Below are 72,089 nucleotides of genomic sequence, written 5' to 3'. Positions count from 1 at the left end.
AGGCCTTGGCTTTGTGTAAGCTGCTCAGAATAACAAATACATTTCTATATTATGAACCCTGCGTTCGGCACAAATCCAACTCCTTTCCTAGGCACTGTGCAAAAATGAACTCCACCCCAGCCAAAACCAGCCCACGCTCCCACAGCACTGGCCCTGCCCAGACACTGGGTCTGGCTGAACCCCTCACAAGGGGAACTTGGTGCTCTTCAGGGGCCATCTGAGCATCCCCACTTTGACCCTCACCCATAAGCCTGCCAGGGCTCTGGGGCTACACAGGGTCTGCCTGAGCACCTGGCTCCAACAATCCCTGTCCCTTTCCTGTGTCCCTGCCCTGGTTGTGTGTCCCCTGAAATGCCTCCTACACCCCACAGCAACTAAGTCCCCCTACAGCAAATCCCATCAGAGTCCACTTCTGTGTTGATTGAGAGGACACATCTGTCTTGGAGGGAGCTCCAGGCAGGGCACTGAGGAGGAGCAGCCCTGCTGGCCCTGTCCAGCCTCATGAGAAGCCCTCCCCCACCTGCCCTTGGCCCCATCTCAGCTCAGGACATGCCCCAGTCCCTGCCCGAGCTGCCCCAGGTGTGCTGGCAGCTGTGCAGAGCCATGGCCCTCACTGCTCCAGACCCTGAACTGAGGCTGAGCCCTGCCTGGGCCTGACTTCATCACCATGGACAGGCTGGCAGTCCTGGGCTCTGTCTGACCCTGATCCATGTCACTGGGACATGCCTTGCCCTCACGGCTGTCTCAGCACCCTGACCTTGTCTGGCAGCCTTCCCAGTCCTGGCTGTTCCCTCAGCCCTGCCCTGCCAGTCATGCCCCGGGCTCCCCAGCCTGCCTGCAGCCCTGCCAGTGCCACTGGTGCCACTGAGAGGGTGACTCGCAGCTTGCTAACAGCATGATTTCCTGGGATTTTGATATTTACAGCTGAGTTAGAGCAGAACAAATAGAATTGGTACAATTAGAGGAGCCTGGAACCTCTTCCCTCTAAACCCCACTCCTTCATATAGCCACTGCAGGGTCATGTCTACACATGCACTGCTGTGCTGAATGAGACACTGGCTGAAGCACCAAACCCACAGAGCAAAATGAAAATGGGAGCTGGATAATCATCTTTGGGGATATCAGCTTCATCAGCCCTTCAGTGCTCTACAGACCACATTGTCCAGCCTGCACTGCTCTGCACTGATGTTATCCAGGCTGTCTCATGGACCTGCAGTGAGCCCCACAGTGCAGCATGGACTTCATCTTTGTACTTTGCTTCTCTACCCTTCATATGGGCAATCACAATCACAGGATGCATTCTTTCACATTTCTCAGTGGTGTAGGAATATGAAATTTTAGCAATTACTTACATAATAATAGTGAAAAAAAATCAGATATTTCCAGGTTGTTCACAGAAATTGCATGTGAAAGAATGAACCAAGGAGATTAGGTGAAGAGAGGCAGCCTTGGTAGAGAATAGCTTAAATAGAGACCAAGTAATTTTCAGCTTTAGTGTTTAACCACGTAAAGGAATTTTGGCACCTGCTCCAAAGGTTATGCAAGTAGATTCATTAAACAAACAGTAATTAGGAAAAAGCCCAAAGCACTATTACATATACTCACATGTTCTCTGGTTGCTGCACCAATTCCTAGCACCATTAAGGCCTGCAAGGAAATAACAAACATTCAAGACTTGCTTCTGGTTTTCTGAATTCTCAGTGGAATTACTCAGTAGCACAAAGGATGGAATAACAGAACACTCTTTTCTATGTGTTTTATAGAAAATGTAACACACATTATAAAACTTTTTATTGATTTTTTTTTCCTGCCTTCTCTTGTCCACAAGCAATGTAAAAAATTATGTAACAGGGTGTGTGGAGCAGTAAAGAAATGCACATACAGTACATCTGGGGGTTTAACAGTGCTGCTAAGTATAGCATGTTGGGAACACAAATTCTGAACCAAACTTCCTATTTCACCGGAAACCACATATTAAAAAAAAAAAGTCCATTCCCATTTCATACTAAATGTTGGCTGCCTTCCTTATGCAAGCATTGCAGTCCTTTAACGTATTTTTTTAGAAAGAAACTATTTATTTAAACTTAAGGGAGTACAGGTGCAGAATATGTATCAAGATCCTGTAGCAAATATATTTAATAATATTCTGAATGACTTGTTCAAACTGAGCTCTGAATATATGAAGGAACAGTTTCAACATTACATCAGTACTGACTGGAGTCACTGTAGTATTATTGAAATAAAATATTAAACCTCCAAGCTTTGAAACAGTTGCATGTTCCATCTGGATATGCATATCCTCATCTGGAAAAGTTGGCTCCTTAATACATGAGGGTTTAAACTCAGCTGGTTCAGTGACCCATTCTACTGCTTCCTCTATTTCCCATTTTTTTCTTTGCATTCAGCATCTGGGATAAGAAAAAAAAAAAAAGAGAATCAAATACAGTGAAGGTTTCTAGAGAGTTATTTTTCCTGTCAAACTGCAGAATTTTTATGAAGTGGTAGAAATTCAGGAAATAAAAAGCAAATGAAAAGTTGGAATTGCTGTTCTATCTATATTGTACTTTTGGCTGTACTTATGCAGAGTTGCAATGACTATGTCAATATCCAGACTAGGTTCAAACTAAGCAGATCAGGACCTGTAGGAAGTAGAGCAGTCTTCTGTGGGAATGAGTATATCTTTGGCAGCACATACTTAAGTAAAGCACCCTAAACCAGGGACATGGCTGCCTGAAATTTTCAGCAGAAAAGCTTCTTGGCAAAAAAAAAAAAAAAAAAAAAAAAAAAAAAAAAAAAAAAAAAAGTGCAGTAGTTTAAATATGATGAATTTTTGAAGCAGCATTTCTCTCCCACACAGGGGAGATTTTTTCTTTCTATAAAAAATGAATCATCTGAAAATTACATCATAATTCCTCTGCAGGCTCTTCAGGTCTTTGCCATCCTATACTGACAGAGTTCCTGGTTCAGCATTCCATGATTTATGGCATCCTATGAAAGCTTTGTGCTGCACTGCAGTATCCAGAGTAGGTCAGCAGCAATGGTGTGTCAGTGAACATACAGGCCAAAGAATCTGACCCATAGCAGTCAAAAGAGTAACTTTCAAAATAAAAATGAGTGACATCCATCTATTTTTTCATTTTCACTCAATATATTAGTTTGAATAACTTCTTTTCCAGCTTATTTTTGGCCAAATATCCATTAAAAATTATTAACAGGCTTTACTCTGGAAGTCTCCCTGGATATAAGTAATTTTAAATCTTCTGGAAGACAATCATGGTAGTGGGGTTCCCCTGCAGACTCGAATTTCTGGCACAGAAATAGAGGATAAAATTCTTAGTAATATATCTACTTTGGTCATATCCAATATTGCTGTTCATCGAAATATATCAACATTTGTTGATATCATTATTCAGGATTTGAAGAAGAAAAAAACCCAATATTTGTCAATAAATGCAGATAAGAGATATTTCATCAAGTGGTTTTAAATAGAAAATAACATAGTATAGTAGCAAAAAGTGATATTCACAGTTATTTTGTCTGGCCAATCATTTCTTGTATAGATCTCAGTCTGTAAATATCATCCTGTAGATAAAGCACCCACTTTTACTTTGAACATATATGCATACTTGAAACATGAAATAGATCACTTCTGAATGATTAATAGGGCCATAAACTGGAATCCATAAACTAGATGTTACAATTTTAGCATCACTGTCTTAGAGAAAGAACTTCCTTGTTACTTCTCCTCTCTTGTGAGTAAGCTTCATCCTACTCTGAAAATAAAACAGCGATGGCGTTTTATAAGTCAGCGGAAACACGTTTATCTTCACTTGTGATCAGCCCTCAGCTTTCCCACACCATTCCTGTTTTCCTGCAATGCAGCATTATGCAGTAGTGGAAGGGGGAGTGTCTGGGAGAGATACAGAAGCAAAGTCATCACTGCCCATATCACAGACCTGCAAGAGTTGGACTAGGCCCAGTTTGTCCTTTCAAAGCATAAACCACAGAATTGTAAAACTCAATTCAAGCATTTTCTATACCTTATCCACTCTTCTCTCAAGGCCTATGTGTGCAATTGGAAGCAAAGTTCACTTAATTAATTATACATCTCCAAATAACTCCATCACACTGCATCTAGAATAATATTAATTTACATGTTATTAGAATAAGCTTTTTATTTCTTCTGCACAAGAAGCTAGAAGAAACCTTCAGAAAATGAGATCAGGTATATCAGTAATATACAGCTGAATGAAACTCCTCAACCCACCTAACTGTAACAAATAAATTTTTCTAATCCAGGTATGAACATCCCATAGTTTGGCAACAGTATTTCTAGGTATACCAAGGTGTATGTTTTCCAAAAGAAAAATACCAGATGGATTAATTTGATCTGACACCAAAAAAGAGACAGAAAGTCAAGCACATGTACCTGTCTCTGGAAATAGGGATGCTGTGTGTGAAGGAAGACAAGGGTCCCCTGCTACTGACAGTTCCAGAGTATCCCTCAAAGTGATGGCAGACAGAATTTCTAGATTAAACCAGCATTTATCAAATTTTGAGGTTCATGTTGACTCTGAAGAAGACATCTCCATTTCTCATCCATGAAGTTACCACAGGTTAAGGGTACTGTGCTTCTCAGTGTAGCTATCCAAGCACAGATCTTATGTACTTTTATTAACACTCTTAATGATCATACTTTTGGTTAATTCATAGCCCTCCCCTGAGAATCCCTATGTGCATAAGCCCCTTGCATAAACCAACAACAGCTATACCCATGCAAACTCACTATGACACACAATCTACCAACAAAGAGATTTCTATTTCTATGTTAGTTCTCTGGATATATTTTTATTCATAAACACTCTGCCTAACTGGGAAAATCACTGAAATGGTATTAAGCCCACTTTTTTTTACCTCCCCAAATGGACCTGCAATGGTACATTTTCAGTCAGTCCAGCAAAACCTTTAAGTGTTTAGGAGCAAGCAGTGAGAATTGATCGTCATCTGTTAGCATTTCCCACTTCACATACTATTTAAAATCTTGCAGCTATAAAATTGAACATTCAAACCTGTTTTAGCTGCTGGTCTGAGTAACCCAGCCAGGAATAGGATTCTGAATAAGCCAGATATCCATACTCTAACATTTTCTGTTCTGAAGCAGATAAGAATAATTACAAGTCAAGCTGTGTTTTAGTCAACAGCATATTATTTTGTTAAATAATGCATCAAAGAATGTTATTTAGGAAAACTGAAAGATTGGAGATGTTTTTACTTCTCTTTTTTTTTTTTTTTCAGAAAAACTGGCATTTTTATCAAATAGATCAATTTCACCAAATAAGCCCTTCTCTTTTCTCCCTGTCTATTTTATTACAGGAGAACTGCAGAGCAGATACATCCTTGCAAGAAGCAGAGATGAGCACAAGTTCATTGCCAACCCAATGCAAAGAGTTACATGGCAAAACTTCACTGATGTGGCACAAACCTGATGTTTTGTTGACCTTGCACTCCTGGGACACACAAGAAGATGCCAACAAACCACAGGCTTCGTTTTCCACATTCTCCTTCCCACTCTCTAAGAGATGCGAAGTAACTGTTTTCATCAGGTACAGATGTATTTAAGCTCACACCTTTCTTTTTTCCCAAGCAGATAATTTTGGAGTATTTCTGTAGGGGAACAAGAATGAATATCAAATTACACTGAACTGGATCAAGTTTTCCTCACACTCCAGATTTTATCATTACCCTTGTTCCTCCAGCCTGGCAGTCTCACAGGCTGATGGTGTGTTCCTGACAAAGTTACTCCCATCAAAACTGATGAGACAAGTCCAGGATTAGGAAAATGGAGGGTACCAAAACTCCAGATTTGAAGGAAAGATGACTTACCACAAGCTTCCTCTTCTGGTAGCATACCAGTAATATATCTGTATTCCATGCAGAATAGCAAATGCTTAGCAGCCTGCTTAAAGCATGACATATAAAATAAAAAAACTGCATAGCATGGTAAAACAGTATGATGAAAAAAAGATTAAGTAATGCTAGTCAGTTGAGGAATGGCTGTCAATCTTTTCCCCATTTTTCTGAAGAAAGCAGGGAGTTGAAATAGCAGATATTCTAAACCTTCACACCCCCCTCCCTCATCAGCTTGTGTTGTACTGCCAAATGTGTGTTTGCCTAATTTCATGGCTGTGAGTAGTTGATAATAAGCCCTTTTCAGCTTCTTTTTAAACTCTATCCAAGCAGGAGTAAAAGATTAAACAGGAAAGCCAAGTCACACTATTTTAGCTGTCAAATTAAAACAGAGAAGCACCTCTATTCTCATACCTCCTGTTCTCAGAAAAGGCTCCTCACATCACTGCCTAAATAACCAAGTTATTTTAGAACAGGATCTTTTAGATCTTAATACTGAAAAGAATTCCCCCCAAAATTACTGATCACTTCAGCAAACAGATCAACTCATGAAGGCCAAGTGTTTACTAGCAGACAAGGGTAGCACAGGCAATTAAATTACTGAGTTTGTAGTTTTCAGTAAGGAGTTGTTTTTGTGAAAAAGCCCCCAGCCATTATAAAAACTAAACCAAACTCTCAATTATCCAGACTTAAAGAAAAGCAGCTCCTTGTCTAAACCCTAAAGAAAGACCTATAGATTAAAGCACCTTCTTTAAGTACACAGCTTCCTATAGCTGTAGACATCAGTCCCCACTGCCAGCTCTGATTTGAGAGAGGGCAAAGACAAGGTGTAGAGCTTCCCTGGGAGAGGGGCTAGTTTGCACCATTGCTTGAGAGCAGACACTGGAAGAGGATTTGTTGGGAGGGAAGGAAGGACTTCTCTGGGCAGAAAGAAAGACTCCCTGCCAGTGACACAGCTTCTGTCTGAAATGAGCTGTAAGACCATTTTAGTTTGGACACTAGCTAAAACATGCACTCTTCTAATAGGGCCCAGTTCCTTTAGATTTTCTGACCATGTTGACCTGTAACTTTCACATAAACTAGAAAAAAAAACCCAAATGAAATAACTGGAACCACAGTGGTGTCATAACACATGGATGCATTTTTCTTTATGATGAAATGTCACAAAATGCAAGCAACATTTACATTTGGCACACAAAAGTAATTCCTGACACCAAAGCAAAGTGGTTCTCAACACTGAGCAAGAACATTTGACACTTTCTCCTGAAAATCATTAAGGATTGAACATCCTTTTTAACCTGGTTTCATTAGGGAAGTATTGGTAGAGTGATTATTAAAAAAGGTGTGGAGACAGCATGACTGTGGGTTTGTGGGAATCTGTAACACATGTGAAAGCTTTGCCCAGTAAATTTCTTTTATTTATTACAGATTACCACAAATACCACAAAAGCTGCCACTAGAAAACATATCTGTGGTTAATAAAATGAATATGAATGAATATATATCAAGTTATTACAAATTAGTATCTGCCATCAATAATACATATTTTCAAACAACACTGTGGTATCAATTAATAATAACATGAATCAGAACTGTGGTACAACCAATGACAGCAGCAGCCAAGTAGTTATATACTATTTTAAATTACTGTTTATCATGAATGAAGCAAATTTATCAATGATATAACAGCAGATATTTTTATGATTACTTATATTAATAGTTATGCTATTGATATGAAGTGAAATAGCCAGATTTCAAAGGCTGCAAAACCATCTCATAAAGTGGGAACAAGCTAGGGGACCAACCCTTCCTGAAAGAGAGGACAGACCTAGACAGTAAGAGAGCTGGTAGAGTTCCATTTACAAAATGATCTATATCATAGAATCTTTTTTTTAGCCAGATGTCTCTGGCTGAAAAAGCTTTTTTTTTTTTTTTTTTTTTTTTTTTTTTTTTTCACACTGTTTTACACCTTCGCATGATAAATTGTTGTTACAGACTCCTTGTTTGGTGCTTATCAGTGGTATATTTGTGTGTTTCTGGTTTCTAGGTATCTCAGCTGCACTTCAAAGAGGCCAGCCTGCCCTTTTGAAGGATGTTTTTCTGTAGTTCATAGGGCTGGTCCTCAGGCTCACAATTCCAGGCAGCCCTTTCTATGTCAGTTTTTTTTGAGCAGACATTATCTTTTGTTCACTAGTTTTCCTTTCTAACTAGGCTGCCTTTATGGCTCCTCACATCACTGCCTAAAAAGGCTTTTTAAAATAAATGGTAACATATTAGGTATACAAGATTTGGCTCTCAGATCAACAGCATAATCAGTAGGGAAGTGGCTAAAAGGCGAAAATCTCAGATTAAAATATGCCAGTAAGAAAGATGAAATCAAGAGAAGGGTATATGAAGAAACAAGACTCGGCAAAAATATTTTCTTTCAGAAATGCCAGAGTTCCACAAAATTACTCTGTAATGTTCCGACCAATTCCACCACTAAGTGCTGTGCAGTGGCTACAATTTCCCATCCTGCAAAAATTAAGCATGGGCAGAGTCTCCAAGAACTCAGCGATGACTGCATTTTATTTGATATTTTAAAGTCAATCATATATATAGATTACTTCAAAATCAAGACCACATGCAAATGAGGGTAACCAGGAGCAGGGAATCTCTGAGTTAATGAATGTTCTTCCATTGAGGTCCCATGGGTGTCACCTTTCCCTCTTGTTTGGCCCACAGAGCTTTCAGGACAGCAGCTATGGCCAAGTGGACAGTGCCCTTCTCTGGTTCAATCTACTGAGAATAAAAATGTAGACTCCTCAGTGTCATCCACAGTGGTTTGATACTCACCGATGTCTCAGTTTCTGTTAAATGATATTTTGTTCCCCATGGTTTAAAAGACTGCACTGTTGATAACACAGCAAGCGGGAAAGTCACTGCTACTGGAGGAAAAGAAAACCAAAAGAACAATTCATATTGGTTAAAAAATACAAAAGAAGAGTAGGTGCAGAAATGTGCCACCTGCATCAAATACCCCTCTGGAATTGTGGCTGGTCACTTTCACACTGTCTTGCCTGAGAACCACATATGTTCCAAATTTCTAAGAATGCAAATGGAACTATTTTGTGAAAATTCACAACTTACATGTTTGTTACTATCCTTTTCACAACGGCACCCTAAAATGTGTCTTACAGCAGAGCTGCCTGTGGCTGGTGAGCTCTCTGGAGAAGCCTTCAAAGCTGTTGACAATTTCTCCCATGTCTCTATTGACCACATGAATAAAGAAAGCCCTGACAGCAGATATGACTGCCAAGCATAGCCGAATTTACTGCCTTATTACATCCAAATGCCTATAACAGAAGGACTGTGGGCCCTTTCCTCAGCTAGTACTTTGGGAATTAACCTTTTCAGACAGTTTGTGAATTTGAAGTGCCAGCATGGAACCATTCACTTTGTGCCCAGACCTGGGTGGCCACTATCAGTTTAGTTGAGTGGCCATGTTTCATCTTATACTTCCTGTTTCCAGATGCTTACCCCTTCCTCAAAAAAAAAAAAAAAAATCATAAAGGGTTTTCAAGATGAAAGTAATTCTGTATCACCTCCCCATTCCACAGAGGAATAAAACAGCCGCCCTGGACTGGCAGTCCAAAACACCGTTAAGGGGACAGAGGCCATCAGATCCCATTATCCTGTGAGGAAAACAGCACTTCTCCAAATTAGGCAGCCTTTACATACCATCTCATTCCAGCCACTGCTGCATCTCCCTGAGTTATTTTCCTACTTGCAGTCATGTTCAAGTTCTCATTTCCTCATAAGGCATTCTATTTCTGGCAGTGAGGTAATGGCAATTGTGCTCCAGCTGTTTCAAGTCCCCAAGACTCAGGGCTGCACTAGAATTGTTTTTTTCCAGTCCCACATACCACTACTCAATGTCAACATTTATTTCAAGCAAAGGTATCTGCCAGAGTAAACCACATGCCAATCTTCTTCAGCAAACTGCAGTGTTGGAGAAAGGACAGACAGAGCATAAGCCTTGTGCCAACCATCGTTTTCTTTAGCAGCATGGAATAAACAGTCTTGAGAGTTAAGAGACAGGGATTCCAGTTCTGTGAGTTCTCCCCTGCTTGGGGTATTTGCTTGAGATACTAATAACCGATGTCTGAAACAGTTTTGTGAGATCTCCTTTGCATGATTCTGCAAAGACATTTTCCTTGCCTGTGTCTCAGTTCCTCTGCTGTTCCCACCTGCATTGTGGTAACAACATCCCATCCCACTTTTCTTGGAGGTGATGAATCATGTACTACAGTGCCTGAGGTCATTTATGTATCTAGGCAGGTTGCACTACGCACATTTTACCCATGATGACGGGGAGGGTTTTCAGCATCTTGTAACAAGCCAGGTGATACACAGACTTCAGTCTTAGGCATAAAAAGATAATGGTTTGTTCCTAAAGAAGCTTAAAATAACTGAGTATGTACTTGTCAGATTCTGAGTGAATAAAAAACAACCCAAATGAGATGTTTCTGTGAGAAACAATTGCAAAGGTAGGTCAAAGGAGGAAAAGGCTTGATATCATCAAGTCAGAGGTTTTGTGGGTGTTCAGCTGAATGTTTAGAGGGTTTTGACATACTCACAGTGTCAGTGAAACAGGCTGGAATGGCACAGAAGGAAGTGCTCATTCTATGGTCTGGAAAGGGCACTGCTGCAAATCAGTGATGTCTGGAACCTACACCAAGGTACAAGAAGGGAGCAATAAGAACCGTAGGGGAACTCATCAATGTGCTCACTGGGCAGTGCTTGTGGAACAGTCACAGACACAATGTCCTGTCCAGACTGTCTAACAAAAGCTTTCTGCCTCCCTGGCCTGTGTCTGAGATGTGGCAGCTCAGTGACCTGGGAAGGCAGATTCCCATTGACAGTCACTGCTGTTCTCAGAGGCCAAGGTCCAGCACTCACCCACATGTGGGCTGTCTGAAAGGTGGCTAGCTGCATCCCAGGGCCCCCTGGGTGAACCTCAGGCTAGAGATCCATGCTCTGTGCTGTCTGCATGACATAATTGCTACACTGGCTTTGTGGCAGCCAAATTGCTACACAGGGCCCACAGGTTTTATACAAGTTTCTCTCCTCTCCCTTTCTCTCTCTCTCTCTTTTTTTTTTTTTTTTTTTTTTGAGTAGCTCAGGTATCCATCGTGAGCAATAATGGGAAATTACTGCAGCTTTTCTTCTCCAAGCTCTAGACCAGGGGTCAAAGTTGGTGGGTGATGCTAAAAGTTGTCCATCTGAAAGCAGATGTTTAATCAACCAAATGCTAGATTCTGGCTGCTGCTTGATCATGGTCTTCAACTTGACCCTGGATGAATCAAAACACCCCTTCTCTCCTTGATAAAGAATAATGACAGAGATAATGACACTGATCTAATTTGTTTGAGAGTGTGTGAGAAATGCTGTGTATTAGGCAATAACGGTTGTTGGGCAAGATGGTAAGTCCTTGAAAACCCCTGGGAGAAATGCTGCCTATCAGTAGATTTCTGTTTATTGCCTGGCATAAGAGAGTCTGTCTTGGAGCAAAGAACAAATGAAGCCCAGGCTATTTCATCAGTAGATCAAGAGAATTTCCACAAGATAAGTTGACCTGCCATAGTGGATGTGTATCCCACTATCCTCCTGAATGCTCTTTGTCATCCCCAGGTCGCAAAAAGAGTAATTCCTTCCTACTTTACCGATCAATTAAAATCAGGGGCATATCTATTGCCTTGCTTTTCAGAACACTTAGTAGCAGTCTGACAAGGCTGGGGCCATTCTAATGACAGTGGCGCCAGAGCTCATATTTAGCCTACTTGTAATCTGCTCATTATAACCTTTAACTCACTGCAGCAATTGATTGAACTTCAGTTCCATGTGGAAAAAAAAAAATCCTCTCCTTCCAAACCGCAGTTCTTTGATAAAGATGTCAAGTAAATTAAATGGACAGATTTTGATGCAGTCACTTTAACAAGTAACACTAGACTAAAATTCAAATATGGAAATTGTTTCTATTGTACTTCTAGTCCTTTAGCGCAATGGAAATAATATACATATGTGGTAGCCATAAGCCACTTTGAAAGACAGAGTCATTCCAGAAGTGAAGAGGGTAATTTAGAGCAAAATCAAAACTCCATTGAAAGGGGTATAGATCTGACCTTGCTCTTATAAAGCTGCTTAGTTTGCCAGGCATCTTCCACTTAAAAAAGAGAAAACAGCAACCTGTGAATTCTCATATGTGTCCATGCTATCACTGCACAGCCATGATGGAGAAATAAAGGCTGTTTGGTTGTGAACACCCCGGCTAGAACTGAAAGGAGAGGAAGGTGCATAGAGGCATGTAAGGAACCTAGAGTCATCTAGTCACCAGCTTTCACTCTCAGGAATGTAAACCAACACTCTTGCCTTTTCCTGGGAACTCTCCAGAAGGACAGAATCAGTGACTTGGCCTCTTTGGCAGGACTGAATAGGGGCTGCAATTTAGCATGGTCATTCCCTGTTCCACAGCACATCATGAGCACCTTCCTGAGTAGCATTTTCTACACTTGCTGGAGAGAAAAGCCCTCACTGTTCTCATGGTGAAGCAGTCAAATGATTAGATATTCTCTTCACGTGTGGTACTTTTATCATAGGAATCATACTGAACTGAGATTTACCATATTTTGTTTTTGAAAGAGCAGAAATGCTTCCTTACCCTTGCTTACTTAGCAAATATGCCCCAGCACTTCCAAACACTGAAGCCAAGAGAAGGATCAACGGCCATTTAGCCCTTGGAAGCCTGCCCCAAATGTGAATAAATGGGGGGGGAAAGGGGGGAATACTGAATGAATGGTAATCCAGCAGCTGGCACCTGTGGAGGTGCAGGAAAGGAAGTGAATCGTTAGCACGCCTGGAATGGATTTTCAGGGGCAAAGGTAAAATGCACAGATCTATCCATTTCCCAGTATGTACTTACTAGCAACCTCAGCTAGAGACCCAATAACCTAGCAGCAGGGCACAAAGGAAGTACTCCTACTGGCAGTAGCTTTTTGATTAAAGGAAGGAATGCTTTCACAGCAGTCAGCTTTCCAGTTGGTACATGACTAATTACTCAAGACTGCTTGTATTCAGGTTTCCCTTTTAGATTTCCAGTTTGTTTCTCAGATCCTGCTGAGTTTAACTAGATATCTGTCCTGTCTTCTTTAGGAACAAAACAAAAACAACACAATGGCCAATGTATTTCTCCTTGCCTACAGTAAATTAAATATTAAGAGAAGATGGACAGTATTCTGTAAAAATAGGAGGTGCTACAAACACTTTGATACCCCAACAACAGTGGTTGTTAAAATGTGATGAAAAAATGTGCCTTTAAAGAGAATGTTAAAAAATATAATCGATGTGCTACCTACAAAAACACATTTGAATGCAGAATTAACAAGGAAAATAAGCTCAAAGAGTAGGACCAGAGAAGAACATGGGTCTCATGGGTCTAATGTCTGAACTCTGTGAAGTTCCTAGGCACGCCATACCCATACAGAGAGAGGAGGGAAACCTGACACAAAATCCTACAGCCACATACATTCACTAGGAAAGAAATGCTAAGTTACCTCCCAGAGTCTGATATGCTGTCTGTTTGGGAATTGGGGGCCAGTAACTCTGGTCAGGCTCTCAGTTTCTTTTTTTTTTTTTCTTTTTTTTTTTTTTTTTTTAATTTCCGAAGAATTGATCAAGGTTCATTCTTAGAAATTTCTGAGAGGAAAACAATGCTTGGGACTCCCTGACTAATATGAAGCAGCTCTGCTAGAAACCAGTCAGGGTGAGCTGCCCAGAACCACCAGAGAGAACAGAAGCAGCACCTGGCATTAGCCTTGCTCCATTTCCACTGTGCACAAGGGAACAGATGCTCTTCAGTCCCCCTGCATTTCTAACTCCTTTTCAAAGTATGAGAGACAAGAACATATGACATCTGCCATGCCACACCCCTCAGCCTGCTTCCACCTCCCCAGTGATGAAGTGTGGTACCTCAGCTGCTTGCCTCCATCCTTCTATCTCACTCTCTTCCTTTTCCTCCCCCATGCTAAGGGAGAAAGAAGCAGGAAAGCTGTTGCTGTTTCTGTAGCTAACACTCTCTCAGTGTCACTAGGAAAAAGTGCAGAGAAAATAATCTGGTCCTTGAGGAAATGTTAAAGTCTGCAGCTGAGGGTGAAGTTCTGCAGTGGGTTCTGCTTCCAACTCTCAACAACCTCAAAACAGTCTCTCACAGCTGACACCCAGCTAGCCAGGATTCTTGATCAGAACCTAGATTTTACACTCAAGGCTGTTACATCAAAAATAGACAAACCCACCTCATTTCCATCTCCTGCTGCTTCCCACCCTGTCCTGGAAAGGTGTCTGTCAGAGAAGCATATTTGGAGGGATCATTCCAGCCCCACAGTGACAGTCACTCTCCTGCAGTGCTGGAAGGTCAAAGACAGTTTTGTTCCTGTACTACAGTTATGCTGAAGTGGGAGCAGGATATGTGTCTATGAAGGCACCTGCACCTTCAGACATTTGCACAGAGCTCAAGAACCTACTGCACAAGGCAATAGTTATTGGGTGAATCACAATTCTGGACTTAGGCAGTTACCCACCCAGACCTGCTTCTGGTGCTCAGATCAGTTGCTCCAATCTAGCCCTAAATTCCTTATGCCAGGTGTGAGGATTTGAGTCTCTTGTTTGCAAGGTACTGCTTAGCTTACGCTGAGTGCTCCTGTGGTTTTTAAACCCAACATTGCTGTGTAGCTCTAAGTGAAGTCATGTCGGGGAAACATTGGCACAAATACAAAAATCTACAGCATCTCCATAGGAAACGTAAAAACTGAGAAGTTTATTGAACAGTTGAAAATAAATAACAAAAGTGGGGGCTCATTAAATTTACTTTATACTCACTCCAGCTGCAGAAAATGTGTTTTAGAATAAATAGTATTGTAGATGACTGTGGGTGAGACATTTTGCCTTGTTTCTGCCCATTAGCAAACTCTAGAAGTCTTCCTTTAAACAAAAAAAAACCCACAAAAAACCCCCAAAACAAACAACAAAAAAAAAAAACCTCCAAAAACAAACAAACAAAAACACACACACACACACAAAAAAAACCCCAAAACCAAACCAAAACAAACCCCCCAAACCAAAAAAACCCAAACAAACAAAAACCCCCAACCAACCAAAATAACCCACCAAACTCAACAAAAACCCCTCCAAACCTTTCCAAGGCTACTTTTCAGTTGTAAGGGCTACTCACAAGCCTGGTGAAATGACAATTCAGTGGTTGCAAGGATAAGAACACATAAGGTTCTCTCCATAATGCTTTATGCTAAAGTAGGAATGTACTTTATCTAAACAGTAAGATCATACACATGTTTATGTTTGGAAGTTTACTCAAAAATACTATGAAAATATTCTTAAAGTACTACAGCTTGAAACAATGCATGACAGAAACAGTCTGCAGGCCTAGCATGCAGAATGGGAAACACAAGGTTCAGATGGACAACAGGGAGAATACAGATTACCAGAAATTACATGATTGTTCTCATTAAAAATAGTAAAACATTAATTACATTACAGGAAATACTAAAAATACAGTAAACTTTGCAGTTTGTAGGTTCTGTAAGAAGAATGGTTTTAGTGCTGTGTTACTTAGTATTGAAACTCAAACAGTACTAGCTCCTTGACCTACAGTGGCACTGTATATACATGCCAGGATCTGTACTTTGAGTTGTACTGGTCATTGGGACAGGTAACATTCAATGAGGTTGAGATAAAACATTGGCTATCACAGGAACAAATGTACAAAATTCCCTGAAAAATTAGACAGAAGTGAACAGTGGCTGCTGATCCCAGAGAAAGGAAGAGGGAGGATATGTGCTTGCCTTACAGCGTGGCACTGACTGCCAGCTGAGAGTTTAAGTAGGACTTGCTCTCACAAGAATCCCAAGTCTGTCTGTCTGTCCAGGGGTTTGTTTTAACCCCAAGCAGAATTGTTCTTACCCATTCCTGTCAAGGACCTGTGAACCGGTCTAGAAAACGTCTCTATTTTAAGAGCAATAATGTACAATGAACTCACAATCCTGTATGGAAGTACAATTTACAGAGGATAAAAAAACACCTCATGATTACTTTATTCCCAGCCTTCTCCCCTCAATGTGAAGGCTACGCTGCTTTTGTCCCCCTCCCCTTTTCTCCCATCCCCAACCTCAAATAAGCAGATGCAATCAAGGTGAAATTTATTTTGAACCAATTCTGCAAAACAGTTCAACAATGCCATACTTTATAAAAATACTTAGTTACATAATTAAACTTATTACTATTTATATAAAAAGTGTGAATGTGAATTTTAAACTCTGTTAGGGTAAGAACCACATCAAGGTCTTCAGGTGAAACATAAATTTTCATAAACATACAAACTCTTTTGGAGAAGTTTTATAATACACAACCATTTACAATGAACATGTTCATTAAGTTAGTGTTTTATTCCTTTACTATACAAGTGTTATTACAATGAACTGTTCCATTCAGTAATTAAAAATCCATACAATGCCAGTGTCATTTTTGGCATTTTTTGTTATGACTGTATTAATACATAAACTCATATGATTGTGTTATTAATTTTAAAATATTTAGAAAAATTAAAATTTCATTATATTTTTGGGTTGAGTATTTTGTGTGTGTGGTTTTTTTGTTTTGTTTTTGTTTTTCTTACAGAAAGCCCTTTGAAAAATTGATAACCACAGATGTATAGTTGATGAGCAATGATGAGGGAAAATGAAAAATGATGGCACTGTTCCTACACAGATCTGTTTGGTAGTTGGATTCAATGTAGTGTAAACCCATGAATGTTAAGTTTAGTACCAGAACTATATTACCAGCTTTTCTGAATTCATTTGTTGGATAGCTTTACAATAGTAATATGAATTCCAAGCTGGTAACTAAGTAAGAGTGCTTCAAAATTAAAGTACATAAACTTGATCAGAAATACAGGAACCTCATGCAAATTGTTGAGTAAAAGATGTGACGTTATTGCTTGATATGTCAGTAGCCAAAGGAAAAAAAATCTAGATGTAGTGTCAGCTTGGCTGAATGCCAGCAAATTTCATTACTTGGACAATATTAAATATATTTTATCCCTTTACTTTTTAAACTTTCACATTTTCTTTCATTTATTTTTAGTTAAATAATTCTGTAGGAAGGGCAGAAGTGGGAAGAGCAACTGCATGTGTATCTTAATAGTCAAGAAAAGCAAAGTGCAATCAAATCCCTGAACTAGTGACAGACAGCACTTGTGGCACCCGCCCTTGTTTACACTTACAAGCCGCATACAACAGTACCAAACCTGTCTCTGAAAAAGGACTAAAAGGTGGCCATTTACCAGCTTCAGTCTTGCTTTCCTGCTGAACTTTGTTCAGGCAGTCTTCCCATATAAAAGCTTGCTGTTCCATTGGAGCTTAAAAGATTAAAGGCTTTCCCTCCGTGATTGTATTACATAGCTTCAAGTTCAAATATCATCATACTTTATCAACACAATTTTATAAAATATTACCTCATTTTCTAGTTACCTTCATTATTCTTAATTAGCTATGCATAAAGAAAAAAGGAAAAATCTCTCATGCTACTTTCCAGTTATATTAATACAAGTATTAACACAGTGCATTATGCTCTCTAATTTCACTATTGAGGTCTACAATTTAGATCAAGTTTCTCATTCACTGTTCCAATTTCTCTTTTTACCTGTCTACCCCAATTAAGTCCATGAAAGTGGAAGCTTAAAGATCGAGACTACAAATCAAATACAGTTGTACCATCTTTTGTTTTGCAGGGATGGGGGCACACACATGTAGTTTTAAACACAGGGAGTTTTACTGAACTGGAATAGAATTGCTTGGTCCCACAAAGTTCTTCTGCTGTAAAAAGGCCTTACCCCAAGATCACTAGTTCCAGACAATTCCCTCATTAGTAGAATGATTAGCAAATACTGGGAGAATAAAGGATTTGAAACATTGGTTTTTCTGCTATTGTTCACACTAACGCTCATTTTTTCTGCCCCATATTTTCAATAAGCTTCCTTTGGACCCTGAAAATAAGTTGGGAAAGAGGAAAAAATAAAAACATGTCATTGGTAAATCAGAGTATAACACTTTAAAAGTGGTTTTGTGCAACTGCATTATGAAATTCCAGTTTGCCATTAAGAGCATGCAAAGTAGCGAAGATTTTCTTTCCTGTGATTCCTTAGAGACTTCAGGAATTCTTTGCAAGTCTTTTACATTTGGCAGATTTGTGCATGTTATATAGACTGTTGGCTTATAAATTGTCTCCAGGCTGGTACTGTGGTTCTGTAGCAGTAAAGTAGTCCTCCAAGAAAGACTGTATATACTCAAATGTTGGTCTCTCATCAGGGTCCTTCTTCCAACACAGTTTCATTAACTCGTGGAGAGACTCTGGGCAGCCTTGTGGACAAGGCATCCTATACCCACGTTCCACTTGTTCCAGAACTTCTCGATTCACCATTCCTAAAAGGAAAGCACATTAGCTATGAATGACATTATGCAAAGAAGTTTCCCAAAGTTTTTCAAGAACCACTGTAGCTCCAATGCATGTTTTTCTACCAAAACAGAACCTTTAATGAACATACTTTATAGTGAATGCATTTTTTACATTTTTGCATTGAACACATTTTCTGAAAATTATTTCAGTAGTCTGGTAATTCCTCAACACCTGGTCCTTTTCCCTTTCTCCCTTTCCCACTGCCTTGGACCTGTCCTTTCAGAAAGGAGACTCAAGCATAAATAGCTTCTCCCCTGCTCAAGGACCACTTAATTGGGTCCACTCAAGGACCACTTAATTTCAAATCAGGCCAAGAAAAAAGCTTTATATATCCCTAACAGAACTGTCTTACAAATTCCAGATCCAGCAAAATATGTGCTGAAAAATGTTTAGTTTCAAAAACTGGTTTAGCAAGTTCAGTGTACTGATGCTCTCTGTAGCCTGGGAAAATGTCAAAAGTAGAAATAGCAGGAACAGATAAATAGGAAACATAAGGATACTCATTAATCTGAAATAAACTGTCAGTCACATTTAGAAGTGCTATTATCTTAAAACCCTTCAAAATACGCAATATTTAACCTGAAAATAAACCAAAGTATCTTTATGAACAAAGGAACCAGTGAGGTGTGACTAAGTTTTTGTCTCTGCTTGTCAACTGTGGGCTCTGACTGAAGGGAAAAAGTACAAAAGGTAACTTCAGAGGCACAGAATACAACAAAGAAAAGAAAAATCTATTAAGTCTTCGTGTTACCTGGATATGGCACTCTCCCCTTAGTTACCAGCTCTGTCAGTAAAATTCCAAATGACCACACATCCGACTTGATTGTAAACCGACCATACAATGCTGCTTCTGGAGCGGTCCATTTAATTGGAAATTTAGCTCCTACAAACATTGGAAAGACAGATTCTCAATTCACCCTTGCTAATCCACAATTTGTTTACACTTGAAAATATTTTGAAAGGAGTAATGCACTAAAAATATTTTTATACTTTGCTTTATTGATAAAATTCAAGGTGGTATAGTATTTTAGTATTTCTCAAACTAGGACAGCAACTATTGGCTACAATATCTGGAAGCACTAAAAGCATCTAAGAATCTTACTTAAATATGTTTGAAAAAGTGAACCTGATTAACAACTTCTCTGTAATCTCATCTCTCTTCAAACTGTAGCATGTTTAATCCCCAAAAAATAATTAAAAATGCTTTTTGAAAACACAAACAAATTGTCACATAACTTTGAACAAAGGAAGTTTACTAGGATTACACTTAGGATTACACTAAACATAGCTGTGAAAGCACACTTCAATCCATGACCTTATCCATGAACACAGAATACACAGGCATGTTCTGCTAAATGTAATAGTTCTAAACAATTGAAAGGCAACTGGTCTTACTAATTAAATAAATTTACTGGCCTTACCTTGTCTTGCAGTGTACTCATTGTCCTCTATTAACCTTGCTAAACCAAAATCTGCTATTTTACACACAAGATTGTCTCCTACAAGAATGTTAGCTGCCCGGAGGTCCCTGTGGATGTAGTTCATTCTTTCAATGTAAGCCATGCCATCCGCAATCTCAAAAAGAAAAGCGTTATAAAAGTTTATTTTTCATGACTATAGACATTTCTCCCAAGCATTGAGCCGCACCCCCTTATTTTAGCTCCATTCCCATTGTGTAAGTATAGGAATTATTGCACAGCAAATAAGAGCTTGGAACTGATTAGTGTGTCTGGTTATGCAGTATCTGCTAATTGCAAACCAGACTGTTTCCTTTCTGACGAATTACAAACCCACAACAGAAGGTGTAAGACCAGCACACAATAGCCAAAGCATTCAATATTTATGTTTAGTTGACATCTGATACCTCTTCTCTAAGCACAAAACACTTTTTTTTTTGATACCTGAGCAGCCATGTCGACCAGCTGCGGGAGTTTTAAGTATTTTCCTTCCCCTTCTTTAAGGAAGTCTAGCAAGCTGCCTGTAAAACATGACACATTTTGGGGAAAAGAAAAGAAAAAAAAACCAAAAACATTAACTTGACCTGAAAACACAAATGAGATGTTTTTCTTAGATATTATGATTGACACATTTATCTCAGGAAATCTGTTTTTAAAAATCCATCATTTACCAGAATATGCGAACAATGATTATGCCCATAGTTACCTCTGCACTGGTAACTTGTTAGTGCAATTCTATTCAAGTGGTTTGGAATCCACTTCAATTATCAAATAACTAAACACTAATAAAACAGACTGCTGTTTTTAGCAATACATTAGAACTTCTCCCATGTTGTTAGTATCAGTGCTCCTCTTAGCTGGACTTCTTTCCACTGTGAGATTTATAAACACAGAACAAAAAAACCTCTGTTCCTTAATTGCATTTTTCTGCCAGCTCCAATCATATATTAGAGAAATTACTCTGAAATTGTTGTTTTTACTTTGTTGCTTTTTCTTTCTTACAGGGAAAACAATCTTCCATTCTTTATGATACCTTATTTTCTCCCATTTATATAATACAATCATACCCAGAACAATACACAAACAGTATCTGATATCAGTTCCAAGGACCTGTGCTTCTGTTAAGACAGCGACCTTTACTTGTGCAGTAAAGCTTTGTCTCTATAGAACACTTTTCCCTACAGGTGGCATTATGAGGTAAGAATACAACCTATTTCCTAGTCTTGTCACAGTCAAAATCACAATAACAAAATTAAAACTGTGGCCATGGTGGGGAAAAAAATCACTTGAGTGCATATCATGAAGTGGATTTATAGCAGTAACACTGAATTAGATTTCTCCAACATAACTTGTTGTAGTTTTGAACAGTGAAAGTAAAAATGTGGCAGGCCAGACCCACACTGCTGCTGCTGTTTGCTGTGTGTGTTTGCACAGACTTTTTCTGACCTTGGTTCATGAGATCAAAGGACCGAAGAGAAACAAAGATTTCACACTGATCTCTAGTAACCTGCCCACACCGCAAAAAACCAGTTGGATACTTGGCAGTTTGTACCTGCTTCTTTTCCTTGCAAAAGGAGAAATATAAATTAAAAAATATTGTTCTACTAGCTTAGAACAAAGAAGTTCTATGGGTTTTTTGAAAAATGTGAGAAGTTTGTCAAAGGAAAGCTATAAAAAGAATCTTCCAACAGCATTTTGAATCCATAATTTAGACAAATTACAATTCTTTACTTCTGCTTTTGCAAGGTAATCAGTTCTAGTAGTAAACTTTGCTTTTCTTTAGACAGTTATAAATATTTTTTCCTTACTGCCTCACTGAAATCTGATTTCTAAACAATGAAAACTGATTTTGCACGGCTGTCTAGTGTTATTTATGTTATCTAGGAACAAAAATGCAGAAGGAACTTTTTACATTTTCATTACTTTTAAAACTTATACAACCCTTTAAAAACTCCATCCAAACAGGAAAAAAAGCAAATCCATACATTTGTGGTGCAGTACGGAACACAACTAGCCACTCCCTTGCTTTTGTACCTTAAGAAGATAGCAAAATTTCTCTGTGAACTGAGCAGAAGTCTGCATTTTATAAAAAATGGAATAACTGACTTGGAAATCTGCTGCTTCTTAACACTAATATGCTTATGATGTTTATTTCTACATTCTGCCTAAATCTCTAAATCTCTGTTTCAGCAGTAGGGGGAGGGGGAAATAATACAGAGCAATGGAAGAAGGATCGAAGACTGAAAACAAGGGGATAAAGGAGGGAGTCTGAGGAAAAAAACACTTAACCTTTTTAAAATTTTCTATTACACTGCTGAGAAAGAAACACTTAAGAACCCAAAGCTGAACATGTTTTGTTGTTAGCATGACCTGTCTACAGGCAGCCATAATCTCATAATAATATTCCCAATGATACCGTTCCATTTAAATGTGATGGACAGCACACACTAAAAATGAGGAAGAAAAACAACCCCAATCTTGTACTTGGAAGATTAGCAAGGGCGACACAGATGTGCAAAAAAATCATGCCTCTGTCCATAATCTAAATCAGAACTGCTCCAAGTAGGTCAAGCATTGCTCATTTTAATTTAATCAAAATTAACACTTATACTCCAGTTAGCTTATACCTAACATTAATTAAACATCTGATTCACTGCTGAGGTCTTAAATAACCTTTTAAATGTAGTATTTCTAACTATTGTGCCCCATACCTTTTGTCATGAATTCAGTGACAATGTAGATTGGTTCCTCAGAAACAACTGCGTACAGTGGAACGAGCTTGTCGTGTCGTAGTTTCTTCATGATCTGAGCCTCCTGCAGGAAAGCTTCTGGCATCATTGTACCAGGTTTTAGTGTCTTGATTGCTACTTTTGTGGTTCCATTCCACGTTCCTAGAGAAACAGATTGGTTTTATTCTCCACTGTAATAGTGCAGAGATTTTCTGCTGAAACTTTTTTTTGTTTCTGTTTTCTTAGCTAACAGAATAAACTAGAACTATATTGAGTATTAATTTTACCATTACATGCATGATCTTAACTGGTGTTTTTTTCCCTCACTTCTGTATGATATTATCTTTTCAGATTCTGATAATGATTAAAATACTATTAAAACATTCACAAGAACAACTGAAATGTGTCACATTAAGCTCTTACCCATCCATACTTCACCAAAACATCCTTGGCCCAACTTAACTTCCAGCCTCAAAGATTCTCTAGGAATTTCCCAGGCATCTTTTGCTAGTCCCTGTGTTTGTGGTTTCACAGTGGGACACACAGTTGTTAGCTTATGACACAGCCCATCGGCATGTTCTAGAAAACAGAAAAAAAACCAGCTTCATAGTTAAGCAGGGCAAGACTGTAACAAAAGTAACATCTTAATGTTGATAAAAAAGAATAGTCCATTTAATTTTTTTTGAAATCAGAAAGAAATTTTATAGTTGTGAATTTTAACAGTAAGCTATGTATACAATCCTTCTTCCTCACACTAGGCACAGGGTAACACTGGGACACTGGAACTTGGGCTTACCTCTGTAGTGTTTCACCAACTTCTGTAGAGATTCAAATTGTGCTCTGGTTGTGATATAGTATCCACCGTTGTCAAGTTTCCTGATTTTGTAGTGTTTAACATTATCACCTCTGACCTCATCCCAGTCACGTATAGAAAGGGAATAAGCACCTAGGAAAAAAGTCACATCTGGTTCTTCACCAAAATATTAAAAGGTATTTAACATCTCTCCTAAACTGTCATTGTACACATACATGGTGTGCACATTCATGTGTATCATGGGATAGGCATAAAAATGTTCACCTTGCTGGTGGGGAGAGCAGTGAATGGGAGATGGAAGAGACAGAGACACACACATACCTTTAGTGGTTTCACTTTCTCTTACTAAGAAAATACCACGCTGGTTCCCAGGATTTAAAAGTAGCCTTTCTGCATCCTTCCTGCCCATCTTACCAAAATACCACCTAGAAAATTTAAAAGAAAATGTGTAAATTAAAGCTTCCTATGCTTTGGTACTCATATAAGCAAAAGATTTAGAAATCTCAAGCACTGACTGGACTACTAATATTCCAAAACAGTTGCTGGGTTGTTTTGATAAGCAAATACCACAGCAGATACAGATCAACAAAAGCAAAGACATCCATATAATCAAAAGATTAAGATGACCTATTTCTATATGACTCTCATTCCTATTATTTACATATGCATGTAAAGAGGCCTGTATCTGCAAATAGTATGGTTTTCTGCTGGTTTAACAATGGACATAACTGTTCTTAAGACTGAAAGGAACACTCTCCTCAGGCTGAGTTTACAGGCCAAGATGAATCAGATGACACACTTCAGCAGCACATTCAACAGTGCAGCAGCTGAAACTTCCTTCTTTAAAATGTTCTGGCTTTATGTTAGAAAACAATATTCAACGCAAAGTAAGTGTGCACAAATATCACTGGATGACAGGTTCATTCAGGTTGGAAGGACCCTTGGAACTCTGGTCCAGCCTCCTGCTGCAGGCAGGGCCAGCAGTGACATCAGACCTAGTTGCTCAGGATGTAGTCCATTTCAGGCTTGAAAACCTTGAAGGACAGACCACCAGCCTGGGCAACCTGTACCCCTTCCTGGCTGTCCTCAGGATAAAAAGGTTTCTTATGTTCAGCTGGAAACTCTCCTGTTTCAATTTCTGTTGCCTCCTATCTTTCTCTACCTCAGTAGAGAGAGCACATTTTTCTACTGATCATTTAGGAACAACCCTATGGCAGGTGTCATTTACTTTGCTGTGAGTAACACTCCAAACTGCTGTATCATTCTAATAACAAAAAGAACACAGATGTTTTAAAAGACTTGCATTTTTTCTTGCCTTCAGCTCTTTCACAAAAGGAGTTTTTTCTTCTACACTCCCACAGCATGCTCATCCTGATGAACAGCCTGCACACAGTGTTGTCCTGAGCCAGTGATAATTTTAAGGTCCATCTTCATATAAATCCCCAGATTTTGGAGTAAGAGGTTATTTCTAACTACATTTTATTTTTATTATATGCCTCAGAAGTTACAAAGTGACATAAAGTGTAAATTTCAAACATTTTCATCTGTCACTATCTTATCGTTAATTTGGCTTAATGAGTGATGGGAAAAGTAGTACTGGAAACTGCTACACAACAATGGCTCTGTGGGTAAAATATTTTCTGAGGAAAAAATGCAGATAAAGAAGGATCACTTTGTTGGTCATGAACAGAATGGCCTGTACAATCACATGGGAATTTGAAACTTATTCTTACATTTTGTTGTAACTGCATTTTGAATGTTGAAGGAGATGTGCAAACTTGGAAATGGATATGAGAGAGAGACAATCTGGATGTAACCTATGATCTCAAAGAAGCAAACTTGAATCCTAGTTCATAACTTCACATGAAAATACCTCTTACCCAGACTACAATAGCACTTTACAAACTACATTGTAAAGTGCTGTTTTATTTCACTACCTATAGAAGGGTTGAATTGTTTTATTTTTTAGAGACAATTAAACATTTATATTATGGTGTCATTAAAAAAAACCACACAAATGATATGGATCCTGTCACAAGCAGTTTCTGCTATAAATGCCTCTAGGCTTAGGAAAAGACAGAGACAAAATTTTAGCAAACTGGGGCCCTGTATTGCATTTGCACTTCTAACTCTAATTGCAGTCCCAACATGTAATCTACAAACACTATCAAAGCACAGGGTTAAAAAACTCTAAAGCAAATTAACTTTATTCCAAATGCTATGGGGATACATCATAAAATTAGCACTGGTTCTTTAAAATAAAGTTTTTAAAAGCTTTCTCATTCATCACCCTTCACTCTCACCTCTAGTCATCACATAGAACTATTACAAATCCCATCACTTTGTTTTGGCCAGTGTTTAGGAGCCATACTTTCTTTGTAAAGGGCTATCATTTCCATTTTACCACACTGTAGTTGTAATGATATCAGCTTTTATTGCATAGCTTTTGTTTTTTCTTAAAAAAAGAAATCTTCGACTTTTTTCCCCAAAGAATAAAAGTTAGTAATTTTAAAACCAGATGAAACTCAAGGGTGTAAAATAACAGAGCATCTTTGATGCAATAATTTTTTAATAGCAAAGAGCCAAGTGAGAGCAGCCGCAGCAACATGTTAAAGTCTCAGCTTGAGATTCAGGAAACATCTTGAAAATCAGGCACTTTTCCCAGACACGCAGTAGCAAACAGAGAAGAGCACAGATCACATATCAGGGAACTGCTGATTGGCAGTACTATGCCTGTATATTGAAACAAGAGCTGTGCAACTTTATATTTCTAGTACAACAAATACAATCCTTTGGAACAAGCATAACCTAAAACTCTACTCCAACCTATGGGTTTCACAGTCATTTTATGTGATTGTCTAAGCACTGCAGGAGTCTAGTAAATAAACGTAGGAAGTACTGGTATGCAAAGCAGTATAATTTTCCAAATTCATAGCAGTCCTTAGCATATCAAACAATTTTGTCACCAAAAAGTTATTACAGTTTAATAGATTAGCAATAATTGTGCACACAAATGCTTTCTTAGAATCTAAGGTCAAGTCATACCAAGTATGTAGCTGATGTTGACTCAAGGTTTGGAAAGCAAAAATAAGGATAAAAACTGAGAGTTGATGGTGTGCAAACTCTTCAGCTAAAACCCACCCATTTTTGCTTTGTATCATACACAAGATGTGTCCTCCAATTTTTATCATTATTGAATTCTACCATCCTTTCTCCTTTAGCACTGCATGTAGCAAGCAAGCATAAAACATCTGCATGCGTGTCTACCTCATGCTTACAAATACTTATACCTTTGACATAATCCAAAAGTAGCACTGCTATCCCTTCATTAATAGTACTCTTCTACTTTACCCTTAAATGTTACACATAATGAATTTAAAAAACAGTATCACCACAGAGTACAAAGTTTGTAAGATTGACAGGATACAGTGTCTTACTCTTCCGCTTGAATGGAGTCTGCAGGAGCTACATAATTGCTTGGGATGTAGCCTGTCTTCCCTGTAGCAATGGATCTTGCTTCCCACCAGTCTCCTTCCCTGCAATGAAACATCGATTACCTCTTCCGCATATAAATAACACATAATTCAGTAGCACTTGTAACATATTCACACATTAAAGGCAGGTAAATTTAGGTAACATGTTACTTTAATTATGAGGGCATCTAAAACAGTTTGTGCTGCATCTACATACATCTTTACATCTCGTGTTGTGAGCAACACAAATGCCTCTTAGTGGAATTTCATATTTTAAAGATTTGGGGCTTTTTTTTTTTTTTTTAATATAAAACCAAAATGCTTTATGGCAGAGGTGTGCAAATAAACTTCTGAGTTGTTTAGTCTTCATCTGCCTCTCCAGATCAGAGAGTAACTCAAGGTGCAGAGTCTGGGATGGAGCAGTACCTGTCCCCACCTTTGCTGCTCCAAAGGGAGTAGCTGTGCCTTGCTGGGGCAGGGAGGGGAAGGAAGCCACAGAACCGAGAAGAGGCTTGGGGCTACCACAGTTGCTACAGTTCTACATCTGCACCCAAACCATGATCTCAGCCTGAAAAGTTACTGTCTTAGCAGTATTATATAGTTTAACCCCATGCTTGCTGAATATTGAATGTATGAAAAAAAAAAAATCTACCGTCACTAAAATAGGATAGACAGATTTCCAAAAGAATTAAGGACCTAATTATTCCAAACAACCCAGTGAGGTCTCTGGATAAGAACACTTACGTGTTGTTTATTATCTGGAACCGTTCACCTTTCTTAAATGAAAGGTCATCTGTAGTTCTAGCTTCATAATCATATAAGGCCACAAATACAGTAACACCACCTTAGGAAAAAGAAAAAATATCCCATATGATATAGCAGTATTGTTACAACACCTGATTTAAGGACTTGTCCATGAAACAATTCATCAATTTTGATTTTGAAGCAACTAAACACTCTGAGTTGTATCTCATTTTGGAAGGCAGATCAATAACCTGCTAATTTCTTACAACAGACCAACGCCTATAAACAGACATTCTGAAAATAGGCTTCTACACCACAAAAGGCCACTAGACATCACTGGAACTACATTAACAATTACAGCACTTATATACAGAAACCTGCATGACGCATCACCAGTAAAAAAACCCCCAGAGCTTCTTTATTAAGCTTGCTTCTTGTTAAGAAGTGCAATTCTGGAGGAACCTACACCACCACAATGGTGAACCATCAGCCGCTTATTTTCACAGAAGTAAAATGTTGCACTTAGCTATAAATAACTGATGCATTCTGAACTTTTTGAGGTTATACATCAAGACCTACCCAAGGAACTGAACCAGAAATAAAAGTATTCTCTTGAGGACAAAGACACTGCTCTGCTTTAGCACTGATGACTTTTTTGATTCCACCAAGTCTCCCCACCCGTGAAGCAGACGCTTGCTGAGGATGATCCATCAGTGCATTACTCCAGAGAACAAGGACCAAGACAGGTCACATGAGGAACAGCTGCACTCGACCAACCCTAAAGAATCCGCTTTCCCATCCCAATTCTGGTATAGGGCATGCTGTTGAGCATGTCCCCCAGATAGGACAGATGTGAGAGAGGTGGATGGTAGGAAGGTTTCTACACTTACCAGCAGGAAACCTTTTTCTATACTTTAAAGAGCTAATCTATAAAACTGGGAAGAAGTAGAAGAAGAAGAAGATGGAAAAGAGAACAGGCTGTTTGAGATGTACAAGCTACTAGCAAAAATAAAGAACCATGTACCATAACTATGAGAAAGTTAAAATAGAAAATCGCAAATAGACAATTCAGAAAGACTTTTAAAGCCCTAGAAATGCTTGTCTAATGAACATTTAAGAAGCTTAAAGATCTTCCAAGCAGTAACATTTTTAAATGTATAATACTACATCTCTAATATGCACATATACATATCAGGATTTACATGAAAGTACACCAAGAGAAGCATGTTGCATCTAATTTTAGATCTTACAATTAGCATGACAGTGATCAGAAAGGAAGAATACATAATGCAATGGGGACAGTCTATATGAAATATTCTTTTGCAGTGTACACTTTCTGACATAAGAGCTCCTAATCACCTAAATATTTTAATTTGATTTGGAGTCTTCCTGTGGTTACAGTCTCTCAGCATGCCTCAGCTGGAAATGAATTTACAGTTCCACTAGGAAAAAGAGAACAAAACCCCCACAGGAGGTTAGAGTAATTGAGGGTTTTTTTAAAAAGTGTGATTTATGTACTGAAAATAAATGAAAATATTCCTTGGAAGCTAGCAGTTCCTAATTTAAGTTAAAAATCAAAGCAGTTCTACCAATTTTTCTCTCTATTGCTACATTATTTTGATGACACAAAATGATATGTGGAGCAAGAAAATAGTGAGGATACAACTGTATTCACACACACAGAAAGCAAATGTTATGGAAATAAACCATCCTGAGAGAGTTCTTCAGCAGATGAAAACAATCAATACTCTCAAGTCACATTATCACAAAGGTTTTTAACTGCATATAAAGAAACTTGAAAAACTTCAGCTACCATAAGACCTCTTTTTATTCTCAGTCACAAGTGTTATTTTTTCATAGCAAAGAATAATAAATTCTTGAACAGAACAGCATCAGCACAGACTGATTTAAACAAAGATACTGTCAAATGATATTTCATGTCTCTTGAAGCTGTTTTTTTGTCAACCACTGCGAGGTGATCTAGTTTAGCTGCTCAAGCTATCTGTAGCCACAAGACTTCCCTTAAAGATTTTCCTTTTATTAGGTAACTCTTTCATCCTCTAATCTATGACTGGTTTTGGAGAGAAGACTTTACGTTCTTGTTCAGCATGAGGATTACAGAGCACTAGCATAGCTTCATGGAAGGCAAGAACAGCAGTCCATTTTTCTGTTTTGATTTTCAGCAATATTCTATGAATTCAAAGTATCTGAAGACAGATAGTGTGTAATACAGGAGCAGCATGACTAACTCAGATTTCTTCTCCTTTTCTGCTTTAGAGGAATAAAAGATGGCTCAACTCTTTTCAGCCTCACTACAGGCCATGATGACAACCATATCATCCTCTTGTCACACATTACTGATCAACTGGATAAGTACTACTGACACTTACATCCTGTTTGACAAGCCCATCTATTCTCCTCTCTTGTGAAGCAAAGGGTGACAGAATGTGATTCAGTGTTTTACTGGTCACAAATACAAAAAGCTTACAGCAGATGAAGGCTGTCATCTCACTCACTCACAAAAACACCCAATTTTGATTGATCTGAGAAGCAATATTGAATGTACCAAATAACTGTTAGTGCAGTTTTATTTATGTGTGTATGTATTTATTTAAATGTGTGGGTTTTTTGTGGATGGGCTAGTTTTACAGAATGAAGAGAATTTCATATGCAGTATCATTTTAAATTGCAAAACAATGAGAGCATTCACACAAACCAGCCCGCCTGCTGATAACTGATTTCACACTGATGAGATATCAGACTCTGTTTCCATGAGAAATCTCTCTTGTTGACTCTGGTTCAAGACATAATATGCTTAACAACCAGCAGGAACAGGCAAAAGCACATCCCTTCTGGTCTCTGCAGCAAAAGATTTGTGGTACCCAGTGTGGGGCTACATCCCTGATGTCTGGTTATGCCCAGGAGTGCCTGCATGCACTGCTGGAGATTCCTACATGACTAAGGAACCAGATCTAGTAAGAAGAAATATGCCAAGGTTCTTGGGGAAGATGAAATACAAAAAACTTTCCTCAGCAGAGCTAATGAAAATAAATAAATGCTGCCCTTACTTAATTTCTGCATATGTTCATCCAAAATGGGGATTCAGAGCTGACTCATAAATGATACAGACTAGATGTTCATTTTAATTATTTGGTTTTTAATATATTCCCAAGAAAAGGACTATGAGGTGATCATTACCTGACAATTCATATTTGGTTTTCTGAACTGCTTAATGCCAAGGTCAGAATACGTTTGCATGGATCTCACATTTCTTGTGTTTAAAAGACTTTAAATGCCACTGGAATAATGTAAACAGTTAGGCACTGTAATTGTGCCAACATTAGATGTTTGTGGGAAAACTAGAAATAGACTAATAAGAAATTATTTACTCTGTTTCGTGAAGTGCCTGTGCAGAGCTTCTAGAATAAATTAGTGTGTCTATTTAGTGTCTCTCAAAAAAAAAAGAATAAACCACAGCTTCCTTTCAAAAATATCCATCAAAACTATGAAAACAGTTATGTGGACAAAATCAGCATTTTTCTAAGATTTTGATATAAAGGTGGGTTTGTAACATCAAACATGCATGTTGCTTAAAATTGCTGTATCTTCTATACCTCAACCAAGATTTCTGTGTGTTGCAAATTCTATTTGTCACTTTCCATTTTAGTTTTAATATGACCACCAACAATGGGAATTCTGCTCTTTCATTTCACACATAATGTTCCCACAGTAAAATACATAGAATATAAGGCAAATCCTGTTTAGCTTTTTAAGTTGATTCAACGTTGTATTGATGTAACTTGACAGTAATCAGACTTGAAACCAGTTTAAAACATCAATTTCCTGAATCTGAAGTGTTTTTCATTTTGTACATCTCTCCAAGTTTAGAGCCATTATCCCATATGCATCCTTTCAACAGCTTAAAACTTCAAATGTAATTTTATGAACTATTCCTATTATTACCTTTAGTAAGTCTTAAATTTCTCCGTGCTGTGATCCTAATTGTCTCAGAAAAATAAAATCCAACACCCAACCTTCATGCCCCAGTCACTAGTGAATACAGGCTAAATTATTATTTGAGCAGTAAAGATACTGAAAATCAAGAATCTCTAAAAGGCAATTTATTTTAAATGTGCAATTTATTTCTCTGTGGCAAGGTGTCAGAGTATTTTTTTGACTCTGACTGTCAAGTGGCTATAATAATAAATAATACCATCACTTTATGTAACACTCACCTGTTAAAGTACTAGGATATGTACTTGGCACAGCTGAAAATGAAGATGATGCTCCTCCAAAGGGTGTCATTCCTGAAGGCCCTCCAAAAGGAGTCATGGAATGACTATTAAAATTAACTGCTGATCCCTTTATTGACGGCGACTGTGTTGCTTGGCTGGAATCTGATCCATAATGACTGACATGGGAAATAACAGGTTCTGGAGCATTTTCAGTTCTGTATTTCATGGCTGGGCCTTTACCTTCTTTGCTTTTAATGCACCCCATGGTTGCTTCTGTGAGAATGAGAGGTAAAAAAAACAGAGTTCACCTTCATTGTGTTGTGTTTTTTGATAGATAACACAGAATATTCCCAAAAAGTTAACCCAAATGCTAATTTATTACTGTCAAACTCCATGCAGCGAATAAACTCTGATGAAAAAATGTTCTGGAATAAAATCTAAACTATTACAAGACCAGGGAAACCCTAATTAGTCTCCATTACGACTTAATATAGTAACAGAACATTTGGATTATTCTTCATCGTGGTTACTTGGTGGACTGTAAATAGTAACAAAGGAAAAAATGGGGAATCAGGCAACAGATGAAGAAAAGACACTGCAGTCTTCTGTAGCAGGGTGGAGGGGGAAACAGATGTGACAAATCCAGACTCAATTATAGGAAGCAAATCCAAAGCAATTATACAAAGAAAACGACTGGGGCATTCCTGCCTTTTTTTTTTTATTATTTTTTTTTTAAGCATCTGTGCAACGAAGTCTTGCCCAACTGGTGACATCTTTAAAGACAAAGAAAAGTTTTCACCTATTGCCAGCCCCCCAAATACACCTCACAAACAAATGTCAGATATTCACAGCCACAGGATAGGGTAAAGCTCTAGAGTAACTAAACCGGCAAAAAAACCCAAGAGTAATTACAATATCCTAAGGGATTTAGAAACAGAACTGTCCCCAGACAGGTGACAATTTACATCCCTGATGGCCCAGGGCTGCCACCAGCTCCCACTACAGGCAGACAGTGCCAGAGCCGTCTATGTGGGGGCACCTATTACCTGCTGCTGATGGGAATCAGAGAGGAGACCTGTCGCCAGCAATTAACACCGACTGAGCCTTAAGAAGTCACCACCTGCCATTTGTCAGGTGGTGACAACTGGTAGCAGGCTTTTCCTGGCTTACCCCAGCTGGGAAACAAATCAGGAAGAAAACAGCAGTGTCTATTAGATGCAGCACTAGTCTGGCATTAAAATTCCTGCATTATTCTCAGGAGGGGGTTTAAAAATCTACTCTAACTTCAAAAGTAAAACCTCTACAGACACAGGAAATCAACTGCTCCACATTCTCTAATGAATCAATTAAAAAAATAAACAGCAGGAGTCTAAAAACATGAAAACCGTGTATTTTGATAAGTACAACAACAATTTCATGGTCTCTAACTAACAATTAGGGAAACAGTATTTGCCAATGTGTGTCTAATTCTTTTTTTCCTTCTCAATTCCTTCTTACCTTGTTAACTATTAGACACAGAAATATGGAACAAAGTCAATTTTACTAAACAAATAGTTTAATATAGTCACACTGAGAGAAAATAATACCCTCTGTATAACTAATTGTTACAATAATAAAAATACTGTAATTTCCTCAAGAACCATGAATCAGAATTCCTGGAAAGAACAAAGTCCACAGACAGCAAAAGACCCTATAAAATTTAATGCTCAAAAAGATTAAGTATATTCACCCTGTCATTTCAGCCCCTAGTACTGCAATGTAACACAATTACTGATGCAGAAACAAGTAGCAGCAAAGTCAAATAACTGTCCTTTTACAAATCACATTTAAGGTTTTCCACAGAATAATGAATCATCACAAAGCATACCTTTTCAATTGTTTTTACTTCTCATACTGTTATTGCCAACTTATTAGCTGTGAACAAACGTTAACAGAGCAAGGCTCAAATATGTGCATAGGAATGCAATGTGCCTAAATACTTTAAAAAACCACCTTACTATCTACAGTAGAAAAGCCAGTTATTAATCCACAATAGAAGTCAAACATCCAGAATCACATCCTTTTAATTTCTCTACCACTGCAAATAGACACAGTAATCCAAAATATTTTCTTTTGGCCATGTGGCTGCCTATTGTGAATTCTTGCCTTCCTCTGAGGCCTACTTGACTATTTTTAAAAAACTTGAATTAATGTTTTCTGCTAGCATTGAATTAAAATCCAATCACCTTTACAAAAATCTGTAGCACTGATTCCTTGCCTTTGGCTAGAAGTTGAGCACACAATTCAAAAGTCCAGCACACTACTAATGGTAATCAAGTAGATTAAAAGGGAAGTACACAGACATCTGTCCAAATGTCCATCACAAATATTATTCCTTCCTTCTGCCATTTGCCTAACTTGTAGCAGGCTGATAAGACCTCAAGATTAAAAAGAAAATAAATTAAATAAACAAAAGTAATTAAAAAAAGACAGTAAACAATTTACCAAGTCCGGTAAAACTGCTGGATTCTGCCCAAGGAATTGTTGATCAAATGGCTGGTAACAACTATCACCCGTACATGCTCACCTCGCTAAGGCTGTGTTAGCAGCAAGAACTTACTATTGGTATGCCTGAGTGTCACAAAGAAAAGCCCTTATTGAAGATCTGAATTCATTCTAGAAAAACAGAATCAGCCTCTCCCTTGCTTCTCCCCTCCCCAGCCACTTCACTGTTAAGGTAATCTTCTTTCAGGGGTTAAAGAGATTAACAGCAGAGATTCAATCAGCACTTCAAAGAGAAAGACATTCAGAAATAAGCAGACAAAAACGTAAACTACTTTTATAACTGCATACACACAAAACAAAATTGAGCACACAAACTCCTTAGCTTTCATAAGCAAAAAATACAGGTGTGAACTGCAGTAAATACTGTGTATGCATTTGTAAGGAGGAATTAGAGGCACGAGGGGAGGGAAGATGACATAAATCAAGTGAGTAGTAAAAAACCCCTGACTGCCCATCCTGTGGGGGGAAAGCCCCAACAACTTAGTACTGTTTAGTCTTGTAATAAATTACTGGATAAAGAACAAAAAATCCCTAAGCAGCTGGTGTGCAATGTTGGATTTGATTATTCTGGTACTGCATTTGTTATCAAAAATGTATGTAACTGAAGTAACTACAACTATTTATATCAACCTTTGCCTGGCCAGCAAGAACATATTAAGGAATACATTTTTGTCATTAAAGGCCAACAGCTCTCTTTCTGATGCACTGAACTCTTTAGAAATAGATTCAGATGGGAAATTCCTGTTTGCACTGCAGTAGTCCATCTATTTAAAGAAATGCTGGCCCAAGGTATCTTATTCACAAGCCACAGACTTCCCACTAGTTAGATCATTATTTCACACCAGACTGGTGTCTGAGGCAATCTACTTGAGTAACTTCAACATCTTGTTCTTTCTTTGAAACAAACATTCACCTATTGATTCTGAGCACCGCGCCCACATGTTTTTGGTGGGAGAAGGGTGGCAGTCAGCTTGCTGAAGGTCTATCAGGAAACCATGTTCAGAAAGGCACAGACTACAAGCCCAGCTGTAGTTGTTCTGCCTTCTACATGAAAACAAAACTATGTTAGAATGTTTTCAAGTAGAAACAGAAGCTAAAATGATCACTGCTAAGGGCAGTTGAAGGTTAACAGGATGCTCACAGAAGTCAACAGAAGAACAAGAGTACTTCAGGAAGTAGAAATCAAGAAATTTTAGTAGCATCTCACTATATTTGCACTTTTTGGAGAAGTCATATAAAGGGCAACAGTTACTTGTCATTCAATACTCTACAAACATCTCAGACAATGAAGACCCTTAATAAACACTCTGACAAGATGAGAGCTCCAAGAAAGTCAATGCTGCCCTCTTATCTTCCCAACTCCTTTTTATAACGGAGTGCCAGATCACGAGGAAAGTTTTGTTCAACAATAATTGAAAAGCGTGGCCAGTAAAGTCTTTGTGTTGTCTTTTTTTCTGCTTTCCTTTAAGGATGAGCTACCAGACCAAGAAAAACAAGGGTTTTTTTCCTAAAGCCATTGTATCTTAGCATACTGACAAATTCCCTCAGGGTGTCTGCAGCCTTGTCCGTCCAGCCCAGAAAGGTGGGTGTCACATGGAAACCTCTCTTTATTCAATGTGTCTTTGCCCCTTCCAGTTGGTAGTTACAGAAGTTACTCCTTGGTTCTTTGGGACACAGGATTGTCAGAAGTGCTTCAAGGAAGGTCTCTTACTGGCACAAAGGAAGATAAAGTTTTCATTGAAAGAGGTGATTTCAGCTCAGGTGGATAAACTGTTCCATGGATATGCCTTCGAGCAAAGCTGCCTGCAACTGCCTCTAAACATTGTGCTCCCTTTCCCCCATACTCTGCCTATCAGCACTTTGAGGACCAGGTGTTAGCATCTGAAACGCTCATCACCAAGGGCTGGGAGAGCCTCGTGTTTGTTTCACTTGCTGTAATGTATTTGATAACAAAACCCATTCCCTATTAAAAAAAATAAACAACCAAAAACCAATTAAAAACGAAAGCAACAAAATAACCAAACAAGAAGTACCCAAGAAAATTGGTGTGTTTCCTTTTGGGGCCAACTGAATACTTCTCTGATCTGGCTCTTCTGCTACTATACAGCATGTCCCAGTTGCCTTCTGGAGACTTCACCATGAAATAAGGCCAGGAGTGACAGTCACATGTAACAGTCTTGATATGCCAGAAAGGGAAAGATGTTCTAGGGACTTCCTCTCTTTTCAACCTCTCATATAAGCTGGGTACTGTACCATAACTAAGAGGTACAGCAAAGGAAAATCACTAAGGGAAGGGCAGTTTGCAACACTTTGTGTTCATTACTTTTGATTACTGGAACTATTCATACAGCTAAAAAAGAACACAGAAGTGATTTTTCACTACAAAGAGTAAGTCAAGTTAGAAGAAGCAAATCAAGTCTTTCCAGAAGGATAAGGCAAGACTAAAAATATTTTCCCCACCTAAAACATACAAAAATCCTCCAACTAAAAAGTAACTCCCCATGCTACCTAACATAGAAAAACAATTTAATTTGAGGTTCACAAATAGCTAATAAAAAGATGAAAAAAATGAAGATTTCCGCTGCTACTGCAGCTTCACTTCTCAGTGTTAGCATAAAAAAATTTAATTGTTTCTGTCAAGAAAAGACATGCCTTCACTTCTGTGAAACAAATGCCTTACAAAAAGGTCTTCCAAAAAGGTCTTTTTAACTTTCAACTAAAGTAATGATTTAAAGTCATTAAAATTTCATGCGTTGATAAAGACAGGATATTCTGTGGGAAGTTTGCTAATGGATCCATTAGCTGGCAGCTGTCTATTTGCTCAAACAAGTGTAGAGCTGATTCCACATGTCACTGGAGACACAGAACCTATACTGGCTTTTTGTACACTGGGCAAACAGCATAGAGCATCTGCCAAACAGCTGGTTTCAGCTGGTGGTATTGAAAAATCATTTATTAGATGTGACATAGACTGAAAAAGATGAAAACAACTAGCAAAGAGGCTAATGAGTTTTTAGCCAATACTATAACATCCAGCTAATTCAGTACATCTTTAACAGGTCACTGCTTTGGTATGAAAACAAGAGTGGGCTTTCTTGTCTACAAAACAACCTGCCTTGTTTATAAAGGACAGTAAACTAAAGAATTTCCCTGTGTTCTTTACAGAGTACATGCAATTTTTAAAAATTATGCGGTTTTTATCATGGGATATAATTTATCTTTTATGAGCTGTCATAAATAGCAGGGTTTGCTTATTTTACCATGAACAACCCATGACATTTCAAAGAAAGATGTTCCACTGTATTCAGTTTTATAATTAGCAGTAACATTAGTGTAATGAGGCCTTAGAGAGTCTGCATCATTATGCATTTAAAGTGCAACTGACATGACCTTGCAATTAAGGATCTAATAAGGAGCAAAATGTGAAGATAAAGGAAGCAGCGTTAAAAAATCCCCACTGAGGCAAGCATTTATGTATTTGAATCGCAATGTTTACCACACATCTTTGTGCAGCTGTACACCAAAAAATAACTATAAACCAGTACTATTAGACCTCAGCTTGCCCATATACTAAAATAGATATTTAAAACCATCCTCTTCAGTACTAAGGCAACCTGAACTTTTGAGCCCTAATGGTTGTACAGATCTAGTCCTTCATTGATCATGACTATACAAACATATTAAACAAAAAAATCTGGGGCTGCTGTGGTAATGATTTTGATTTCATAGGAGCAGAACAGCCTCAGATTGTTTTCTAACAAAGATACAGCTAGCAAACTCATTGTAAACCCAAACAGGATTCTGTACAAAGAAAAAACAAGGAGTATAAAAATGCTTTTTAGGTGGACACTTTGCATCTCAGAGTCAAAAGATATTGGAAATATTACATATTTCTATTCTGGCTTGTGTTTTTTACAGGACTCAAAATTTTGAATTAGTTTTAAATTAATGATTGATACTGATCCTTCTACTAGAGGAACCAGGTAACTGGATTACAAGATCACAGCAACCGTGCTCTGAAGGAATACCAGATTCCAAGATGCTGCCTGAAAAACAAGGATAAGCAGAAATTGCTAAAATAATGAGGTCCTTCAATCCTTTATGTCCTTCCCTTATTTCCTGACTTTTTTTTTTTTGGAATGGAAAAGTTCAACGGAAGTTTGCTTCCTCTGAGGTTTGAACGACTTAGACATGGGAGATTTGCCCAGATGTATCAGACTTTGAGCACTGTACCTATACAGGAGTCTAAGGATTTATAGTCCTCCAATTTGGACTGTCCCAGGCAAAGGCTTCACTACTAAAGAAACACCTACTGTCCTTGTTGGAACTAACAGGCAGGAGATGGAACTGCCCCCGTAGGTGGTACAATCCTCATACCAGTGCACAACAGGCCCTAGCAATCCAACTGTAAGGTCCCATTGGACGCTAGGTTGCAAAGCTGAAGGAAAAATTAACTATGGCAACGAAAAGTTTTAAAAACAGAAGTGGAATTAAGGCTATAAGTGAAACAAAGTTCAGAGAGATGTGAACACTCCCTGATTTTTGTCTCAGTTACATTCTTCTTTTTATCTGGGCCAAACATGTAGGATCTCCTCCCACTCAATCTGTACCTGGACAGAGGTACGGATTTGTGTATCTCTAAAGTGTCTTTCACTAGAGAGAGACAAATGCTCCAAGAGCACATTGGAGACAATGACCATGTCATGGATGATATGTGGCTGGCTCTGCAAAACATACATGTTCATAAATTTGTGCGTATTTGTAGTCAAGAGTTTCACCTACACTATCTAGGGTAGTAGGTTTTCTTTGACCAGATGTTATATGCAAGAAAAGGTGGCTCTTCCAATCAGACTAGGAAGCAGCAAAGAAAGCAAAAGCAGTTTTATGTGATGAAATACATAATACATATACATGAGGCCATTTTTAAAATTTAGAGTTACATTGTCTAGCCATACAATTCCAAGCCTTTACCACACAAAGACATTTTCCCTGACAACAGATGATACCACAGACAAAACAACCAATATATTGTCTAGACAATATTACTGCTGCTCTATTGTCTTGAACACTTAAGTATATAGTCAATAAATAAATGTAGAAAAGGACGATTCTGCTGGGGTTTTTTTAATAGTGTAATGGCTATTTTTTTATTAAATTGCAAGTAAGTATAAGTATCTTAAAAGCTAAAAGTTTGGTATGATTAAGAAGTCTGGCCAAAATATTGCTTCAGATTCTAAGGCATGTCATACCTTGTCAAAGATATCCAGGATATTTTAGACAGGATGTAGGAATCAATTTATAAATAGAAATATTTTGTTTTCATTGAATTTTATTTGGAAAACAACAAACCTATGCCTGGTATCATAGATCATTTTCATACAATCAGTTTCCAGACATTCTATTTAAGTATATTAAAAATAATAAAAATTCCAAAAGTTATTTAAAAAGCCACTTTTAAATTTTGTTTACTAAAGTAAACTAACATCGCTTTCTGGGTCCCACAGCACAAAGTATGCAAAACACCTTCCCAAGGGACATCTGCCTTACAGAAAAAGCAACATAAAATTTACATGGTAGAAGAACAAATTGCACTTTTGTTCTGAAAAGATAATTTAAGAAGCAATTTCTTTCAATGTTCAACTATGAACTACACATGAAAAACGAACTACATTTGCAAGCTCCCAGAAACTCAGAGATATTGAAATTCTTATGAATCATTTTCATCTTGTCAGCTGGGCATACTTTAAGATGACAGAGGAATTCAATATCAGCAAGAATCCTTTTGCAACTTCATTAGTCAACTTAGAAATATAAAGGAAAGGAACAGTTGCAGCAACCTAAAGAGATAAACCAAGGAAAGACCCTGTAATGTTATATCCACCCAAATTATAGCACAGGGTCACTGATAAGAAATCTCACAGAACTGAAGACATTATTTATTTGCTGTGTGTTTGATACACTGTACTTTAAATTTGCCATTCCTGCTTTGCAGACATGAATTTCCCATCTATTCTTTGCCAAACACCACCCTAAGCAGAAAGTGATTTCTCCTTTATTCTCAATGCTGTTTTATCCTCATACACTTGACATGATTACTATGTTAAGAAAAATCAGTAATTAAAGTGTTTAAGTCCAAATACTGACAAAATGTTGCAGCTCCTTTATTCAAGGACCATATACCCAGACCTCTTTCAACAATTAGCTCTTTGCTGAACAACAGGATTTCAAGAAGACAGTTGGAAAATATCAACCTTTGGACTACAACAAAAAGTGAAAGTATGTATAAAAAATTGCAAACACAATGTATGTTGTTTTTCATTAATCAATAGCTTGTGTTTTTCCTTTGTACATAAAAAAGTGAAAAGTACAATTAAACTGTAAAGAAATTACAAATTAAACAAAAAAAAGATGACACCTGCTAAATAACACCCTTATGAAAAGGAAAGAGCTGGATTATGTTCTAACTAAACAAGAATTATTACTCTAATAGCTATCATTAGTGCTATTCTATTGTTTCTCTACTAACAGATATAACAGTGCTCACAGGCGAGAAGACTAGGAGAAATTATCTTAATTAGCTTGTCAGGCATCTTGCACAACAGAGGCCATGGGGCTGCCCTAAATTAATATTTTCTTTTATGGTCTTGAACGTACACACATGCTCAAACTCATTCGAAATGACTATTACAGAAAGCTCACCCACAGTCTGGACAAGTCCTACATTTTGAACGCAGTAACTGTGTGTTCACGTGCCGTCTGAAAAGGCACATGCCCCACCCTCATCTGAGTTTAATGCCAACATCTAGAAAACACCTTTGCCTTGGAGCCCTACCACTACCCTGTTCATGTTCCCTGTGTAAAAAAGATCACAGCTTGCTTAAACCTTTCCTTTGGTAAGACTCATGCAGTCCCACTACAGTCTATCAAGTGTCTCTTCAGTCACTCAATCATCTCTTTCTCCAAGAGCCCTCAGTTTTTTTTCAGAAACTCCCATTAACAGTGATCACTAGGAAAAGACATGGCATTCAAGGTAGGGGATATTCCTTAATCCTTCTTTCATATAATGACAGAATGTTTTGGATTGGGAAAGATCTTCAAAGACCATCTAGCTCCAGCCCACATGACCCTGAGCAGGGGTATCTTTCAGGTTGCACAGGGCTCTATGCAATCTGGCTGTGAACACTTCTAGGGATGGGGCACCCACAACAACTCTGAGTGATTTGTCACAGCACCCCAGGTGCCAGAAGCCCCTCTCCTGACTTACAGGCCACACTTCTCCTGATGCTGCCCAGGAAATGGTCAACTCATGTCCAATTTTTCATTCACCAATATCTATATACTTCTTTGCAAGGATGCTCTCAATTAATTCCTCCTCCAGTCTGTACTACTACTGGGGATTTCCCTGATCCAGGAGCAGGACTTTGCATTTCACCTTGTGGAAAATCATGATGTTTCCCTGGGACCCATTGAGATCTTTAGTATTTATTTTGACAGAAGACTTGTCAAAATAGAATTCTTAGGTCTTTTTCAGCACTGCTCTTGAAAAGAAATTTCCACATCCTGAAAGCATGGTGCATATCCTTCTTCCTAAATGTACTGTAATAATTTTTCTGTATTAAACAGGCATGAGTTTCAGTTAATTCAGATAACTCCAATCCTGGAGCTGTGAGACAAATATGGATAAAAAATAATTCAGAAGTCTATTACTCATCTGAAAGTGGAGACATCAGGACACAGTGAGAGTCTCACCATTACCCTACCCAGCCTTTCTTACATTGATCTCCAACACTCCATTGCCTTGTTCATCATCTGCCCTGCAAGCACTTGGCCCTGTGTTTTGCAACGTGCATGGATCTCAGCTATGCAGCAGTTCTACCTTCCAAGTTCATCTGCTACTGCAAGATGAAGACATTTCTGCTGCACCTCAGCAAGCACAACACCACAGGAAAGCATTCACATTCTTCTCGTCTTTGTAAGCAGGACTGGCTTATTTGTAGGTTACAGCCACTTGTCCTAAACGAGGGGCTGCAAAGTAGGTATATCCTCTGTCTCCAACAGAAAAGTTTTGCTCCAAATGTGGGCTTTTCACTAGTGACTTTATTAACTTGCTACTGAAAAAAAAAAGAATATTCATTCTTCACTTTCTAAAACTAGGATACTACCTTCCCTTACACTCATGTTGGTTCATTTGCTTAAGGGATCAAAATATTCAATCCTTGCCAGCTCCAGACTAGCAATAAGAGAGACTTGTGCCAAGTGTACCAAGCCTGCAATGATGGCATGCAACATGAAATAAAGTGTTTGCTTCCCATTCACTGTTTGCTTTTGTTTCGACTCACCTTCTGCTGATTTTCACTCTACCACTTAAAACCTCTGAAAGGGCTTTAAACACAATTCATAAAAGCATTTCTGCAAAAGATGTCAAAGACAAACTTTTCTTGAAGGTGTTCTTATTTGATGGAGTGAAACAGAGAGAAACCATCTTAGTATTTCCTGTGATTGGAAATTTTATCAACATACAGCTCAAAAACAATGTCAAAGTCTTCTAATGATATTTTAGAGATGACATCTGTTTTCTGTTTCTCTTTTTAAAAGGTTTTCCATATTAGTCAATGGGCCTTCCCTCTAATTTAGCATTTTCCAATCATATATATAACACACACCATCAGTCACTACTCCCTGAACATGAGCAAAGTGAACACAACAGATAATTTTGCTAAGTTTTATCTGTGGTACATGATACCAAAGAAAACTGTAATAGATAAGAGAAAGGTGAGTAAAGGAGAGAAGAGATGTGGCAACAACAACTAGAGGTCTGAAAGTTATCTCTAAAAGAGAAACAAAGCACTAATAATCAATGAGCAACAGGAAATTGTTTTGACTCATTTCATATAAGTAAATACTGCTAACTTCCAAAAGGGTACACCACATCACAAAGACACCCTTCGGTTTTTATTGCCCAGTTCAGGCAATGCTCTTCTAAATAGATAAGCAAAAGCCTGTGCCATTTTGTGTTCTCAATCACTCCGGTACCTTGCTTTCAGGAGTACACAATGTATGTTTAAGAATTTTCTTCAGGCTAAGTAGCTGCTGTTTAGTAACAAATTTTCTTGTTAGCAGGCCTGCTAAAGATATTCTTTTCACTCCAGAAGTCAGGACAACTTCCATTTCAATTAAATGTTAAATTGAAGGGTGGAAGGAAGATGTTAGGGATTTAGCAGAAGCATGCACATCAAACAACTAACTTACCCCTCAGAAACTGGCATGAGTTTTTAAAATTTTGGTCAAAGGTCAGAAAGATTTCAGTCATCAGTAATAAGGAAACAACAAATTCACACTATTCAAAAAGTACTAATGTTGCCTGATAGAGATATTTCAATGACAGAACAGCTGATGTTCAAAAATAAGCAGCATGATTAATACAGCTTAAAGGAAAATATCTTGCTGCATATTTGACAGCCTCTGACTGAAAATTTCAATAAACCAAAGTACTTATTAAAAACAAAATAAAAAATACGAGCATTTAAAATAATGCCATTTTATCATGTCACCGTAAAACACAAAGAAAGGAAGAAGTTTTGTCATTATTCTGTGTCTCTCCTGGAAGGTAGGGGAGATGTATTTTAAGTCCTTTTACATAGTTTTCTTACTCATTTCAGTGTTTTGGTTCTTCTTATACTGATGGTTTACAGATATATAAAAACTTTTCTTTCTCACTTTTCATAAGCTGAAATAGGAAGATACATCTGAGAGAAAGTTACACATCATCCCTATCCAGCAGAATTGGGACTTCTTTGCTAAGCTCCTAAACTTCCAAAATTCTTTAAGTCCTTACCAGCTTTATAAACTTAATACTTCTAAATGTCATCTTTCCAGCAGGAAGCAATGCAATACTATCATTCCACAGGTTAGCTTTAAGAATCATAAGTTTTGCATATTTTTGAACACTGTCTTTTGGACTAAAACCAAAATGAATCTGCTGAAAAACGGGTTCAGCTGTTTAGTGCAATCTGTGGATTGCTCACCAGAATCTACTGCTATTCACAAAAGGTAGCACTAAGTTGGATAACCCTGAGCCTGAGCAGAATTAGAGGAAAGTACCTGTACCTGCAGCCACCTAGGGAGTGGCACAGTTCACTGGTGACTGGCCTAAGGTAAGATCTGCACAATACAACAATAAATCCCAACTAGATGGTAAGAAGAAAGGAGAAACACACAGAAGGAAGTAACCTGTTTGGAACTGTCTACAGGGAAGCAGTAGGTAGCACTTCGTATTTCTACCAAGTACTGGCTGTAACTCAACAGGAAGAAGAGATATTGTCCCCAAGCAAAGTCCTATTTGACATCAAATGGAGAGTTCAGCAATTGCTCCTTATCACACAAACGGACAGGTTTGCATTTTCTGCTCACACAGCACACAGCATTAAACTGCCAGGCTAGGAATGGGGAGAATTACACAGCCACTCCCAAGTGGTAGAGATGAATGGGGTTTTTTATGTCCTCTTTTCAAGGGAAGATATTTTTTCTAAAAGTGCCTGGCAATTTCTATTTGATAAATTCTCTGCTAGTGCCAAGGGCTGGTGATGTGTTGTACCTGCCCTTATATCTTTCCATAGCATGACACAGCTATTAGTTTTGACTTTTGCTATTTCTGTTTAGAGAGTTGAGAACTGCTTTACATCCTTGTCAGTACAAGTAAGAAGCCCATACAATATTTGTACAATATCCGGTTCTCCCAGTTAGGAACCCCAATAACCTTTTGGGTCCAAGTTTCCAGCCACTGATTTCCCCATAGCTCCTAGTGAGGAACTTGTCTTCCACCATGGTTGTATCTGGTTGAGTAAAATGTTCAAAGGATAGAGTTTTCTATTATATAACCTTAAAATGTTCTTGCTATTTTTTAACCCCAAACTACTTTTCTAGAATGTTCAGGAAGATGTGGGAACTAAAAAATGCTCATTTCAATGCAAAAACACTCACCCCAAACCCTAAAGACCTAACAGTACTCTACCATTCTTGATATATAACTGAATGTAAGTATAATAAATGGTATACAAAAATAAAAGTAGCACAATTGCAATGTAATAGTTTCTTATTTTTGATTCAAGTAGTAGGATAGAATCTAATGGCAGGACTTGATCAGTGTAATCACGAGGAAAAAGTTGCCACAAATCATGACATAAAAAGCAGAGTTTCCAAAAGGAAAAAAAAAAGACTTTCCCCATGACAGGAATCAAGAGCTATAAACAGGAAAAATGAAAAGGGGACGGGAAGGGAGCTGTGTATGTGTGTGAGCATAGCACAGCATGAAAAGCACTTTAAAAGGATACCAGTCATTCCAAGTGTCTGTTCCAGACAAACAGAAACAAAAAGGGTATTTGCACTGCCTACCTTTTGTACCCAAAAATTTGAAGGCTGGATCACCTCACACAGACATTGTGTATAATCACTGTACAGACACAGGCTCCTGTAGAGGAGCATGGATTTTAAGGACACTGAGATTATACATATATTTAAATTCCTAACATTTAGCAGAAAGTTCTGAGCAGAAAGACATCTTTCTGACCACAAGGACATAACGAGAAGAGCACGGCACATACCCCTGTTGTTACCCCCTTACTCCAGCAATCAAACCAGTTGTCAGGAAGAGTCAGATAGCCTGGCAGAATTAGATACTTAGAAATTAAGCAATGCGAATATATCTGACTTGTAACTTTCAAACCTGCTGTAAAGGCAGAGCAGCTCCAAAAAACACAAAATATGAAACAGGCTACAGAGTGCTGATTTTAAACCTCTGAAACACAATTCATGGAAGAAAACAAAAGACTTCTACTCAATTGCTGTGCCAGTCAAGCTAGTGTCCTTTAAAAATAATTCCCTAGTTTAAACTAATGACATTTATATTTGGTAATGGACTTCAGGTGGAATTCATATTCCAAATTTAGACATCCATCTGGGGGTGAGATGAATCATGCAGTGAAAGTGCTTATTTCTCTCCACTGACTATAACAGGAGCCTACAGAACCAGCTCATGTACAGGCAGCCAAAGCTGGTGTTAACCAACCTGTCTCCTGACAGTTAATGCACAAGTTTAAGCTGCATGGCATGCCTAATGATCATCTCCTTCCACTGACTCAAAAAATCAGGCTAGAAAAGTTGTCCTTCAACAGGGTGAAAAGCAGCACTGCCACAAATTAGCAACTGGAATTAGCTTAAGTTGTATGTAAATATTAGCACCCACTATTTTCCCCCTGCACAACAGACAGATGTTTGTTCATGGAAAAATAAACCTTTCAAATAAAATTACACATGGTTCTGACATCTTTGTAAAAATCTTGGTATCTGTTGAATATGAAATAATTATTTTTAGAAAAGGCAACTATATAAGGAAAGCTATCAGGAAGTCCTGATAAAATCTTCAGAAAATGATGTGTAACTCAATGAAAGTATTTTATGATGTCTACTAATTCCTCAACCTCAGTCTAAACTTCAAAAATGTTTCTACAGAAAGAAGAAACTAAGGATTTAATAATCAGTTACATAGTAAAGTATACCACTATATCAAAATAATCTAATATAATAATCATAATCTATTATGATTGAACCAAACATCAAAACCTATTATTTGCAGAGCTGCCACCTTCACAAAAGGATCAGGGCAGCTATACTAAACAGCAGTCTCTTGTTTCAAATAGTGTTAAGATTCTCAAATGGAATATTGCCATCCAACACAGTATTACTTCTTAATTTACAAGTAGTGAGATCTCTTAATTATTTCAATAGTCATTAGAGACACAGAGAAGTGGGTTTTTTTCTTTTTTCAATAGGCACTTCTGGAGGAGGAAGTGCAATACAAAATCACTGCAAAGGAGTCAGAAGGGAGAGCAAAAATAATCTGCCTCCAGTCAGCCCGGGCCATGCATTTTTCGACCTATACACACTCAAAACACCTCTTCCTCAGAACATTCATTACATGACCAAAATGTTCTATGCACCAGTAAGAGGATAAAGTCTTATGAAATTAAGCCACTGACTGACATGTACCTGCAGTCCTATCCCTGGTCTGAACATGATCAGATTTTATATTTTGATGGCACGCACAAGGTCTCATGAAGAAAGGAATATGTAACCAGTGGCCCTAAAACCCCTCTTAAATATCTTAGCATCCCAGTGTGGGCCAAAGTTTGAGTGCTACTGTTAGAAAGGATTCTGGAAAACTAGTAACAGAGAAATAAAAATACAAAAAGGGCAGGCTTTGAAACAAAGTAATGGCTTTACTAAGCAAGATCCAGAGGTCCATGCTCATTCAAATATCCTCTCCCTAATAGCAGCCAAGAATGGAGCATGCAAGAATACAATCAATACACAGCAATGTTTCCCAAGAATATTCCTTGATCCCCCAACAGTTTGCAGAAGCAGGATTTCCTGAACAAGAATAGGTAGGTATTTGATGATTCTTCCACGAAACAGCAGTTTTCCTCTACACTGATGTAATGTTTAGACTCCTTAAATTCCTGAGGCAAGAAATTCTATAGCTTAATTACACGTTCTGTTGGGAACCACCTCCTTTTGTCTGTTTTCAATTCATCAGCTGCTATTTTCATTAGATACCTCTTAGTGTGTGTGCACTAAAAAAAAGATAGTGAATAAACACTCCCTATTTTTGTCCCATTGGTTGCTGAACACTTAACAGGATGCTGTCACACCAGTTTTTGGTCACCATTTCTACCTTAACAAATTCATGCTGCTCCTCTTACAAAAATTGTTACAGATTTCAGATTTTCTTTTCCTTAAAATTTCAACTATGCTCTTTTTACAGCAATGACAGGGACAGGTGTAAGCAGGTAAAGACTGTGTATGATGATTAAATTTCTTAAAAATTATAATCATTATTTTCCCTTTCTTTCCTAACCATTTCTAGCGGCAATAGTCAGCTTTGAACTCATCTTTTTAGATGAGAAGGCAAGCTTCTTCTTCCCCACCTCCAAACAGAACACATGAAGCAATTTATGGGGAATTTCATCTGCCATGTTAATGTTGTCTGGTTGCTGAGCAATGTCAGGTCCTTGTGTAATGCTGGGGTCTGCCTTTGCATCTGCTACCCATCAGTGAAGTCTGTGAGCTCACTTTTCTTCCATACACCTTATTATTAACTTGAACATGCTCTCTTAACATAACCCTGGAGAATTGTTACTCGGAGCCCCTCTCTACTCTGTTTACTCCAACTCTTCCTCTTATATTTTAATCATTAATTTAACCACATAAAATTCTTTCCCCCATCCTTGGTTTCTTCAAAATTCTTTGGTGGTGGTCCTTGTCAAATGCTTGTTGGACATCCAAGGATACTGTTTCTGTCAGATCTTGCTTATTCATGTACCTGCCTTCAAAAAACCTCCAGCGAGTTTGCAGAACATGACAACCCTTCACAGCAGGCTTCTAACTCTTCCTCAATATATCATGTTTTATCCATGCTATTTTTGTTATTATTATTTTGACTGATTTACTTGGAACAGATGTCAGGCTTAGTAATCTGTAGTTCCCCAGATCTGTCCTGAAGCCTTTTTTTAAAATAGTGTCACATACAGATTAGGACACCATAGATCACATGCACACTAATTTATATCTTAGCTGGGTGTTGTATTTGTTGCTTACAGTCTACAGGACAACGATCCTTGCTTGCTTGCTGTTTGGAAAGCTGTACTTCTGAAGTGCAAAGCAGGGGTCTCTAAAGACATGGAAGTGGTTTTCATTATTTCCACAGAAAGTTTAAGCATTATCTTTAGGAAGATCAGTACATGATAAAAATGTACTGTAACAGTAATACTACAAACATTTATTTGCATCAAAAAGTCTCTCTTATCTTTCCAGTCTGTAAATAATAGTTCCATAAATATATGCTCCTGTGCAGCAGTAGCCATTCAACTATGTAATAGCTGTCCTAATTACCAGAAAACACAAATGAGCTTGTGAAGACACAGTTATTCATTTGCAAATGAGACAGCATTCAAAGAGAAGTAAAACTTTTAACATCTTTCTGGAATTGAGAACTTCTGTGGAAATTACAACCAACAACAGGCAACTTGAGATAAGGACTAAAACAATGTACACAAATATTTTAAGGTTCACCAATTTTGTGTGAAGTTGAGGCCTTACAACACAAAGTTTTCAAGCACCATCTAAGTTTCGGGTTTAAATTCACAAAATTTTTCTTCTAAGGCCAACTTTCATCTCTTTTAACGCACATATCCAAAGAAAAGGGTTGAAAATTAGTCTTAGAAATTGATCAAGTGCTTTTCTGTGGTGCAAGCTCAAATGCTAGGTTCATTGTGACAGTATTTCTACTGGCAGGATGTTACAGTTACACATAACAGTGTGTTTAAATCTACAGGCAACTGTTTCACCTCCTTTTTTCACCTCTGTATTTTGCACCAGTCTAATAGAAGCTTGTAATTCTAATTCCAACAGAAGAGCAGCATGGATTCATGAATTCAGTATGTTTAAATCAAATCTATTGAGAAAAAAACAAACCAAAACACTCTCAAGATTGGTAAAAAGACCACTGGAGCAAGCATAGCACTCAAATCCTATGTTCACAGCATTAAGAAGAAAAAAAAATAACCCAATTACAGATGTTGAAAAAACACCTTTCCAGATATGAGATGAAAACTTTCCCTTGTCTTAAAGCCTCTGGTGCTGCTCAGTCTTCTGGGCAGCAGGAAAGTTAACAGTAGCCTCACTGCTGCTGCGGGAGTGAGAGGACACAGCTGACAATAAAGCTATACACAGCCTTGATATTAATAGCAGAAAGCTAAGACACCCAGAGAACAATGCAGCTACCAAGTGTTCTCTCTCCTCTTCCCAAGCTGTCTTAAGAAAGCTGGGAGGAACAAACAAACAAACTTGCCTGTGAATACAAAAAAAAAAAATATTCTGCCTTTCAACACCTGTATTTTGTTTCATTTTAACTGCCACACGTACTGGTTTCGCCCCCTTAAGTCATTTAATGAAAATCACAGAACAGCTGAAACTGGAAGGGACATCTGGAGGATGCCTACCCCAACCCCCCTGCTCAAAGCATGTCAATGACAGCAAGTTACTCAGGGCTGTGTCCAGCTGGTTTTTGAGTTATTGCCAAGGATGGAGAATACACAACATTTTTTGGACCACCTGTTCCAGCGATCTATCACCCTTAACATAAAAAACTCTCTATTTTTTCTTATCTTTAAATGGAATTTCCTGTATTACAATTTGTGCCCATTACTTCATGCTATCAGTGGAAACTATCAAGAGCAGTCTGACTCTATCCTTTTTATTCCACCTTTATTCCACAATAATTTTGGGTTATTTACACACATAAAGCGCCCCTGAGCATTCTTTTCTCCAGGCTGAGCAACCCTAGCTTTCTCAGCTTCTCCTCATAAGAGAAATTCTTCAGACCCACAGTCATCTTAGTGGCCCTTTGTCAGACTCACTCCAGCATGTCCAGTCTCTCTTGTACTGGGGAGCCCAGAAGCACACAGCACTCGAAGTGTGGCCTTACCAGGGGTGAGTAGGGGGAAAGGATCTATCTCCACCTTGATCTGCTGGTAACTTTTCCCAATGCATGCAGAACACTTCTGGCCTTCTTTGCAAGTGCACATTGAGCGCTCACATGCATCTTTCCCACCAGGACCCCCAGGTCCTTCTCTGCACTTTCTTTTCAGCTGATTGGACACTACTACATACTGGAGCCTGGAGTTGTTCCTCTCCAAGATCACTGAATTTCCCTTTACTGAACTGCTGGAGGTTCCCATCAGACAATTCCTCTGTCAATGTCCCTCTGGATAGCAGCATGACCCTCTTTGGTCTATCAGCTCCTCCTGCAAGCTTGCTGAGGGTTCATCTCTGTGACCCCCAGGTCAGTAACAAAGTTGTTAAACAGGATTGTCTCTGGCACTGAGTCCCGGAGTGCACTGCTAACCACTCGCCACCAGCTTTTGAGCCAACTTGTGACGTTGTGCCACTGATGCCAACCCTTGGAGCCCATCAGGTCAGACAGCTTCCAGTCACTTTGGCTGTTCACCCACCTGGCATCCACTTCATCAGTCAGTTTATAAGGATGCTATGGGAGATCATGCTGAAAGCCTCACTGAAGTCAAGACAAACAATGTTCACTGCTCTTCTCTCATCTACCCAGCCAATCTCATCACACAAGGTGGTTAAACATGATTTCTTCTCCATGCTATGCTGACAGATCCAAATCAACATCTTGTCTTTCATATTTGAAAGTTATTCCAGCTCTTTTCCTTAATCATCTCCAATTTAAGTTTTTGTTTTGTTTGTTTTTTTTTTTTTCTTTTGATGTCTACAATACACTTATTAATAGTTGCACATCTACTATTGGAGATGTCCCTAGAACAACTAACAGTCTCACAGCATTGCTTAACAAACTACTTATTCCAGCCGGGCACTGAAATAACAATGCTCCTTTTTTTCTCCACAAATGTATGTAAGCCAGTAGCAATGTTGTTGCAGCTGTAATGGCCTAATGACCTCAGAGAAGCAAGGAAAACACCCTCCTCCCTGCCCCCAAATATACTCACTACTTGCTAACCATGCCCGTAAGAAATTTTCTCTCCTTTAAACTGAGTATTTTGTTAACAGATTCCTTTCTACACATTTAGGATAATAACCATATTTTGTCAGGATCTTGACAGAAATAACTTATTTTCTCAGATTTCCTGGCCTCCCTGAAAAAGAAACATGAGAAATTTCAGGGAGCATCTTCTCGCATGTTTTTTTCTTAGTTTTTTTTCCACCCTCTCTCTTCCCTTTAGAAATGCAGTGAAGAAATATCAGGGCCTAAATTTTGCTTAGGAAAAGTCCATCCTTACACTATCAGGAATGAAAGAAAGCACAGCATTAAACCCTCTGCACTCAAGCAATGGTGTACCTAGAAGGTAAGCATCTTTTTAACCTCCACTAAAACTAAAAATGCATCAAAAATTTTTGGTCAGCAATGATGTAATTTTCATGAATTCTGTCTACTTTTAAACAATTCCAGGTAATGGATAATCCAAGTAGCTGGCTTGGCTAAATGGTAGCTCAGCTCTGTAGGCACTACAGTAATGACAGGCTACAGTTGTGGTTTTACACTGTATTATACATCCAACTAAGTGTTTCAAACACATGCTGTGGCATTAAATGGAACTGGAAGAGCAGATTACAACATAAATCCTGTGTTCTTCCACCAATTTAGCAATGTACTGCCAAAAAGGAGTCCATTTTAAAAGCCGTGTTGTACATTCAGCCAGGACACGTCTGCTACAGTTCCGACAGACCACGGATAATTGTCTGACAACCACTTCTGGGGTACTAATGCTCTCTGCAGCCCAGGGATTGACTAAAATATTTTGAACAAATTTTGATGTAATCCCAATCAGATTATAAAAATTTTGAAGCAGTTGATGCTCTGGGCCGATGCTAGTTGACAGCACCCATTTAAAAACTCTTTCACACCCATACAAAGTTAAATCAACTTGGCACTCTCTCTGGTAGACAATTGTCTCCTTAAAGTATGAACACTATTCATCCAAGTGAATTGCTGCATTAAGGGGGCAGTTGGCTGGCATGGGGAGGACTGGACTGATTGACAGTGCATCTTAGTCACAAAGAAGTTCTAGCAAGAGTTTCTAAAACCCAAAGAGCAGTTAGGACGGTGAATAGATGAAGCAGGCTGAAGACACAAAAGTACAGGATGTATCCAGGAAGATGCCGGTGTTTCAATAAGCTTCCTAACTATGACTAATCTTAAAACAGTTCTCGCGTCTTGTTTTGTAAATTTAGCATCTCAAGTGTTTCAGAGAATTTCGGTTTACTACTTAACCCCTTAACACCAGCTAAATATTGCAGCAACAGTTATTTGTGGAGGGTTTTTTTTTCCCCAGAACTATGTATGCTAAACAGCAAAGAGCTCTGTGAAGCTTCCTAGGAAGTGGATTTTATTTCACCTCTGAAACATTAATAAAAAAATGCAGGGCAGCATTTAAGGGTTCATTCTCAAATTATTCAAGAGATTACAATACACCCATCCCCCGTCCCCTTGTGAAATTTCAAAGAGGAAGGACAAGAAACCCATACAGAGAGTGCTTAGGTCATAATAAACACACAGTTGAATTAATCCATGATTCCAACAGATACCAGAAGCACTGGAAGAAAAACTTGATATGCAAGACTCCAAACAAAATTTTACAAGACCTATAGCAGAGTATTATATAAGTAATCACTACATCTGAATTCATTTGTCAAATATTATTTTGTCATCATTTGTGTACACAAAGCAGATACCGTTGTGTAAAGCATTAATGGAAAATGCTAAAAGTACTATTGTCTACTGTGGAACTCAATGGGATTACTCCAGACACCACCAGCAAATACACAGGATACATCCAGTTCAATTTTCAGTCTAAATGAATTACCCACTTCTCACCTCAGCAAGACTACATAAAGCCACTCAGGATGCCAGCCTGAGGCTCAAAATACAAACAAGGCTCCCCAAACCTCACACAACTTGTCATATAAAGCCTAGACTTAAACAGCAATTTAAACAGACTTCTTTCATCTATTTAAAGATAAACTCCTTGAAAGTTTGCTTAACGTTTACCAAGTGCTTGTTTTCTCATGATAATTCTTATGCCACACAAAGAGGTTCATAAAGAGATCCTAGTTTCTGTAAAATATTTGTAGTCAAGGTTAAATGACACATTGCTCAATGCAGTGAACTAATATAACTACAATCTAATTGAAAAAGGGCAAAAATCTTTGATTCAACTGCTAAATAAACCTAGCTGTTTGAGCTAACAGATCCAATTTCACTGCCCGTTAAAGCAGGCAACACTTTTTTTGTCTTCATTTTATACTCTAATGAAGTCTACTTCAATAGAATTGCCTCCACTTATCCCAGAGGACGATTTAGTCCTTTTGTGTAAAGCTAATCCAGCTCTCCCTGAAGTCAAGGGGAATTTTGCACTTGACTTCAGTGTGAAAAAGGATCACATCCTAGAATAGCAGCACTAAAATATCTGAATAAAAACAAGTTCAGATTTTCCAGTTCCTAATTAGCCAAAAAATGCCCCAGACAAACAAACTACCCTGAAACAAGCCTTTTAAAAAGGAATAAAAGTCTAATTTCCATTTCAGTTTAAAGCATACAAGAAGTTATTTGACATGGCAATGTTTTTAAAGAGAATTATCCCATTCAGATATCCTGACTGTAAAACTGTACTATCTGCATCTGCTTTGGCTTTTGGTTTCAGGGGAATTTGAGGGAAAAGTAAAAATCCATCAAATATAAGAAATATTTTAAGAGAAGCAACAGTTTAATGGCATGGTTGCCAAGCCGTAGAAATCCTGCAGCAGTAAAACTTGCAAACTTTTCAATTTTCTGTCAAAGCAGTCGGGGTTTCCTCAAGAACTTCTTAGGCTGTGATATACTGACAGGATCAGAAGCTTTTGCAGATTACTCTGTTGGCCTAAATATGTTTTGATTCCATCACATAAATTACCTGGTTACCAGGCTACACTGTACTGCACATAATGCAGTAAACAATGTTTACTTCTAACTATTTGTACAACAGCAGAAATAGAGTACAACAGACCTATGAAGCCAAATTAAGTCAGATGCTGACTGATCACACGTCACATATAGTTACCACAGTAAGTTACCCTTCTGATGACATTTCTTTAATATTTGAAGTGGAAAAGGAATTTTTTTTAAACTGAAATTTCTATAAAGACATAGATTTACTTTTAGGACAACCTATACTGAATTTTAAAAAAATATTCAAACTATGCTGTTAGTCACCCAAACTTTAAACAAATTTACATCACCAAACTGGCAGAGCTAATTCATAACCACCTGAAATCAGAATTTGAATACCCAAATATCTAAAGTAAGATAAGCTGTTGCAAGTGTAAAGAATATTCCACAACTCAATGTTATTTAGATACCGGTTGACTAGAATCTTAGAAACATTTAGGGAAGACAAGGTTAAATGACAGGAGAAATTTTTTTGTTTCTAGTTTCAAAGAAAACATAAACTTGGAAGTATGTGATCTATCCATTCTAATGCCTTAGAGGTTGTGGTGACCAAAAATTATTCACAAACTAAAGCTAATATTCTCTTTCGTAAACAAATCTATCAGATTTAAAGCAAAACGTGGTGTGCAACAGAATTATTGCCCTCTATATCCTTATCTAGGAGCAACATATTCACTTGTACTTTCAAATATAACACTAATTATTTATATGAATTTCAATCAGAATTTCCATTCAAATGCCATTGAACACAAACTAGGAATAAAAGTGTCTTGCATAGAAATTGCACTTTCATTGTTTAAGTAATTATGTATATAGCTTAAGAGATTTATTAAGACACTTTATTATTACACTAAATATACACATAGAAAATCCATGCCCGTGGCAAAAAAGCTAACAGGATTAGTGTAAACCTAACATGTAAAATCAATATATTTTACCGACTAGGAAGGCTCAACCTCTTTCTTTGGGAAAAGAACGAAGAAGCCCAAGTGTAAATCTGAGGTAAAACAGTAATTTAAAATAACCACATAAAATAAAGATGACTTGCTTGTTAATGTAAGTCATATATTAACTTGGCTATGATTTCACCATGTATGCACCAGATTTAAATAGTATTCTGATGATATATCAAACCTAAGCAAAAGGGAAGGGGAGGTAATCAAAGAGCCCCAGATTTAATAACCAATGCAAATGAATTCCAGAATATTTAAATACACCTACTATGCATGAACAAGTCAAACGTTTCCAGGGAAATAATTTTTCATCTATAAACTAACACTTGTCTCATTTTACATACATCATGATAGCCTGAATCAATCAGTTCTACGGTTTCTACAGTGTACAAGCTAAGAAATAATTCCTAAAATGAAAAAGATTGATATTTTTAGCAAATTATATAATATGCAATTATTCAGCAAGATATTTTGAAAGCTTACCACTTTAAATAGCCTCAATCACTATGATTTATGAATTGTGTTTTAAGTGTGTAGCTGTACTTAAAATACAGTACAGAATTGTACTGGAAAGTTAAAAAAAAGGTACTCACATTACTATTGCATCCTAGCCTCTAGAGCCATATGAAGCTAGCATTTAATCTTTTTGTGTTCGGAAGCTGAAAATTTTGTACTTGCATTTTGCTCTCTCATTTAGAACCACAGAAAAACAACAACAAAACCAAATAAACAACCCCCCCTTAAAGACCACCAAACAAAAACACATAACCTTTTTTTTTCCCTACCAACTACAGAATGTTAATACAATGCCTACTTCTCAGGGCTGAGAAAACAAATGTTACTCAAGAAAATTTCCCCAACTGACTAGTAGCAACATCTCAGGAATTATCCTTGTTTTCCCTTCTCATTCTCCATCAGTAATTGTTTTCAAAAGAAATAGTATTCTGCTCTATGTTCTAAGTGCTCCTGAATAGAATATTTAACTTTACTATGAAAACAGAATTCACCATGGCTGCCTACAGTGAGACTAATATAATACTGTTTTTCTCTCCCCAGTGAATATTTTTCAGTTAGGTATGGATGAGCTGATGTGGCCAATGCTATTATAGCCTTTAATCATCCATTAAAAAAATATTTAACACCAGTATCAGCTAAACAAACCCACCCCCCTCTTTGCTTTAAGAGTTTTGTCATTCTATAATGCAACTTCTACTCTAAAATATATGGCAGGGGGAATCCCAAAGAAACAAAATCAAAGAACATACTTTGGCAAAAATCCCACATATCCCATGTCTCAGAAGCCAGAGAGCACACTTAAATTTTAAGACATTGCTGCTGGAAAAAACCTGAATACTTTTTATTTAGAACGGGCAGATTGAGAAGTGCCATCTGTTGCTCAAAGAACGCACACTGAAATTAGCCTCTAACGAAACTTCCAATAACTTTTACTTGAGACATTAAGAATTTATCCTGAATGAAGTGGATTGGAAAAAAAAAAGTCAAGACAACAGATATTTGCCTAGATGGACTTCTGGTCTGATTTATAACAAATGCTCTTTCAGTAGGTTTCAGTTAAAGAACATGTGCATCAAAGAGAGACTCTATTCAGATTTAGGATAAAAAACCCCAAACAATCAAGAAAATGACAAGTCTTTTGTCCCCATTCAGTAAGGGATGGCCTTCTTTTAAGAATGATACACAACTCACCTGGGCTAGTCATCACACAGAGCAGAGAATGGTCTTTGCCTCACTGAACTTATTTAAGCCCTGCATAAATTTGCATTAGGTAAAAGAAGACAAAAAAATCCATATTTTCCCATTCACCTGTCTCTGAAGTATTGCAGGATTTTCTATTAGGAGAGGTTCCCTACGAGCTCATAGGATGCATTACTAAGTATGTTCACAGCTTCATCAGAGCATCACTACAACTTCTGATCTCTAAGGAAATGTGGAGTGTTTCAACTGAACTACCACAACTGAAGCTGGTCACAAACATTAAATATGAAGACTATCAACAAAACACTAGAAGACGCAAAATGTTCTGCTGGCATGTTCTGTTTTCAGCTCAAGAAGATACAGGAAGAAGGACACAAACCACTTGTTTTTTGTCACCATAAGCTCTCCTCCCATTTCATCTCATCCTTGCTTTGTCTTCACATGAATATAAATGCCGTGTCTTTACGGATTTTTAAAACACAAATTTTCCTACTAGGTTTGGTGTGGATCTGTAATTTAAGATACTTGGAGACCCCTGTTCTGTACAAATTTCAGATCTAAATGTCACACTTAACTCTTGTGTTTCTCGCAGAATAGGTCTGATAAACTTCTAACTAAAGGACTACATATTTTTTCTGTTAATATTCTTCCGAAGACCTTTGTTTGGGAATCAGTAATGTAAGGTCTTTATTTCAAACTGCAGACCTCCAGAAAAACAGATCAAAATCAAGGCGAAAAAAGGAGATACAAGAGCACTAAAAAGATGTATGACTAATCTTGGTGATTTATTTTAAACACTTTACAATGAAATACAGAAATTTTGTATTTATTTTTAAATTTCTTCCCTCAATCTCAGCTTTGATAATGTTTCTTTCCTAAGTTTGGCAAACAAACGCTAATTTCAGATAAATGTGCACTTCTAAAACAAGACTATTTTCTAGATATTAATTCTATATGCATTTTTCAGTGGAGCATACTTACAGCAAACCCTTAAAAGCATTGTTCATCTGTGAGGCACATGCTAGGCTAAGCCTGATGAGAGGCTAGTTTTTATGAATTAGACCAGAAATCCATCAAGCCCAAACACCCCTGAGTCAGACCAGAGGTTCATCATGGGCTCCCACCATCTGAAATGCTGGGCAACACTGGATGCTCAAGAAGGCAGCCTAAAAATGAGGAAAACCTGTGACCATGCTGTCCTTGGTGCAGCCTCCGGACTTTGGGGTACCATTGCTTTGGGGCAAAATAAAGTACTTGTGTTGAACAGGCTGAGCTGGTAAAAATCAACCAGAAACAGGAAGAGTATGTAAAGAAAGAGAATGACTTTGGAGGGTTTTTCTTCTACTCTTCCGTGGTTACAAGTGTCAGTCATGATTTTAGTTTCCAATAAAATGTTCTTGAAAAGCAAGAAGATACACATAACAACTGAGACTTGTTTTTTTCCCTGCCACACTTTAAGCATAAATATTAATGTTGTTATCTAACCATACTTAAAATAACTTATTAAAACTGGATTGTTCACTATTAATTTGTTTTAAGTCTCCCTTTCCTGGCTGACTTCCAAAACAGTTATAATGCTATACAATTGCAATACACAAGAGATCCATAGCACCCTCTAATTACTCTTTAAATACCTCACACAAGCACTGCCTTTTCTTAAAATTGTGAGGCCGTTAGGTAGGGTTGAAAATTTCAAAACCTTTAGCCCGGATACTTTATTTTATTTCTGAAGTTTGCATGCACCATCAAAACGTTTGCCTTGAACTATGGGCAAACACTTTGAACATGAATACCATCCTCCACTCCAAGCCTTCTCTTCTACAGGACAGTCAGTCCCGGGAAGCACACCTGAGGCCTGACTGCATTTGTATTCCATAATTCACATCATCAATAAAACAATACTACTGCCTCAGTTTTGCAACACTAGAGAGTGCTTTAGGCATGTGCAAAGGAACTTAACCCTACTAAATGAAACTCCTCCAATACGAAGACTGAGTTTAAATGTGTGATTAATGCCACAAAATTCTCCTGAAAGTTTCTCCAAAACAAAGTTAAAAGCCCCAGTCTACAAAGATTTACTTTTGTGGGTGTGTTTTATTCAACTTCACTGTCAATGGAATTAAATAAAGTTATTCATTCTTGTAAGCCTGGTCTAGATAATCCTAAAATTTCAACTAAAAGGGTTCATCACTTCTGAAGAACATTTATTTTTCCCAGACTTCTCCAGACTTCTGGTGTGAAGAAAGCCACAGAAACATTTTAAGCCACAAAAGTTTTTCATCTCCCTGAAGTGACAAGTCAAATGACAAATTATTTGATGTTCAGTAGCACCATCAGAATTCAAAATTTACATAAACATTTAAGATATAGGTGCAGTCAATATTGATACTTATTGAAGTCTCACGTGACATTACTATAAAAACACTTGCCTTCCAAAAATACAAATATAAAATACAGCCTGGTTAGCAAAAAAAGTTATCCAATTCCCTACTCAACTAAAAGTGTTCAAGAAGCTAAAATACAAATTATTCCAGTCTGAGGTTATGCTGTGAGGCGTGGATACAAGTCCAGCTCGAGGGCTTGATTTCAGCTGTGCATGGCTTTGGTCCACTGACTTACAGGACACAGCATGAAACCCAGTGCTCTATACAGTGCCTATCCAAGATGGCAACAGAGAGCATTTCCTATCCTATTTCCAGCTACCCTTTACATTTTCAAAGAATATGTGCTTAAATCTAAAGGGAGCAAACCTCATGCATAAGTAACAGTGTTTACTTACTCAATTTCTAGCATTAAAGTTACTATCATCTGGATCTCTGATCCTGTAATCAGCCATGTGTGTTAACTTTACCTAAGGGTGCAGTCCCACTCATTCAGTAACTTACTTTGGTGCCAGTTTCTGTTTTGATGCACTGGCAGCATCAAGGATAAAACCCCATAAGTCAAAAGGCAGTAAGAATGACCTCTTATAACCTAAAATTAAACTTGTCCTACAATTAGTTGACAGCATCATTCTCATATTACTTTTTCCCTACTAAACTCAGCATACACATGGGAAGTTGTCCAGGTTTACCTTCAAAACCTGGCAACTGGTGACACAATCTGGAAGCCTACAGCTCTAATCACTGGTGCGAATCCATGCAGCCAGGGACTGTAGCGATTGAAAGAAGTTCCCATATGGCAATTGTAAAGCAGTTTGTATTTTAAAAATTATAAAAAATAATGGTTGCCACATCATAAAGCCCATCACTATAAAACAGCCTCCTACTGGCGCTCTCAAGGAGAACAGAAATGAAATAAATCCTGAGACTGAGTTATCTACTTGTATTTGGAGGTGGTTCCTCCAGGACAAAACCTAACCCATTCTGTCACAGTAGTTGGAAAAACTGCAGTTCTCCCTCATGGATCAAACTGTTCCACCAACAGGCACAGCACTTTCAGTACTAGAAGCCTGAAATCTTTCAGGAGGACTTCACAGAAACCACAGGCTGTGTACGTATGCATGGAAGGTGCCCTACCTGAAAAAGGCTGCTTGATGCCACACAGCAGAATAAGGACACATTCCTAAGGTCATTTTTGTGTTAGTACTGACATCAATTTTTAAATTAACATCAAGGTATCTTACTCAAACTGTGATCAAACTACGCAGCAAAATGGTTGGATGCAAGCAGGGATTATGGATGAAAGAACGCACTTCTTTTAACATTAACGCATTTAATATTTTGAACACAAGGAACTATTGAAAATATACAGCGTTTGTCCGCAGGTAGCACATATGGAAAAGTAAAACTGTGCAGCCAAGTTTGTTCATAAAGTAAACTTTGACCACATAATCTGACATGTGCCACACCGCAGACTTACGCACCGCTGTCACATGACTGCCATGATTTATCAGACCGAATAGAGTGATGATTTCATTCTTCAGGAGCTGCAGAAGTGCACAAAACTAAAAATAAAGAGCATTTTTTTGGTGCAGAAGAATACTTCTTTGGCTCTGTTGAATGGATATTGATAGAAACCCCTAAATTGTGAAGTTTTTCAATAATTCCATTACACTGTATGCAGCGCACCAAAAATGTATTAAGTATTTTTCCAGCTATTTCAAAATAATGCAGCATCTTAAATACACTTTCAATTCCATTTGTTTTGTAGCCAAAGAACTGTTTTGTTGAGTAACAAATATTCCCTTGAAAACTTCTCTTTATAATACAAAATACAGATTAAAGCTACCTTGGGCTCACCAGTCTCATTCCAGACAGAATGGTACTGGGGTCCAGGTATTAAATAACTATTGAAAACTGGACCAGTAGCTCTGCAAGCAGCAAAACCAGGAGGCCTCGTTTCCTGCATCAATTTCCATCTTGAGGTAAGTGTTGCTATGAACTCTCTGGTGTGCAGGTTAAAAGCTCTGTTCTACCTGGCTTCCTTACTTCCAGAAATTTTGTAGAAACTGCTCACCTGGGAGACCTCTGCTGCCAAATTTATTTGAAATGTTCTAAGAGCCAGAAGACTTATTAGAGGGACTGAAGGCACGCAGAGATTATAGTTCTATTTAAGCTACACCTGTTAAAGAAAGAAAGCTAACAAAGCACGTGGAATAATTAGTTACTGGCAATTGTTGCTACTAACTACTGTCACACCTGGTAGCACTGGATCTTTTCTTTGAAATTCAGCAGAAGCACAGTGCCCATGCTGCTGTCTCTGTCCCAAAATTAATCACAAAACCCTGGCTGTGCAAAACACACCCATAGTCTCCACTCTGCTTATGCTCAGTAGGAATCTCCTATAAATATACAGATACACATCAGAAGTAAGAGTGGAAGTGCAAGGTTTTGTTGTTTGGAAATGTTCTTACTTCCGTGAAGCCTACAAAAACATGGTTATGGCTGAGCTGTACTACTTACCAACAGAGGTATTGCAAAGATAACTGACAAGGCAATTTTATATCCCTCTTCAAGGTCTTAGTTTCCAAACAGGAAAGAAAAAGACTGAAGTAAACTTTCGTATCTGGCTCCCCTGACTAATGATCAATTTCACTTGCAAAATCTGCCTGAAATATCATTCAGTTGTCTATGAATTATTAAGTGAAAACCAATACACTTTCTTTGTCAACACACTCCAAGTTTCAAAGCCGCTTTTGGAACATTTTGCCACTTTATGTAAACCCAAATATCTAATTTTTAATTAATGACTGGTCTCTGCCTAGGGTTAAATCCATCAGGTACACCTGAATACACCTTAACAACACGAGCTTCAGAAATATTTCTGTCCCAGTTTTCCCAGTGCCAAGTGGACCATACCCAAAAGCACACAAGACACCTAGAACCCCATACATTAATGTAACAAGTAACCACATCATAAACTTCACACATTTGTAATATTGAATATTGGAGGAGTCACACTAGCCCCTGGCCTGAGCACACAACTTTAAGCACATCGAGCCTGCGGGTCCACACAGAGCACAAAGTTATGTGCAGACTCCACAGTAACAGGGGCCTGTGTGTGCCCAGCGTAATTTTTTTTTAAACTCCAAGGAAGACAAGGTGCCTTGATAAAGTGTGATGATCGAACATTTTAAATTAATGACTCAGAAATGTAAAGCGGTCGTGTCCCAGGCTCTGTAATGGGATATAAACTAGAACAGTAGGGCGGAGGGGACAAAAATTAATAGACGATAAAACCACGCAGACCAACCTACAGGCGACTCCTGAATTTTGCCCTTTTACATCCCCCGGCCCCGCGCCGGGAGCAGAGCCGGGAGCGGCTCAGGGCGAGCCCCGGCCGGGGCGGTGAGGGCGGGCACGGCCGGGGGACCAGCAGCCGCCCCGCAGCGCCCGCGGCAGGGCCGGGGGAACCGGGGGGGAACGGGCCGAGCGGGGCTCTCGGGGCCCTCCCCCGCAAACTTACCGCCCGCAGCCCGCCCAGCCCAGCCCGGCTCCCGCCCGCCCGACCCCTCGGCCCCGCGGGCAGGGGCTCGGGCCCGGGAGAAAGTTGCCGAGAAAGTTTCTGCGGAGGAGCAGGGCCCGGGGGTGCGGGACGCCCCCAGCCCGGGGCGCGGCGGCGGGGCGAGGCCGGGGGCGGGCGGCCGGGCCTAGCGCCTCCATCGCCGCCGCCATCGCGGCCGCCGCTCCCGCGGGGCGGCGGAGCGGGGACGCGGCCGGGGCCTCACCTGCCTCTCCTCGACGCGGCGGGTGGGAGAAGGAGGGGGGGAGGGAAGGAAGCGGGGCCCCCCCGCTCCTCCCGGAGCCGCGGCGACCCGGGGAGGGAAGCGGGGAGGAGGGGAAGGGAGGAGGGACGAGGAGGAGGGAGCCGAGCGCTCCGGTGCGTGCGGGGAGCCGGAGCCTCGCTGCGGGAGGAGGAGGAGGAGGAGGAGACTCCCCGCCCCTATGGCCGGGATCTCCGGTGGGCACCGCGGCCCCTCCTCCGCGCCGCGCTTCCCTCCATGCGCTCCGGGCCGGGATCGCCGCTCCTCCCGGCCGGGGCAGCGCCTTCGCGCCCGAACCGGAGGCCGCGGGGAGGAGCCGGGCGGGCCCGCGGAGCCGGGCTGGCGGCCGTCCCTCCTCCTCCTCCTCCTCCTCCTCCTCCTCCTCCTCCTCCGCGCCGCCGCGCACCGAGACAACATGGAGGAGGCGTGCGGGGCGGCGGGGAGGGAGCCGGGCTCGCCCTGCCCCGCGGCTCCCCCGGGGCGGCCGCCTACGCCCGGCCTTGGGGCCCGGGGACCCTGCCCGGGGTGGATCCTCCGAGCCGCTCCTCCGTCCCGCCGCGCCGTGGTGGTGATTGCCACAGAAGCTGAACGTGAGGGATTCCGGCAGCGGAGCCCTTCGGCGTGGTGCGTGAAAAGCCAGCAAAAATAACTTTTCAAACTCCTGGCCTGGGTGTGTTCAGGTGGGCCGCGGCTGAGGCGCGGTGCATTGATTCCCTGTGGGTCAGGCAGGATGGGCCGTGCGGGGAGTGCCCGGGGCACAGCACGGAACAGACCTGCCGCCAAACCCAGCACAGAACCAGCCTGCGAATTACCCGTCCGGAACTGCGGGGAATTCTGCCTTACGGATCGCGGTTCCGTAAGGCAGTGTTGCATATTTTTGAGAAATAAAAAAATCGGATTTGTGTCAAGGTGGGCTTCGTGGAAAAAGGTGGTTCAAGTGCATCTCGCCTTCAGAACTGCAGGTGCAGGAAGGAGCGAAAGAACAGAAAAAAACCCCAAAGGGGCAAAGTTAATGAAGCTTACATGGGCAAATCGGTGGTTCTCATTCAGCATTTGTTGTTTCCAGCTCTCTAGTAGTCAAATTTACATCTCTCCCTGCTTTATTTTCTTTAAAGCCTGATCATAAAACAGTAATTGTATTGATCATTAATAATAATCTAATATAGTTTATTCTTAAGAAAAATAATTGAGTCAGGATGTCCTGTTTATTTTGCAGGTAATGCTGCAGAGTAAAGCCAATTGTGTTTTTTAATTTCAGATAAGGCAAATACATGTATTTGCTTCTGGAGGACCATAGATGCACTTAAACAGTTAACAAAATACAAAAAACCCAAAAGCGTTCTAGATTTGGAGACTCAATACCATAAATTGTTCTCATGTAACCCTGTTAGAGTGGTGGAATTTATAATTTCCTGTTCAGTTAGAAATCTAACTTGCATTATACAGAATTGATTTTTAATTTCAAAAGCAATGGTGAGTTTTACAAATTGACATTGACAATGAATTACTTAACAGTCTGCAGACTCATTGAAGCTCTAGGTCTGCCATGGCTTCACTACTCCAACTGGGTTTACGGTAATCTTGAGTGAGAACAAGGTTTGAACTCCAGTATCATTTGTGGGGTTTTGTATACACAGGCAAGTGTTACTGATTTTACAGCACAACGGTAAAATGTGCATATCTGAAAAACACGAGACCTAGTTGTGTTATCATCTTCATTACGTTTCAAAATGACTCACTTAAGAAATTTTGTGGCATTGGGCTGAAGCTTCATAGTTGGAGACATACTGGCTCTTGCCAGCTGTCGCTGTAATTTGACTTCTGGGTTTTAAGTTTGGTGTTGATGGATGGGATTATATAGTAGTCCTTTCTCACGGCACCTGGCAATGCCCAAACTGAATTGTTTGTTGGGATTGTCAGTTCATCACACCTCTCCTGTTGCTTTCTCTCCTAAAGACCAACGTAAGGAATGATGTGGTTTCTGAAAGGCTGAGCTGTTAACCGTGTCCTGCGTGTACTGTGTGCTATTGCCTGCCGCAGACACTACTGGGGCTGCACCAGTGATTGACTTGGTCGGTAGTGGAGAGACTGTCACGCCTAATTTCAAGCACAGTGTGATTAAAATAGCAGAGCAGTTGGGGAGAAGAGGAGCTGACCAGTCCCATAGCTGAGAGCAAGCTCAGACTCACACCATATGGGTGTGAAAGAATAGATGAGGGTTTGAGTTGGGAGTCTTGGAAGCTAGACATGCTTTCATTGCAGTGGAAAAATTGGCTGCTTCTTAAATTGTCATGCACTTGTCACTGATAGTTTGAGTGTTCCTCAGAATGTGCCTTTTATAAGGAAATGTTAAACAGATGACTTAAAACAATTAAACTGTTGGTGGTTCAGCCTGGTTAATCCTGCACAGGATGGGACTCAGGGTGTCATTGCCACCTTTTGCCTGCCAGCCCAGCAGCCACATAATACCTGGGTAAAGCTCCCTTACCACGGCTGTTCCTGAGTGGGCTCTCAAACATGTTGCAGTGCAGGTGGACTGGCACCTCATGGTGTTCACTCAGGAGGCTGAGTGAATCAGCTGAAACTACCACAAGTCTCAGCTGCTAGTTAGGCAAGGCCAGTGCCTGCTTCTAGGAATTCTGCCCCCCCCCTTTTAATCTTTTGCTTTAAATTAATATTTTTGACCTTTCTCTGGAAAGAGAAGCTACCCTCAGATGCCTTAGCATGGCTGGAATATAGTGTAAGAAGCTACTGATGCAGGGGTTTGTTGCTGCCATTTGCTGGACACAGTTTCCCAAATAGCCCTTCAGAAAGGCTCAGCATTCACTAACTCCTCATGTGTTGTGTGGTTAGTTGGCATTAACTTAATATTGAAGATTTGTCCAAATATCCTATGTTTAGGAAGGCATTCTCCATGTACTATCTTTTAAAATTCTCGTATATTTGAATTACTTTCTGAAGTAAGTAATAATTTATGCTTATACAATCCTTAATGTGTTTGAATAATCTGGAAAAAAAAAAAAAACAACAAAAAAACAAAACAAAAAAAACCCCCAAAAACAAAACACAACACACCCAACAACCCAACAACAAAAAATGTATTATAGGATCAGCTACATATTATGCCAAATAAAGTATTTTTAGGGTGATATGGGGGAATACAGGTATAAGAGCAGAAAGAAAGAAGGAGAAACAGAGCAATAGAGATGGAGAAAGGCACACTAAGATATTTGAAACACTCCTATGGGTTCAGTGGTTTGTAATTGGAGCATGTGGGACTTGCATCCTGAGATATTGAGGAGATGGACAGACTGATTCTCTGAAGAGCTTTAACAATACATGCCAAAAGTTAATCTATAGGACTCATGGGACCTGAAAACATTGAGACATTCTTGAAAACACTTAGTGGGAATTGCTTATTAACAATTCAGAATAAATAGAAAAACATTATAGTGGTTCATGGACAATATTTTTTTCTTTTATAAGAAAAAAAGAACAATTTCTGATCCTAAATTAATTCCCTCCTTTTGAGAAATAACTGAGGTAGTCAAGGCCTCATCCTAGTTATTGCTCTTTGAAAGTGTGGAAAACAATGGTATTTTATAGAAGCACCTCCTTAAATTCACGTGCAAAGTTCCCATTGCTCATTGTACCGTATGATCACAGTACAAAAAGGTCGTTAATCTTGGAATTAGTATTAGTCACTTGCTTATTTTTTAGCTCTTGGATCAATATTTTAAGAACATGATGTTCAGCAAAACACAGGTATTTCTTTTTAATCCCAAATACGTTTCTTTTGAATCTGAATATTCTAAGCATTAGTCAAATAAGTGGGTAGTTTTTGTTATGTTAATTTGTATTTAATATTCCAGAAGCTACTAATAAAATCATTGATGTTTAAAAGTGAAACATCTTTCTTGGATATAATGCAAATTACATACCAGTATAGTAGTTTAGTAAGGAAATGGAGTGCTAAGTCACTGTGTGGTGGATCTGTAATTATTTCCTATTCTGAAGCAAGTATTCTATTTAAGTGTCATGTTAAACTTAAAAATTTTAAGATGTCCCTTTTTGCCTTAAAATGTATCTGCATCTCCAAATGGCCAAGATCTTTGTGTTTGGTGCCTGCATCTATTTCTGTGGTTGAATATTCCGTTCTTTCTCAAATAGCACTTCTGTTTGATCTTGGATAATGTCTAATTATTTATGCATATGATACTTCTAGCAAGTATGTGGAGAGTTCTCTTTGGAAAACATTGTTTCAAAGATTGTTTTTGAACTTACTAAAAGTTAAAAGCATGTTAGACTTTGAAAGCCCTGTATTCCCAAACCTGTTGCTATTTACATTTGTGTCACATCCAGTTACATCAGACACGCTGGATTACATTGTATAATGAAAGCCGTATTGCTGTACTCTAATCTTTATCTCTTTATATCCGATCTCCTTTGAATTGCACATGAGTATTGCTTATGGTTACTTAAAATAACTACTGCTTTTGTTCCAAGGGCAGTACTATATATGATGAACACTTCACACTCAACCCTGCTTTGGCAGCAGCTTCACATCCTGTGTCTTTGGTTCTTGCATGATTTAATTGGGAGGCTTGCACACGTTCCTTTTTTTTATTTTTCATTTAAATTTCATATTTGAAAAATCTGAAACCTGTGAAATCATACGTGTTTGGAAAAAAAAAAATGACACATTTATTTGTGCCACTATGCTCTTCTGAGAGATTTGGAATGTATGCCTTCCTCCTCACAAAGCAGGTCATGTAGTCTTACGGAGAGTGCAAAGGGACAAAGAGTAGGTGGAAAAGAAGTTTGTGCAGTAAAGCTGACCTGAACTGGGGTTGGTTTTGACATCACTGCCAGAGTCATTCATAGCCTTTAAGAGACTTCTGACCTCATTTGATAGCCAGTATAAAGAAGCAACTTCTGCTGGCTTTGGGAGACTTGCACATGTACATAATGGTTATATTTATTTTATGTTTGTTTTACTGGCTACCTAAGATGTTGTTGTGGGAGTAATGCTTAATTATGTTAGTAGCTGCAGAATCCAAGTTAATATGGCATTTATGGAGCTCTGGAAGAGGATTCTGCATCGAAATGTCCTCTTTTCCAGGACATCCTGAATTTTTACTGTTGAACACACATGCTGTTGTGGTGCTTTTATACATGACTTTATAAAACAAAGCCGAGTGAAATAGAATTTTTAAAATCCCCAACTTATTCTCCTATCATTAGTAGTTAAACCTTACTGGGACTCAGTATGGTCTTTTTCTCTCAGCTACCACTTTGCCTAAAGATGAAAAAATTCCGCAGGGTGTGTTAGTGCCCTTTATTATACTTTGATGCTTAACAGATCTTTTGAATTTTCTGCGACAGGTTGTTTTTCCCGCCCTGATGTTTTGAGGATAATTGTTGTTCACAACCCTGAGGATCAGAAAGCCTTCCTTCTTTATTTAGAGATGAATGGGATGAAATTTATTACATTGGGAATAGTTCCAGGAGTAAAATCATCCCCTCAATCTGTGATGTCAAACAATTCCTTGGAATGGAGCTTGGATCAGGATGGGGCTGTTCACCATTAGGGGTGGGCATAACTGCTGTGCACCATTTAGAGATCTGAGAAAACTGGACATCTGTCAGATATGTGGGCTTGTTTTCTCAGCGTGCCCTCTATTTCTATTGTTTTCCTCATGACTTTAATTTTCTCATCTCCATTCCTTCAGGTGGAAGTTACAGTTCCCTCGGGTCTGTTGGTGTAACTCCAACTGTAGTTTTTTTCCTATAGTTTTTCAGCTCTGCCAACATGATCTTAGTTTACATCTCCTGATAGTTTTCTATAAACCAAGAACATATTGATGCTATTTTGCTAGGGAATGATATATATACACATTATTGTGCTCACTGGCATGAGGAAAAAGGTAGTAACATAGGGACACCAGTGAGTTCTTATCCCACCTACTGCCAAAACAGTCTGAATTTTCTGAAATTTCAGAATTTAGGAAAATCCAATGTGATTGTATTAATAGATAAGGAGAGAGCAGTGGTGATGGGGAATAAGGAAGACTAGATGGCTCTGTTTTCTTGATGATTAACTGTTATGTTGTTCTGCATGGAGTTTTTCTGCTCCCACCTCAGTCCAGGTAAATACCCTTTGGTTTGTTTATCACTGTCTGCTTTGTTCCCGTGGAACAGGCACAAGCCTCTTCCATTCTTCCCTGAGGATCTGTTGGGGCTGAATGACAGAATCGTGGAGCCAGCTGAGGTAACAGCTATTCAAGAGGCAGCAATTGTAAAAAGCTTGATTCTTGACACCTGAAAAAGACATGAAGAGATGGAAAAAGCCTGGGTTTATTAAAAGCAGAGCTTGTTTCGTTTCCTTGTTGTTAATTGCTATTATTGAGTGTGAGAGTTTTCAGTTTCCTACAACCACCCAGCTTCCACTTTTTCTAGGCAAAGATTGTTCTTGGCAATTGCCTGCCTCACTGCTCTGATATTTGTAAAGTGAAAATCTGCTGCTTTCTCATGTTAGAAGGAAGCAACTTTGCCAGCTAAGCTGTAGATCAGCACCTCTGCTTCCAAACTGGGCACAGCCGTTTGAAATGTCTCAAGTCTCCCAAGCAGATGTCAGGAATATGCATTTTGCAGGTGTCAATAGTACATCCATAGCTGACCTAAAGGGAAGTAAGCCTTTGCACAGTCTCACTTCTCATGTAGAGGCTTGGTAATCTAAGGTGACTTCTCCAAAAACTCTATCTGCATTTCCTCTCACAAGCCGAGGAGGTTGGAGATGCTCTGTTCCAAGGCTTCAAAGGCTAACCCAGCATTTCTTTGCAATTAGGTGGGAACACAGAGCTGGAACAGACCTCCCACCATGCAGTAACTATTGTGGAAAAATGTTAGCAGCTCTAACCTTCTCCACCCCTAGCTTGAAAAGAAAAAAATATACAGGAATTAATAAAGAAGGAAAACTACTATTGAGTTACTCTTCTCTTTGTTCTGCAGGCTCCTGATTTGTCCTGATGTTTTATCACTGTGCTTCTTGGGCATTTGGCTTTCAGGAAAAAAAAAAAAAAAAAAAAAAAAAAAAAAAAAAAAAAAAAAAAAAAAAAAAAAAAAAAAGAAAGGAGTAGAACAGAACCAAACCTGAGCCTGCCTTCATGAGTGCTGAACCTGGTGATGGTACGTCACAGCTGCCCAGAACCTTTTTGTTCATATTCTTCAAAAGAAAAAAGAAAAGACTGCTGTTAAGGTTCAGAAGAACTAAGTATATGCCATGAATTCAGAACTGCAAGCTATAAAAAAGACAAATTTATGTAGAATGGAGAAGTTTTACCAACATATTTATACAAATTTTGAGTTATTCTAAGAAAGGCAGTTGGCAAATAGTCCTTTCCCCCCCTCTACTTCTTTGAATATGCAAGTAATTCATCTTGTTGCTCCAGATAACTGTAAAACTTTGGAGGGAATGTTGAAATATCTGCCTTTTTTTTTACAGTAATGTCATATTCCACTATTTTCTTTTGTTTCATACATTTCATTAAACAGTTTGTTGAAGACAGATACCATTGTGTATTAACATTTCATTTCTCAAGGAATAAGTTATAATTGATGACATAAAAAGATATATTTATAATTCTCATAATGTACAATGCTAGTTAATTATATGCAGAGAAGTGTAGCTAAATGAAAGAAGAAAAATACCAGCTAAAGAAAAATATGTGACATTGAGGATTACATTAGTATGGCCCACATGCTGCTTCCTTCTGCTTATTTTTCCTTTCACTTTTGGTTGAAGTGGGATTTTCCAAAGCACAAGAATTTCCTAGTCCTCTTTTCTTCAAAATGGAGCCTATTGAAAATCAGACTGTGTGTTCAAAATTGTCCCACATTTTTGCTTTTGTTTTCTAATTGGGAAGAAAAACAAAACACAGAAAGTTCCAAAGTATTTTGGTTTTAAAATATGGGCTTGGACATCTTTGATGCATCGTTGTAACAGCTAGAAGGGATATTATTGTTCTTGATGGAAAATGCAATCCATTCAGGAACCCCAGATGATGGGGCGAAATGAGGGACCTAAACCCTGACAAACATGATGAGTAATGACAAACCATCTTGAAGTCAAACATTTAGATTTGCTTGGACAGTTCAAAACATTTTGAATTCT

General features: G+C 38.7%; 1 protein-coding gene across 1 annotated transcript; it reads right to left on the bottom strand.

Annotated features, from left to right (window-relative positions):
* Positions 1–16,580: 16,580 nt before the first annotated feature.
* YES1 (YES proto-oncogene 1, Src family tyrosine kinase) lies at positions 16,581–64,149 on the bottom strand. Its single transcript, XM_083874841.1, has 12 exons — positions 63,881–64,149; positions 31,921–32,193; positions 27,686–27,785; positions 26,906–27,004; positions 23,790–23,893; positions 23,451–23,600; positions 23,078–23,233; positions 22,637–22,816; positions 20,370–20,446; positions 19,890–20,043; positions 19,220–19,351; positions 16,581–18,434 (listed from the first exon to the last, which is right to left on the bottom strand). Exons 2-12 carry the CDS (start codon positions 32,183–32,185, stop codon positions 18,226–18,228), a joined length of 1,626 nt encoding a protein of 541 aa, XP_083730967.1. The 5' UTR covers positions 32,186–32,193; positions 63,881–64,149; the 3' UTR covers positions 16,581–18,225.
* Positions 64,150–72,089: the final 7,940 nt, after the last annotated feature.

The sequence above is a fragment of the Zosterops lateralis genome (assembly GCF_965231275.1).
Source record: "Zosterops lateralis genome assembly, chromosome: 1".
NCBI classification, from domain to species: domain Eukaryota; kingdom Metazoa; phylum Chordata; class Aves; order Passeriformes; family Zosteropidae; genus Zosterops; species Zosterops lateralis.
The sequence above is the reverse complement of the archived record's forward strand: the minus strand, read 5'-3'. Positions and strand labels throughout refer to the sequence as shown.

Coding starts and splice junctions, on each gene's coding strand:
- YES1 (XM_083874841.1), bottom strand. CDS start 32,185: ATGGGGTGCATTAAAAGCAAAGAAGGTAAAGGCCCAGCCATGAAATAC. Junction 23,894..26,905: donor GACTCCATTCAAGCGGAAGA/GTAAGACACTGT, acceptor TAAATTTTCTAG/GTGGTATTTTGGTAAGATGG. Junction 23,601..23,789: donor AGAAAGTGAAACCACTAAAG/GTATGTGTGTGT, acceptor CTTTTTTCCTAG/GTGCTTATTCCCTTTCTATA.